This window comes from Hyaena hyaena, unplaced genomic scaffold (genome assembly GCF_003009895.1).
Source record: "Hyaena hyaena isolate Hyena2069 unplaced genomic scaffold, ASM300989v1 scaffold_684, whole genome shotgun sequence".
NCBI lineage: Eukaryota > Metazoa > Chordata > Mammalia > Carnivora > Hyaenidae > Hyaena > Hyaena hyaena.
This window is the reverse complement of record NW_024081316.1, coordinates 424,624-496,712: the sequence shown is the minus strand read 5'-3', so window position 1 is coordinate 496,712 and position 72,089 is coordinate 424,624. Positions and strand designations below refer to the sequence as shown.

The 72,089-nt window shown below is 36.1% G+C and overlaps 1 pseudogene; it reads right to left on the bottom strand.

Moving 5' to 3' along the window:
- Window positions 1-42,043: 42,043 nt before the first annotated feature.
- Window positions 42,044-53,187, bottom strand: LOC120220317 (annotated as a pseudogene).
- Window positions 53,188-72,089: the final 18,902 nt, after the last annotated feature.

Sequence of the window (72,089 nt, the reverse complement as noted above, 5' to 3'; positions counted from 1 at the left end):
TTACAGAGTCTATGCTGCAAACAGCTCATATAGCCTTTGTGCTCTGCCTTTTTCCAAAAGATAAAATTTTTAAAAATAATACATCCTGGAGACAAGACACGTTTTACAGGAGACAGATATACCTCAGTAATGATAAAAATCATGTCAAAAAACTTGCAACTTTGTTCCACAGTAAAACAACCTTATATTCTTCTCCACAGTCCAGAGGTCACTTGCTACAAGCTCAGTATTTTTAATGGATGTGATAAATCTTCTCCTCACTATTTACTCTTTCTTCTCATCCCCTTATCTGAAAAGATACCTAAGGAAGGTTTTCTTAACCTATACACTATATATAAATGAACATGCACTTATAGTTTGTGGGGAGAACTAGTCAATTTGTATGTACGTGAAACATACACATTCAAATCTATCATGTCTAAAATAACTTATTACATTTCCATCACCATATCAACCTCCTACTCCTAAGAACCTTATATCAAGCAGACAGTGAGCCCCATGAGGAGCATATTTATTGTATTTACCACTATAATCTCAGCATTTAACAGTGTCCATTGTGTAACACATACACAATCCTCAATAAAATATTAAACGGAGGGCCAATTTTCTCAGTCATTGAGTCTTAAAATCTGGAAATATGTGACTCATAGTTCAATGGCCAGACTATTGGCCTTAGTGCCAGTCTGTCCCTATATAGATGTGCAACCTTGGGCAAACACTTACTCTCAATCAGCCTACAAATTGGGGGATAGGAGGGGGGAAGAGAGCAGGCTGCTAGATACTTTATTAGAAGTAATGATCTCTTAAAATGTTGACTCTAAGATTTATTCATACTAAGCCCCCTGTATCAGGGCAATAAGTTTATATAGTTTACCTTCAAACTTTTCTTTGTTTTCATCCTTCCTTCCCTGTTCCCACTGACACTCCTCTTAAAGGTGGCATTCACCACGTCATGGTCAAGCCATGAAGGTTTCTACCTTCAGTTTCTTGGCCCTCTTCTCTTTGCTCCATGGTGTGGTGCAAGAATCTTCCTTAAACCTTATTCACAAAGGTTTTGCAACTTTAGCATGCATAAGAACCTACAATGCTTGTTACAGAAACCCATTCCCTCTATGGACTCTCATACATTAGAGGTAGTCTGCAGACCACATATTGAGAAATTTCTTTATTGATTTCCAAACTCTTTCGATTTTACAACCAGTAGTAAAATATAAGCATAATCCTCAAAATATGAATATTTATAATTTAAATATACATATATATTTCATTTTATTATTTTATATTGAGTCCTTCGGTGCATTAGCACCACAGACAGCATTCAGGGCCCATAATCCATAATCTAAAATGTCACTTAGAAACTTAACTGCAAATCACAACAGAATGTCTCTGAATTGACTATGTATATGTATATGAAGTGCTTGCCACTACTACTTCTCTGTGCTACCATAATATACTGTTCATATTTTTAACAATGTATGGTAAGGTAATGTTTATAAATAGTAATCTTTTAAAATATAGCTTTGTATTTCTGTATTTTCCTTGTCCTTTGTTTCCCTATTCAACCAGATGTTTGAGTCTCTGCCTACAGCCTCGGTAGAGGGATGTAGTGGGGGAAAAACAAAAAATGGTCTTATGGACCAAGGAAAGACAAGTCCTTTCTTTTAGAAGCCCCTGGAGCAGGATATTTTGGTGCACAACAAATTGTTTTTATCAGTGCGGGAAGAGCAGGGCTTAGTACCACCCGTAACACTGCTGAGGCCCAAGACATTTGGATGTATGTAAAAATTATAAATAAAGCCATCAAACATGTAAACAAAACATTTTAATCTCATTTTGAAAATTTACCTTTACAATGACAAGTGTGCAAAGTTACAGTTTTCAGTGATTGAATATTTACAAAATATCAAAGATAACTGAATAACTATACTTTGTGTGCCAATGATATTTGGATTAATAATAAATATGGACACATGTAAGTTATAAACTATTATATAATTTCTTCATAAAATATTTTTTCTTGCCTTTAGATTATTACACTCACTAATTAAGTTATTTTAATAAGGATTTTCACAAAACTTGTTCTGTTGACAGTAATTAAAAAATGGAATGTATTCAGTCTATAAAATGTGAATATATTTTCATAAAAAATGTAAATTTAAGTAACCATAAAAAATGAAAAAATAAATTATTTTCATTTAAAAATGGGGAAAAGAAATGAACAGATGCCTCAGCAAAGAAGATATACAGATGGCAAATAAGCATATGAAAAAGATGTTTAACAATGACTTTAGGGAATTGCAAGTTAAAACAACAATAAGATACCATTATACATCTATCAGAATGCCCAAATCCAAAACACTGGCAACATAATATGCTGGTAAGGATGCAGAGCAACAGGAACCCTCATTCATTGCTAGTGGAAATACGAAATGATATGATCACTTTGAAGGCAGCTTGGTAATTTTTTACAAACTAAGCATAGTCTTATGATAGAATACAACAATTTTACTTCTTGGTATTTACAAATGAACTGAAAACTTACCTGCACACAAATATTTATAAGAGATTTATTCATAATTGCCAAAACTTAAAAACAACCAAGATGTCCTTCAGTAGGTGAATGGATAAACTGTGGTACATCATGACAATGGAATGTTATACAGCTCTAAAACGAAAAAAGCTGGGGTGCCTGGGTGGCTCAGTGGTTAAGCTTCCGACTTTGGCTCAGGTCATGATCTCAAAGTTCGTGGGTTGGAGCCCCGCATCGGGTTCTGTGCGGGCAGCTCAGAGCCTGAAGCCTGTTTCAGATTCTGTATCTCCCTTTCTCTCTGCCCCTCCCCTGATCATGCTCTGTCTCACTCTGTTTCAAAAATAAATAAAAACTATAAAAAAAAGTTAAAAAAAAAGAAAAGAAAAGAGCTATTAATCCATCAAAAAACATGGAGGAATCTTAAGTGCATTATACAAAGGGAAAGAGGCCATTCTAAAAAGTCTACATACTGTATGATTTTAAGTTTAAGACATTCTAGAAAAGAGAAAACTACGGAGGAGAGTGAAAAGGTCAGTGGTTGCCAGTGTTTAAGGAGGAGGGAGAGAAGGTTAGGTGGAACATAGAGGATTTTTAGGGCAGTGAAACTACTCTGTGATATTATTTTTTTTTTTTGAGAGAGAGAGAGAGAGAGCGAGAGAGAAATTGAGAACATGAGCAGGGGGAAGACAGATGGAGAGGGACAGAGAGAGAATATTAAGCATACTCCACATTCATCACAGAGCCCAATGCAGGGTTCAATCTCATAACAGTGAGGTCATGACCTGAGTTGAAATCAAGAATCAGGAACTTAACTAACTGAGCCACCCAGGTAACCTCTGTGTGATACTATAATGGTGATACATGTTATTATATAGTTGTCAAAACTTATAAATTGTAGTACACCAAGAGTGAAACTTAATGTAAACTATGTACTTTGGGTGATGATGATATATCAATAAAAGTTCTTTCACAGTAACAAATGTACCACTCTGGTGCAGGATGTCAATAAATTGACAAAGCTGTGCCTGTATGGGGGCAGGGTGGTAAATGTGAACTCTGTTTTCTGTGAACCTAAGTTTGTTCCAAAAATATAAAGTCTATTAAATAATAAAAAAACATTTTCAAAAAGTTATTTTTTATAATATTCAAAATTATCTAAAAAATAAAAATACAAATTATAACTAACTGCTATGATCTCAATGTTTGTGTCCCTCCCCTCCATTTATATGTTGAAATACCCCCAAAGGTGATGGTATTAGTATATGGTAGGGCTTCTGGGGAATGATTAGATCATGAGGATAGAGCCCTCATGAATGAATTTAGTGCTCTTTTAAAAAACATTCCACAAGCTCCCTAGCCCCTTCTGTCAAGCAAGAATACAACCAGAAGTCTGCAACTTGGAAGACAGCCACACCTGACCACAGTGGCCCTCTTTTTCAGACTTCCAGTCTCCACAACTTTGGGCAATAAATTTCTGTTGTTTATAAGCCACCCATTATGTGTTATTTTGTTACAGCATCCCAAACAGACTAAGACACTAACAAATAGTAAATATTAAAATAAAAACAATCTTTTTCGTACTGTTTAGTCTAATTTTGAAAATCTGATTAAAATGGATTAAATATTTTTATAAAATTCAACCATGTAAGAGTCTAGCATTCAACTTCCACCTAGTTGCTAATGTAAAAGCTGAGACGTATCACACTTTTACAGATCTACATACTCAACAAATTCAAGAGCAACATAAACTGTTTAATATTGAAGAATGTCCCTCAGCCACTGTGAAATACCAAATTCTGTAAATATAAAATAATTTCCTGAGACCCCTTCTCTAGAACCACAGATTAGACAGAGAAGTGAGATAGCAGTCATTCAAAAGTACTAGGAAGTGGTACTTATTACCTCATTAGACAAGAATTCACTTCAATCTGTCTGTCTGACAGAAAGAATCAAAAGTCATTGTTCTTTTTTTTTTTTTTTTTTTCTCCTACCCATGTCCTTTCACAGCTCAAATCCTCTGGACACACCTGAGCAGTGCCTCTGACATAAGCAGTGACACAATGTATAAGCATTACTGTCATTTGGATACAGTTGCATTTACTTTCCAGGACACAGGGTAAGAAATGTGAAGAAGCATCTCTTGATGCCTTGAGGATATTAGTCAAAAGAGTGGATGCTTAGAGGCCACTGTTGGCCACCACAATCCTCCAGGTCCCAAATAAGAGATGCACCCACATGGTATGTCATTGTGATAGGGGGCCCACTAAATTGTAGGGTCCAGAGGAAGGCCCCCAAATATTTTTCCCTACAAAAAAGAAAGAGTACCCAAGGCTGGAGTAGAAAGAAAGGAGAAAAGGACATTCCAGCTGGCCCTGGAAGCACTAAAGATAGAGAAGTGGTATTGGTGCCCCAAAGCCAGTGCTTCTCAATTGAATGACATGTTAGAGTCACCCAGGGAACTTAAAAAACCTCTTATCCCAGAATGTTATTTCAAAACTAACTGAATTAGTATCTGTGGAGGTGGAAGTCAGGCACTGATATTTTTTAGTCAGCATGGAGAACTTCTAGAATAGACAAATGCTGGCAACCTCAGCAAAGATTCCTATGGCCTATAGCTCAAAAGCAGTGGATGTTGGCCAAATATCAAGGAATATACCAACATGGTCCATGGAAGTAACTTGTATGCCTTTGGACCCATTTTCAAGGCTATGGACCTATATAAAACCCCCAGGAACAGGACATAACCAAAGATGTGTGAGAATCCCTGAAAACTGAGGTTAGAATATCCAGTTGAACTGGTGAGATGGGAGTGAAGTGAAAATCAAGTACAGAAAGAAAAGGAATTGACATTTTCTTTGCATGCTTGGAAGAACTTGTGGATCATGTTTGAAGATTGTTCCATCACTACTTACCACATTACACTAATAAAGTATTCATTCATCTGCCATCTTATCCACAAATGTGGTTGCCCTTTGAAGACAGAGACTACAGAGTCACTATGACATTAGACTCTTCTTCAATTCCTAAAACTACAGCAGCAGTTGTTCAAAAAGAACATCCATCACAGTAAATTAGATTTTTTAATCAAAGAAAATTTAAAAGTTACCGAGGCTTCAACTAAAACTACATAACTTTTAGGGGTGCCTGTGTGGCTTAGTCACTTAAGCATTGGACTCGGTTTTGGCTTGGGTCATGGTCTCACAGTTTCGTGGGTTCAAGCCCCTTATCAGGCTCTGAGCTGACAGCATGGAGTCTGCTTAGGATTTTCTCTCCCCTTCTCTCTCTCTGCCCCTCCCGCACTGGCACTGTTTCTGTCTATCTCAAAATAAATAAACTTAAAAAAATAAAACTACAAAACTTTTAGAAGATATTCCTTTTATGGAGATTAGTTACTTGAATAATTGAGAACTCTAACTGATCATGTGAAAAATACTGAAGGCAAGTAATTCAAAAGATACTGAGATCCCCCTGGGTCTCTATAGCCGCTGTCATTAGCTCTATCCAAGAGAATCCTGGTATGTGCTCCATCTCTGTAGTAAAAGACTGACACGCATTCTATTTGTAATAAACTCTTCATCTAACTACTTGATGTCACCTGGAGAATTTGATGAAATCCATTTCATAAGTATTCGATTATTATAAATTATTGCTCATGTCCTTAAGAGAAAACCATGAAAACTCATGATTCTGAAACAAACTAAATTAAGAAGAATTAAACGCCTTCTGGACTAGAAACAGGATCAATTTCTATGTTATTAGCCATTCACCAAACTCAGCTAAGTAAATTGTAATCAAATACCCAATGTCTACCTCTGACAAAGGCTTCTACTGTAAGTCTCTTTTTTTCCCGATAAACTGACAAATCCAAAGCCTGAGATATAATTTAGCAAGCACAAAAGGAGGACAACTGAAGGACTGAAAGTAAGGAGACTCACCTGAATGAAGGTCGGCTCACTAGTAAGGGTGTGTGTTTGAAAAGGGCAGATAAACTGGGATTATTCATGGGATACGTGGACCCAGGATAAACCCTAGTCAACAACACTATGAGGAGAGTAAGTGCTGGGGTTCACAGTCTGGTGGGTTAGCTATGTTACAGTTCACAGTATTCATACAATGGATGAAATATAAAGGCCAAGGGTCAAACCCTGAGAAGAGAGGGTTATCACATGTAACCATGTTTTCAAGCCTAAGGAAATAAATTCAGAACTTGATCATAAAATGGATTGGTAAGTCTGAACCCCCCACATATGATTTGGCTAAAAGTATGAGACAATGTTGTCTGAATTCCAGGGCTCCTCCTATACACACAGGTCTATAAGAATCAGATGAATACTGGTCCCCAACCTGCGGTTGTGAGGAATATCACATTCTCTCTGAGGGTATGGCATTGTCTTTCTTCTGATCATTTCTCATCAAGACTAATACTTTCATACATTTCTCTGCTGGATCTTCACCACTTCTGAAGTCTCAAGTGGCTACCAGGTGCTTCCCTGTCCATGGAAGCTAAGATAAAATGGGAGGAGCTGTGATCAATATTTCTTCCTAAGGAAGGCATTTATGTCATTCTTTTTTTTTTTTTTTTTTTACTGTCTCATTAAGTAGTGATTAAAAGACAAAGGCAAAATATTAGTGAGGATAGGGTTGGTGATATTAGTTTTAATCATACTTGCTTTATTTCTAGATAGCAAAAATCAAATTACATTTTGAGTTCATATTACCAACTAATTCCTGAGGTTTCAATAAGCCAGAAAGCCTCATTCCCAGACAATATCCTGCACTGAGCATATGTCTAGTTGCTGGCTAGTTGCAGCCATGACAATACAAGCAGCACCGTTTCAGAGTGGAGAGGATATAAAGTCCTCATGTATAGTCTATCTGTAAACAGTTCTTTAACCAATGGTCAATTTGTTTTCCACTTCCTCTTTGTTATACTGACCCCTACTACTTAAATGACCACTGCTGGAACACATAGAATAGAAATAAAACATCCAGAACATGGTGGGGAAGTAGAAGTCAGTGTGTGGTGGGAGAAGAGGAGATGAGAGGTTCTGTAGGAGAAAATGCTCACAAAAATTTTTTTTAAGTTCCAAAAAGAACATGAAACTCTTGTGAGACTACCTATCAGGGCCCACGGGTATCACTAAACACACAAAAAACAGCAGAAGTGCCACAAGATATCCATCATGGGAAATGTCCTCTTGCCAGCAAAACAAACTAAATTGACAATAACATATAAGGGAGTGAGAATATTTATTTATTTTTAAAAATTTTTTAAAATGTTTTTTTATTTATTCCTGAGAGAGAGAGACAGCATGAACAGGGGAGGGAGAGTCAGAGAGAGAGGAAGACACAGAATCTGAAACAGGCTCTAGGCTCTGAGCAGGCTGTCAGCACAGAGCCCAGTGCGGGGCTTGAACCCACAGTGAGATCATGACCTGAGCCGAAGTCGGACGCTTACCTGACTGAGCCACCCAGGCACCCCAAGAATATTTATTTTTAAGGATGAAAGCAGGCATAGCTATTGCAATCACAATAAGACACATCCTGTAGAATCCCAGATTTTTGGTCCTATTAATCCAAAGAGCTAAATATTATTGAGTGCCTAACATTTTTAACACAACATGTGCATCACAGAGAAAGAGAAATAGGGAAGTGGCCTTGCAGAAGTTTACTAGCTAAAGAAGAATTTAGAAAAATCAGAATTTTGTAAAATATCAGAGCATACTTTAATGATAAGCAATATACAAACATACACAGCACTGTGTGGTGATCTTGAAAAGTGCGGGATTGACTATTAGGGTTCTTTTGGTCATTAAGCTCGCCCTCTCCCCTTCCCACATGAAACCTAGAGTACTAATTTATTGTGGTTTATTTGATTAATTTTTTAGATGTAGTATCTATAAGATTAATCATACTTTTCAATTCATCATACTTTCATCATCAATATGTTGAAGATCATTCCCTTGCTTATTGAATTTCATTCTTATATTTTTACATTTTCCCGCTTATCACTCTTCTCACCTTTCCAACACTTCATCCAAGCAAGTAGGTATTCAGACATATTGTATTCTTGCAAATTGAAGTGTTTTGCATATGTTTTCATTTGCATAAACAATATTGTTATGTATCTTGTTTCTTGCTATTTTCATTCACCACTATTTTTGAGATCCTTCCATACTGCCCAATATAAATCTAGCTCATTAATGATGACTACATTACTACTTATGCATATTCCTCATTCTATCTGGCCATTCCCTCAAGTTGCCCACAATTTCCTGCCAGTACAAGCAGTACTACTGTGAAAATTCTCCATCACGTCCTGCGATTTTCATTAGCTGGGCCGTACAATCCAGGCATACTCGCCTCACTAAGTCCTGGTCAGCTTCTCTCCAGCATTGTAGCATTTTACATTCGTGCTAGCGGCTCCTGTAGATTCTTTTTCCCCACCCCCTCACGTCCTTACCTGCCTTGTAACTTCTGCTAATTTGGTGATTTTAAAGTAGCATTTTATTGCTGCTTTAATGTTCATTTCTGTTAATTAGGAGTGGGTTTAAGAATCAATTTACATAACAACTTATGTGAATGGTTCTTTCAAATGCTATACTCATTTTATAGATGTTACTTCTTTTTGCTAAATAAAATGTGTTTTAAAAATAATTTAAATATTAAACAGTTCTCATTATAATTTCCATATGCTAAAAGTTCCTACGTCTTATTCAACATAAAACTTTTATTTCTCTTGTAGTCAAAGTCCCTAGTTACTGTTTGCTTTTGTTATTCTGTTTCTCTGTAGTTGCTCTTCTTGTTTTTATCCCTGAACGTCTATGGATTTTTTAAAAAAATAGATATCTTTCCTTAGCTCAGGATAGAAGAACATGACATTCTCCTACATTCTCTTCTTCCAATGCTTTTTTCTCTTCTTTTTAATAACAAGACCTGTCAAATATCTAGTTTGCCAAATAAGGGCAATTAAAAATTCAACTTCATCACTAACTGTCACCATTGCATAAAATAAATGGATATGTTAACACCAAATTACAAAGGAGATAATTTCACAATAATGAATAGTCACTTGCAATTGAATAAATTCAGTACCTTGAGAAACCTTCTACCTGTCTCCTTTTTTTTTTTTCTTTTTTTTTTTCCCCCTTTACACGGCACACTAGTTCATGGAGCAATAGTTGGGACCCACTGAATTAGACAGAGGTGTGGACAAGAGAACCAGGCAGAAAAGAAACAAAACCTAACAGCTTTGGTTCAGTACATCTTTGGTGCCCTGTTGTAGCTTCAGGGTTGGTTCAGAGTAAGCCTCATGCAGCCATTTATGTGCTTTCTGACATTACAGATTACATTTATCTTTGCTAGAGTTTCATATAAATGGAATCATACTCTATATACTATATGGTGATCTGGCTTCTTCTGCACAGGGTATTCTTAGAAGTCATCGATATTGTTGTGTGTATACATAGTTTGTCATTTTTATTACTGACTAATATACCACTGAATGAATGTGCCACAGTGATTATCAGTTTTCCTGTTGATGGACATTTGGACTTCTTCCACTTTTAGAAATAGTATAAGTAAAGCTGCATGCGCATTGTGAACAAGTCTGCGTGTGGGCTTTGGTTTTCATTTCTCTTGAGTAAATACCTAAAAAATAGATTTTCTGTGTTACATGGTAAGGGTGTGTTTCACCTTTTAAGAATCTGCCGATTTCCAAAGTGGTAGTGCCATTTCACATTCTAACTAGTAAAGCATCAATGTTCCAGCCGCTAGACATTTTTGACAGCACTTGACATTGTGAATATTTTTAACTTTAGCCATTCTAGTGGGTATGTAATGTACTTCACTGTGGTTTTAACTTGCATTTTCTTAAGAACCAATCATGTGGAACATGTTTCCATATGTATATTAACTAGTTGTGTATCTTTTGGAAAGTTTTTGTTCAGATCTTTTAACAATGTTTTATTTACTTATTATTTTTATTTAAATCCATGTTAGTTAACATATAGTGTAATAATGGTTTCAGGAGTAGATTCATCACGTACATATAATACCCAGTGCTCATCTCAACAAGTAAAATCTTATAAACTAAGCTGTCTTACTGAGTTTTCAGAGTTCTTTACATTCTTGTTATAAGGCTTTCTGAGATAGATGCATAGAGAATATTTTGCTCAGTCTATGGCATGATTTTCAATTTCTTAATTGTGCCTTTGGAAGAACAGGCCTTTTTAACTTTGGTGAAGTCTAATTTATCAATTTTTTATTTTTTACCTACAGTTTTTTGTTTTCTAGCTAAGAAATCTTTGCCTAAACTAAGGTCTTGAATGTTTTTCTCTTATTTTCTAGTAGTTTTAGAGCTTTAACTTTTAAATTCAGATATATGATCCATTATGAGTTAATTCTTGCTTGTGGCAGGAAGTAAAAATCAAAGTTCCTTTTTTTCTATATCATATCTAGGTTTTTTAAACACAACTTGTTAAAAAGACTTTTCTTCTTATTGAAGGAGCATGGTACTTTTATTGAAAGTCAACTGACGATGTATTTCATTTATTTCTGGACTTACAATTACATTTTATTGATCTATGTGTTTATCCACACACCAATACCAAATAATTTTGATTACTATAGCTTTATAATAAATCTTGAAAGCAAATGGTATGAGTCCTCCAGGTTTGCTCTTTTATTTTTTTCTCAAAAGTGTTACATATAAAGCTTCTTTAAATGTAAAATAAATTTTATAAACTGCTTATTAATTTTAATAAGAAATGCTGCAGGGATTGTGATCCAGATTATACTGAATACAGAAATCTTTGGGGGGGATTAAGACAGTATATTTCTCCATTTATTTAGATACTTTTAAGTTTATCTCAGCAAGATTTGGAGGTTTTCAGTTTACAAATCTTCACATATTTTGTTAAATATATCTCTAAGGTATTTCTTATTTTTGATGTCATTGCAAATGGTATTTATTTTAACTTGAATTTATATCATTCATTGCTAGTATTTAGAAATACAATTGATTTTTTCATTTTTTTTGGAGAGGAAAACTTTTTCATCCACTTTGTAGATCATTTATCTTAGCATTTCTTTTCTAATATAAGAAAATTTATGAATTTTTTCTGACCCTTGTTTGTCTGCATTTCATGTTTTTGTTTCATTTTTATTCATTCAAAAGTAATTTCTGTTTTTTTCATTTTTGACTCACGTGTTAATTAGAAGAACACTACTTACTTTCCAAAATGTGTGGATTTTCTAATTACTTTTCTATTATACATTTTTTTAAAATTCCATTCTGGCCAGTTAACTGAATTACATTCAATCCACGAATAGTTTTACACATTATGTAGAAACTTTTTTATGTTCTTTACTAAATTATTTTTTTTTTCTTCTGTAAGAGTCTGTGTCTTCTTTGTTAACTTAATCCTAGATATTTATGATTCTTGCCATTCTTGGAAATATTTTATTATCCATTATTTTCAACTGTTGGTTAGTGATTTTGATTTTGTAAGGTAATATTGGGTCCAAAAACTTGCCAAACTATCTTAATAGCTATAATGACTTGTATGTGACTTTTATTTTGTAATATGCCAAGGAATTATAGACAGGGAATATTAGTACCATATGGTACAGATAGAATTACAGAGCAGGAAGGGCTCTCACATGTAGAAAAATAGTAAAACGCACACATTTCTGTGAACTCTCATTATTCCATAATTTAGACAGTGCCAAGTTGGACTGCATGTGCTGGGCTGCAGTTCCAAAAGAAATGGATCCTGCTCCTATAAAACACCATGTATTTCTAGGACAGGGCACAAGGAACAGTTATATCACTATATTTAAAGGAAAGTTTGGATAGAGGTAATAATGTTTTTAGAAAAAGAAATTCTCTGAAACTCAAGCTGCATCAGCCTGTTCCTTCATTGAGGTAATTAAAATTTGCTTGGTTCTCAGATGTGCTTCCAGAAAAGGAGAGAAAATTAGTATCTGGAGACATCCAGATTCATACCTCTTTAATTTGCTATGTAGATAATCTGAAATTACAATAGGCAATTTGGATCCTTTTTTTTCTATTTTTTCATACTTTGTGTTTATTTTTGTCAGTTCCAAAAGTATTATAGAGAAAATGGTGGTGCTATCTTATATACTTGTATTGTTCATAAACTTAAAGGATGCATGTAAACCCTCTACATTGTATACTCGCTCTCCTTTTTTTGGTAGATTAACTTTCTCAGGTTAAGGAAGTTTTCTGGTGTATTCATTGAAATAATTATGGGACTCTTTTTCCAAAGGGCTACAAATGTATATATTGTGACAAAACATCCTTTAGTCTCCAGTAAGAACCCTACTAGACCATGACATAATTTAAATAAATACATACCCAAGAAGTAAATAAAGTCTTAGGGTTTTTTAGTTAAACACTTCCGAGGATTTTTATGCCTTTGTTTCTATTTCAAATCAGCTTATAATTTTTAGACTTTATCTTTTTTCTAGTTTAAAAATCAGACTATTGAAGTCATAATAAAATAAGAGTATTACCTCATAGCTTTTAAAAAATGTATATTTGTTTATTTTTGAGAGAGAGAGAATGCACATGAACAGGGGAGGAGCTGAGAGAGAGGGATCCAGAGAATCCTAAGCAGGTTCTGTGCTGTCAGCACAGAGCCTGATATGGGGCTCAAACTCACATACTGTGAGATGATCTGAGCCAAAATTAAGAGTTGCACACTTAACCAATTCCACATCCAGATGGCCAACAGACACATGCATCAATGCTCAGAGTCCCTCATCAGCAAAGAAATACAAATCAAAACCACACTGAGATACCACCTCACACCAGTCAGAGTGACTAAAATGAACAAATCAGGATACTCTAGATGCTAGCAAAGATGTGGAGAAACGGGCACCCTCCTACACTGTTGGTGGGAATGTAAATGGGTGCAGCCCCTCTGGAAAACTGTGTGGATGTTTCTCAGAAAATTAACAACAGAATTCCCCTATGACCCAGCAATAACACTGCTAGGAATTTATCCAAGGGGTACTGGAGTGCTGTTGCATAGGAGCACATGTACCCCAATGTTCATAGCAGCACTTTCAACAACAGCCAAATCATAGAAAGAGCCTAAGTGCCCATCAACTGATGAATGGATCAAGAAGATGTGGTTTATCTATACAATGGAATACCTACATGGCAATGAGAAAGAATGAAATCTGACCATTTGTAGCAACGTGGATGGATCCAGAGGGTTTTATGCTAAGTGAAATAAGTCAGGGAGAGAAAGACAGATACCATATGCTTCCACTTATAGGAGGATGAGGAGAAACTTAATGGAGGACCAAGGGGGAGGAGAAGGGGAAAAATGGTTGGGGAGTGGGAGGGAGGCAAACCGTGAGAGAATCTTGAATACTGAGGACAAACTGAAGGCTGATGGTCGAGGGGAGAGGGGAAGAGAGATGATGGGCATGGAGGAGGCACTTGTTGGGATGAGCACTGGGTGTTGTATGGGATCCAACCTGACAATAAACTATGAAAGAAAAATATATTGAAAAATTTTAAAAAGCTGCATAGTGCTGTAGTTGCATAGTGTTACCTTAGCTGTTTGATTAATTAGCTTCACTGTATGGAAAAAACAACAACATAGTGTGAGAAGTGTGACAGAAGAAGTACAGATAACCTGAAACTTAGGCTGTTTTCTCTACTTCTGTGATTGCCCAGGGGGGCTAGACCCACCCAGAGGCAACAGTCAAAGAGGAAGTCAAAACTCAAGCCATTTTCATATTATGAGTTGTCCAACTTTCTTTATTTGTGTTTTTGATCAACTTATTTATAGTAGGGAGTTTCCGCACTGTGAATATTTGGTGGTACTCATTATTGAACTGCTGATTCATTGCCTTTTGAGGAAGAAGGGGAATGAAGAAGCAGGTTTCTTACTAAATCTTTATTTTCTTTGGGAGCCATTAGAATATTCAAGTGTTATAATTGTTTTCATGCAAAATGTGTGTTTCTGTGTATTTATTTATTTCATCAGGATTTTCAAATCTTTTGAGGTAGTTTTTATAGCCTCATGAATTGTATCCTTTGTTATACAGGCAATAATTCCACTTATTTATACATTTTATAGTATTTTATCTTCTGTCCTCTTCTCTTGATCATGATTACCAGAAATTCATGTCTCATTATACTCAAAGAATTCAGTTTTTGTTTCATTAATCATCTCTATGTGGATTTCGTTGTTCTCCACTTTTTAAATTCATAACTTTGTAATTATTCTTACTGTCCTTATATGTTTGACTTTATGCTGATGAATTTTTGTAACATCCAAATTTAAATGTTAATCTCATTTGTTTTCTTTTCTGCTTATTTTGTGATATATTTAAATCTATACATTTTCTTTAAATAAAGCTATAGATTCATGTTGTAAATATTGCTCTATAATCAAATAGTATGTATGCTAGCTCTAAGAATTACATAGTGTCTCTTATGATTTCTTCCCAAAAGTCATCTGTTAAAATGTTTTTTAAGTATTCAGGCATATGGGATCATTTGAGTTTTCCTTTGTCATTTATTTCTAATTTTATTGCATTTTGATCTGAGTCTATATGGTATTGATAAATTGGGTTATATTGAGATTTTCCTTTGTGGTCCATTTTTGTGTCTGGTCTTTGTGTATCTTCTATTTGAGTCTATAAACTTCTATGTATCTTCTTGTGTAAGCTCAATAGTCTTGTTGCATATTTTTGATTCATCAATTTCTGAGACTTTTCTATTAAAATATCTAATTACAACTGTTAAATAATCTACTTATCTTCATAGAGTGACTAGTTACTATTTTGAATATATAGTACTAGTTGTACAAAAGTTTATAATGATTATGTCTATTATTAGTATTATCAGTGCCCTCATTGTCTTCTATTTCTTTTTCTTCTTATATTCTATTTATCTAATATTAAAACTATTAATCTGACTCTTTGGGGGAGGAGGTTGCATTCACCTACTATTATGTATTAAACAAATTTTTACATTTTCCCCTCCCTATATCCCTGTGTGTTTAACATCTCTTTTAGACAACCGGTGCTGTTTTTAATCACACTGAGATAAATTTTTTAATCTGAATTAATCTTGAGTTATTAAACATTATTACAAATGCTACCATGTAAAGACTTATTTCTGTATTTTATTTTGTATTTATTACTTCTCATATTTTCTTTTTTCCTCATTTTAGCTCCCCTTCTCCAACTTTTCCTTCCCTTCTCACCATTTATCTCCTCAGGTTAATATCTTTCCAAAATTTTATCTGTGGATTTGTTCTGTGTTTCTTTTTGTTGCAGCCATTGCTTACTTAGATAATAAACCTTCCCAAATTATATGTTCCAACTTTCTGGGTTCAATTATTTTCTGGCTGGATTACCATATCAATTTGAAATGTTCTAGATCAAAGTATCAGAAAACCAATTAATAATGACGTAATTAAGTTTACTTTCCTCACATAAAAAGAAAGATCGAAGTAAGTGGTTGTTGACAATAGCTCAACAATGTCAGTATCATCATCTCTGCAATTTACTTCCCTCCCTCTTAGTTGTAAGGTGGCTCCCATGCATCTTAGCATCACTTTCATGTTCAAAGCAAGAAGAAGGAAAGGATAGTGTTGGTGACTGTTATAATGGAATATTGTGTCTACTCACCCCAAATTCATACACTGAAACTTAATACCAAAGGTGAGAACATCAGGAGGTAGGGTCTTTAGGAGGTGTTTAGGTCATAAGGGTGAAGCTTTCATGAATGGGATTAATGCTCTTATAAAAGAAACCCCTCCCCCACTGCCTTCTGGCATATGAGACCATCTCTCTCTCTTTTTTTAAGTTTATTTATTTTTAAGAGAAAGTGGGGGTGGGTGGGGGCAAGCATTTTCCTAGGGTCAACCCTAGGAAACTAATACAAGGACCTAACCTCTTTTTTTCATGTTAAGGTATAATATATTTCAATTTACCTAAAGATATTTTTTAGTATCCCCAGAGTTGCAGTTGAAGAACCAGAAATTTGTACTGAGTGAACATATTATCTTTCCCCTGGCGTATCAGTTAGCTGCAAACTACTGAAAACTTACCCCTAGTTGCTTAGTTTCCTGTGTAACGTGGGGAGTTCAGGTTTCACCACATTACTAATAACCCAAATGTTTTCGATTCATTCTGTACTATAATTCTTAGCAAGAGGCTTTTGTCATCATGCCTACAGAATGTCTGTTCTACCTCTTGGCAATGTCTGAAGTTCATGTAGTAAGAGGTCAGAAGTGCAATATGCAAAAAATATGCAAGGTGAATTCATCCCTATGAGATATAATTGCTTTCTTAGATTTTCCAACTAGCACAATTGCAGCACTTTGACCAAAAATGTGTCATATGGCCACTCCTAGCTACAAGTGAATCTAGGAAGTTATGGATTATTAACTTGAATATTTACTTCTAGTAAAACAGAAAGGGAGAATAGACTGAAGAGGCAACTAGCATTATCTACCGCAGGTGGAAAATTTGACAAAACTTCATGTTTGTGAGAAACTTTTCCTAGATAAGAGAGTTAATTTGCAAAATCAATGCAGATACGCATACCAATTATCTAGGAACTCCCTATATAACAAGACTTCTCCTGCCCCCTTAATGGAGTGTGTAAGGAAGGGTAAAGGCATTAGAATGTGACTGTCCTGCCTCCAATCCTGGCTTCTCTCAACTGGTGATATTGGTCTCTATTCTCACTCTCATTTTTTTAATCTATAGAAATGATGATTAAGCAGCCTCTTGATATTATAAAATTGAAAAATAATATTTGTATAAGCATCTGCTACATAGAAGGAAATTAATACTACTTTTCTTTCTTCCATCCAATCAAAATCCTACCCAAATTAAATATTAACTCTTCACTGAAGACTTCCCCTATCATTCCAGTGTTCACTAGCTTCTTCTGATTGAGAAATCTTGGCTATTTTGGAATCCATTTCTATCCAATCAAAATCATTACAACTTGAAAAGATCTTAGAAATCTGTTAGGCTTCACTTATTTTATGAACATGCATGGTCACTAACCAAGTCAAAAACATTGTAGAAATGGAACTCACATATCAGCTCAGTCTATCACAATATATATATTCAATATTGAATTACAATCTCTCTCCTCTAAGACTGCTGTTACTTCTCATTGGTGTTGCCTTCACAGACAGGGTATAATAAAAATTCACTAAGTCATTTGTTCTCTCATTTGTTCACCCCCTAACTTATCCATCATTAGTTATTGATCATGTACCTAAATCAGGCACCATTGTAGATTCTGGTGCCATATACAAAAATGAAAAAGAAATGGAGCAACTATGAAGTTTTAAGAATATCCAGTTTTAGCACTAATTACATACTGAGCATGTCATTAGTTAATAAATACTTATTTGATTGACCTTTGGAACAATTCTATCTGGCGATAACTAAACAAGCAATGATTTATAATTTGGATTTTAAAGTAGAAAAACAGCCAGTCCTTTGCTGAAATGTCTAGTGCTTTTGTCCCTAGATCAAGTTACTTTTCCTCTTCCTTCAGGATAAGTTTTCTCCCAGGAGACATATTCAAGATCTAAGCAAATAATCATTTAAGTAATCCAGTAAATACTTTTCTACCTACTTGTAAGATCCTTGATAGATAAGAAAAACAGAAAACCACCTTAAAAGGGAAGAATGAGCTTCTGTGGTGTTCTATATCTCATATTGAAAAAGAAATGTGCTAAAATGATCATTATTGCTTACTAAAAATTATTATAATCAAAAATGCACTTAGGCAACCTGATTTTAATTATGTTTGTTTTAGAAAAATTAATTTTGGTTAAATTAATCTCGACAAATTGACCTGACAGAGGCAGTAGGAAGCTTCTTCATTGTAAAAATTGTCACTAAATTCCTGATATTCAGAAAACTGAAATAGCAGGAAAATCTGGTACTTGTATCCACATTAAGTGAAGAATGCCTGGTAAGAAACCCTGTGTACTTTCTAAGATTAAGGTAATCTGATCTTACTTCCCCTCTTTTCATACAGTGGGCAGTAGAACAATTTTCTAAATGCTGAGCACACTAAAGCCAACTTTTTTTTTAATCTGAAAGGAAGAAAATAGAGACCGTAGTATTGCAGAAAGATCCTAGGATTGAAAATATATAGGCACTGATGTATATCAATTGTGAGGTACAGTCCAGAAGCTGATTTCTGGTTCTACCACCTAAGACTTAATGTCTTCACTTATAAAATGTGGTGATGGCTCATCAAAGAAGCTCAATAACTGAGCTTCTACTACTATCATTATTATTATTATCATCATCATAATCATAATCACCATTATCACCCACCACCCACCAACAACAAGGAAAACACAAGAATATAAAGTAGAGCTATTATAACAGTGGCTACATGATTAAACCTTATCTTGGACAGGTGAAGAGGTGGGAATAATTGTAAGAACATGTCATCTTACCTTAAAAAACATGATGTAGACATGGCTGACATTCAGCTGGATGGTACCCTCCAACCAAATTTTGTCCTTTACATTATTTAAGGCAGGTGTCAGCTATCCCAGTACAACTTCAGTGGCCTTGATATTTCTCTTTCCCTGTCTTCTTCTTCCCACTCCTCTTTCCTCACTTCTTACCAACTTTGTCTTTCCTCAGGTTTCTTTCTGTAGAATTTAACCCAGGGTGCAAATATTGACTGACACACAGCCAAGACAGAAAAACTAGATCCCTTTCTCTGGACTGATAATCATAATGATGATGATGACAGTGGTAATAAAAGGAATTTACATTTTTGAGCACTTAATATATGCTACTCACTCTTAAGCATGTTTGAAACATTATTGCAGTTATTCCTCACACTCACCCTATCAGATGACTGCTGATAATTTCCCTTTTGACAGGTGGAGAGAATGGGGCTCCAAGAAGTTAAGCTAGTTAATCAATATTTTTTAAAATGATCAATTGTCAAAATCAAAATTCTCTAGGTCCAGTGCTCATACACTGTAAGGAATTTTGTGCCTTTTTCCTGTATTACACAGAATAGGAGTTTTGGACTGTGTTGGCAAGAGCCTCTGACATTACAGCATCCCACATTGGAATATCACAACCCAGGCATTTCACTACTTTATGAGCAGAATCTTACTTCAATACAGCAGCAACTTGCAGTTGCTCACAGGGAAGACTGGAACAAAGATAGATTGTAATGTTTATTTTGTGTTCACGTTATTTACCAAGAGGAACCATGCTCAGTTTTCCCAAAATAAGACGGTGATGACAAGTTCTTACACTCAGCATTTAATGAATAAATCCATAGTCTATGCGAATCCCAGTGTCTTGAAAGTGAGGGAAATAAAACCACGGAGGGCCTCATTGACTTCAGAATTACAGGAACTCCCTGACTATATTACAGGCTATTTATCCAAATAAATTCTCAATCATTCCACAATATGTCAATTCTAAGTGCATGCACACACGCTTCAGTTGCTCCTTGGGGGCCATTTTTCTATATAAAACATGTTCCTGGAAAATACAGTACGTGACAAGAGAGTTTTGCCAAGTGGAGCACAGTGAGGCTTGTGGGTGGGCAGTTATTCTTTAGGCATTCAGAAAATTTTGAACATAGAACTTAAAAATGATATTCATATAATGTAAGCATGGCTGACAGTGGAGGAGTGGTAAGGGTAGAATTCCACTCTAGCCTTTGGAAATAGGGAATAAGATGTGAATATCTTCATCTAAATATTATTAGAAGCACCTGAGACAAAAATGGGTTAAATGGTGATTATTGCTTTGCTAGGAAATGATATTAACTGAACACTGTGTTTTTATTATAAAAAATATTTTTCTTACAACCAACTTTATATGGGTTTATTATATAAAGGAGATATAAACAAAAAGAAAACATTAACTGCCATGCCACTAATCAGTTGTCATATATGTTTCTAGATTTTTTCCTATTCATTTATTCAATGTTATTTAAATATTGCCTATAAGCTAAGTACAGCTAGAATATACTTATTTATATATTTTAACAGAAATTGGGGTCATAGAATACATACATTGAACCATACTTTTTTCAGTTAATAATGTATTATGAACATCTTTCCGTGTAAATAAATTCTATAAATGTAATTATAATGGCTATGTATCATTACATTGGCCATGCAATAGTTTTTTTGGCCAATACTATTTTTTTGCCTTCTAGCTATTTTTCCAATGTACCCTACTAAAAATATCCTGATGAATATCTTTATAATAACTTTTTTTCCACATTGTATTGGATAGATAATCAAATATAAGTTTTATGCATCAAGACAATAGGTCTAAAACACATCAGGCAAGGTTTTAAGGTTTCAGACAGGTTCCAAATTTCCATACAAAGATATTTGTCCAAACTGCATAATTCCTAGGGAAATATGGATGTGCCTATTTGTCCTCACTCTTGGCAATTTTGGGTAACTTAATAAAATTTTTTGACAAATTTTATGAAAATATATTATCTATTTGGTTGTATTTTACCTTTCTTTGGTTACTAATTGGATTAGATAGTTTTTATAAGTATATTGCTCATTTGCATTTATTACTTTCCTGGTTTTTTATGATTTTTTTTCTATTTTCTTCTTTTTCTCTTTTTTTCATGTTTATTTTTGAGAGAGAGAGAATGTGAGCTGGGGGAGGGGCAGATAGAGAGGGAGACACAGAATCTAAAGCAGGCTCCAGGCTCTGAGCTGTCAAAACAGAGCCCTATGTGGAACTTGAACTCAAGAACTACGAGATCATGACCTGAGCCAAAGTCAGATACTTAGCTGTCTGAGCCACCCAGGCACCCCTGAGCTTCCTTCTTTAGGTTAAGTACTGATGAGCTTTAAGTGAATGAGTCATAGAACAGATATGAAGAGCTTTATTTAAAAAAATTATAACTCTGGGGCACATGGGTGGCTCAGTCAGTTGAGCGTCCAACTTTGGCTCAGGTCATAATCTCACGGTTAGTGGGTTCGAGCCCCGCATGGGGCTCTGTGTTAACAGGTAGCTCAGAGCCTGGAGCCTGTTTCAGATTCTGTGTCTCCCTCTCTCTCTGACCCTCCCCTGCTCATGTTCTCTCTCTCTCTCTTTCTCTCTCTCTCAGAAATAAATAAAACATTAAAAAATTAAAAAAAATATATAACTCTGGCAGTGATATGGGATTTGATTGGAAGTTTGGATGAAAGGCCCCTAAGTCAGAGGCTGTTTATTGCAAATTTAGTTAAGAAATGTTTAGGACCTGAGCAAGGCAGTGGCATTACTTGCAACAAATCATGCTCAAATCTAAAACTTCCCTTTAAATTGAATGAATTTTTCCAGTAGGATAGTAAAATAAGAGGGCAAAACTTTAATAGAGATATTAATTCCTAAAATTTCAATTAATCAAAGTTGACAAAGTGTGACACCTCATTCCATGTTAGTTATATGCTCAACCAATTTTATTTAAGTTAACAATATCTGAGATTATCAGGAGATTATTGTTAGTATTTTTAACAGCCATATTTTGGGGGCATTTCATAGAGCATAAGGTGCTAATTTGCATGCTATAAAACCATCAACTACTGTGAAGTTCTTTCAGTCAAGAAGTCTCTGATTAAGGAAGCAATTGAGTTAGGAAGGAAGAACTATGATAGGAAGAATTTGAGCATTCCTCTAACCCAGGGTCCAGAACTCAAGGAAATCATGACAGAGCCACAACCTGGGGGTTATGTCTTACTGGAAAGCATGGTTCCTAAGAAGTCTTGGTGGGTGAAAACTTTTTCCATATAGACATTGGGGCAGGGGATCACATTCTTTTTGGGCCAGGGGATCAAAATGTCTGAGCTATGACTAGTTGCCTTGTGTCTGTTTCCAAAAAAGGCCCACTAGAGTCATTGCTGTGCTGAGTTGGAGTTGGCTCAAACCTGCTGCATTGAATTCTCCACTTTCACACCTGCCATCCTGACCAAGTTCTCTGCTTAGAATATGCCTATGAAGACATTACTTGGACCTTAGCTTCTCAATAAAGTCATAAAAAAAAGAGCCCAAAACAATCTCAGTAATAATAAACAGTTAATGTAATTTTAACTCATTGAGGTATCGCTACACTTTGTGAAGTAGGAACTGTTATTCTCATTTTACAGATGAGAAAAATGAGGTGCAAAGAAGGTAGTTAAGCTTCTCACGATAACACATTTTAAAATAGAAAATCTGGGTTTGAGCCCCGAGTCTTAAACACGATGAGTTTTACATCCAGCACTAAGCAGCAGGCCCATTGCTGCTGTGCCATGGAGAGAGCTGTTGGTCCATCTCAAATGGTCACCATAAAAATTAGATAAAAAATCCATTTAACTGATAATTTCAAAGCAGGAATCTGCCAAGATGAATTGTAAAATACTATTTCAGAAGTGGTCATTTTCAACGTCTCAGAATGTTCATAGCCCACATGGTCTCAGGTGCCAAACAAGTTATAAATTACAGAGAAATTTCCTGAAAATTCAGATGACCTTCTCAATGGCACTGACTTTCAAGAAAGGGACCAATGCTTCTTTGTAAGGAAATCTTGAATTCAGATATATATTAGGTTTTATTCAAAATACAATTGAATGTTCAAATACATTATTATCTATTGTATTATCTAATACAATAATGTTCTAAGACATCAGATTATTTTATTGATTTAAGCATAAGAAAACAGTTATTCATTGAGAGCTTATCAGATGAAAGTCTGGTTGCATTACATTTCTTTCTCAAGGGTGTTGCAGCAATAAAGTCACAAAATCAGAACTTAGAAAACAGTTATGAATGGAATAAGTATTTAGGGAAGGATCTTTTTGGTGAGACAGTGATTTGTCACACATAATTCCTAAGATACACATACATTGGGGCACACACACTCCTGCCAGTACAACAACCAATCTGCCTCAATCCCTGAGAGCACTGAGCTGCTCCACTCCAGTTTATCATGGTTAATCTAAAAATAATCTAAAAGATAACCTTCAACACAAAACTTTGCATTACATATGGGTTCAGTGATTATTGAATTGAATGTTTACTTCAGGATTTGAATAAGAATTAGACTGTAAAAAAGAAAAGTACTGTGGTTATAAGAATGATGATATATAGGATATAAAAAAAGCAAAATGATTCTTTTGATGAACCGTTTCTAGCATACATACACCTTATGTTGAAGGAACTATTCGCTCAGAAAGTGGTAATTTCCATTTTAAATGCATCTGAGATTTCAACTATTTTTAGTGGCACAAAATTTTTACAACCTTTGACTCAGTACCTCCTACTAAATGCATCCTTTCAAAAGCATGAAATGTTGAAGGTCTGTCTATATTATTCAAACCGGCAATTAGAACCAGATGTTACTGCACTTTATATTTAGACACTACATTTCAATATCTAAAAAAGAAAGAATGCTCATGAAGGACAGAGAGAATAGAGAATAATTTATAAACGCAATTAAAGCATATTGTTTAGATTCCTTCTCACTAATTTACCTGATTGCAAAGTAAAATTAAATGAATTCATATTTAAATGCAAAATTGGGCCATTGAGTAATGAAATTTTTGAAACTGTGCATATAAGGAAAGGAAAATACCAGGTATACTATTGTTGCGTCAGATACATTTCTTTATCAGTTTTATACCTTTAAAGCCTTTCATCTTCTTTATAAGGCAGTCAAATTCTAGATAGTGTAAGGTCTAATTTATATTAACTTTAAAGAAAATGTATGGACTAATTACAAAAGAGTAACTTGAAACTAACTGTATGCTCTATATAGTAGCAAAGCTTTTAATAGGAATCTATACATATTGCAGATGTCATATGCTTTTCCTGAAGTTTTTCATGTTCTCCATTTGGGGAAATATTAGAATGGAGATCATATGTTCCTTTCAACACTACTTGAAACAGCATGCCATACATAGGGATAGCTTACAAAATAGAACTCACTCTTAAAGCTTGGTTGACCCAAATTACTGGTACTTAGAAAAAAAATAGAATGGCTAAGCACCTCTTTCCTCAATATTGAATAATTCAGGAAGTACTTGTTTTAATTCAGTACATTATGGTATTTTCTTGGCTGTGGATTTCCTTCTTAATTGTGGTCTTTATATGGCTGATAATAAATGGGTTGGACTTTTCTGAGTGTATCCCAATGGCTGGTGCCAAAGGGCTAGCCTGTCAAACATGCCAGGAACAGAGGAACCTGCAATAGGTTAACAGCCTTATGCTATGACAGATGCACAGGACTGAGAACTGAGAGCAGTGACCATGTAAGAATTTGCTGAACTTTTAAGTGGTTAATGGCCCTTGATGCTTGGGATTCTGTACCAAAGAACACTATTGTATCTAGGTAATCACAAGAATACAAAACTAATAGTCTTTTTGAGTCTCTAATTGGTTTGCTCATAATTTAAATGGCTAATAAATACTGCAATATTCTTTAAAGTCACTTTTCAGGTTGTTATAGTATCTGAACATAAAGGTAAACAGAAGTTCATTCAAAATATTAATTAAGCACCCACTTTGTACCAGGCACTATTGTATGTACTAGAGCATCTGCATTAATTAGGATTGTTTTCTTCTGTAATCTCAAAAGTATAAAAATAAAATAACTCAAATAATAGCTATTATTTATAGCTTTGCATGTGTCAGACACTGCTATATATGTATCTTATAAACACTGTCCCGTTTAATCCTTATAGCCACTTCATGAGTTAAATGTTATAATTAACCTATTTTATAAGAGGATATGGAAGCATCACTCATTAATTTGCTCCGTGTCACATAGCTAGTAAGAAATAGACTCAAGACTCCAACAAGCCTGGTTTCTGATTTCTGAGTCTATGTTCTTTACCATGGTGCTAAATTTCACTCAACTAAATAACAGTGCATTCTGTTCCATGCATAATTACAGGTTAGCAGGCCAGGACAAGCTGATATGTGAATATGCAATCACCTAGGCCAAAGTTTCTTTTATATTGTTATTCTGCTATCTTCTATATACAATTTCTATATCACACTCCAAAATGGTTACTCTAGCACCAACCACTTCAGCCAGAAGATGGAAAGAAAGAATTTTTTTTAATGTTTTATTTATTTCTAGGAGAGAGAGAGAGAGAGACAGCGTGTGCAGGGGAGGGTCAGAGAGAGAGGAAATCACAGACTCTGAAACAGGCTCCAGGCTCTGAGCTGGCTGTCAGCACAGAGCCTGACGCGGGGCTCGAACCCACAAACCGCGAGATCATGACCTAAGCGAAAGTTGGACGCTCAACAGACTAAGCCACCCAGGCGCCCCAGAAAGAATTTTTTTTTAAATGTGATAAAACTCCTCTTTTAAGGACTCCTTTCAGAATGGTCACAAGCAACTCTGCATAAACTGCATTGGCTGGAATTTAGCCATGTGATTACAATGGCAACTGGGATATATAGTCTCTATTCTAGGTGACCCATGCCCAGCTGTAGGAGAATCTAAATATTGAGGGAAAGGGGGGAGCAACATTTTATCAAAATATTTTTAAACTCCTGAAACAATCCTTCCTTTCAGAATATTCTTGCTTTTGCCCCTATTGTTTATTTCTTCCTAAATCAGATTCTTTTTGAATCCGGAAGCCTTTGGGTTATTGTTAGACCTTGATTCTGTAGGTGCTCCTTCATGTGATACCTAACAAGAATATAGAACCTGTCCTGAATACTGGCAAACTGGAAACTAGCAACTGCACTCAAGCTGCAGAAAACCAGTACTCCCCTCCTTCCTTTTGGTGAAAAACTGATTAAATAATTTTTTATTAGAAAAAAGTACCTCTTCCCAATTAGTAAAACTGGTTTGTTTGTTGACTATAATTACATATGTATACACTTTTATTTTGGGAATATAACAAACCAAAATAATAATTGAGACACTGACTAAAAATTCAGGAGGAATATACCAATCCAATTCATGGTACCATATAACACATAAAAGATGTTCTCAGTTTAATATGTTATGTAGACTTAGGACCCCCTCCCAAAATGTAACATATCCCCATCAGTGATCTGGAGTGCCACTTCATTACAGAACACACCAGTGAAACATTATCCCTCTTTTTTTTCTACTTTCTGGAAGTCTCTCATCAACTTGAAGTTGAAAGGTTATGTGCAAGAATTATTGATCCCACAAAACAGAATGCCAAAGTCCCATAATTCCAAGTCTGAGAGTAGAAAAAGTTTAAACAGCAGGAAGCAACATTCCCTCTTCTTTCAATGAACATTAAAAAAGGAGTTATCATCAAAGGATTCTGGAAATATGTGCCTTACCTTGAAAACAAAAAATACTGACTTGAAGACAATACTAACCTTGAAGACAACTAACAAAACTAACTCATGAAACTAATACTAATGCCATTCTAGGCATATATACAGAATGGACCAGTTTGGTTTTGGTAATCCTCACTTTGAAATTCTGCACACTTCCATGTGCCTGCAATCTTTCACCCCCTTATTCTCTCAAAAAATTCTCTATGCATTCTCACTCTTGACAGAGGAAAGCACCAGAAGCCACAAATACTTTATGTCCTAGGTTAATGTATTCACAAAGGTGAGACCCTTGTAAAAGCAGTTTTCAAAGGGAAGAATCCAAATGAATGGCTGTCCAAAGAAAAATTTTAGAGTTTGAAAACTTACAAACAGAAGGTATTTTGAGTGTCTATATACTCCTAGTGTCATCTTCAAATTCATTCATCTTCAAATTACATGAGCCGGATACTCCCAAACTTGGCTTCCAGGAGAATCACTTGGAAGCTTTCTAGACACCGATTCCCTGGCTCTACCTAAGACTTGCCAAATCACAATCTTTAGCAGTAAAACCCAGGAATCTATATTTTTAATAATTTCCCAGTATTTTATAACCGATAATCCATCTGGGTGATTTTGCTGTAAAGCCAGATTTGGAAAACACTGACATAAGCTAGCAATATCCTTTGGAAAAAGACTGCCCTTGCTCATAGAATGAATAGAGTTGATAGAAGATTTGCATGTTCTTTGAATCTACAAAAGAGCACAGCATTCATTTTTGTCATATGGAGCTCCATGTGTTGTCTGTTATTAATTATCCAAAGAACAAGAACACTAAAATGAACAGAATTCTTTTGTTCAATACTATATAATGATAATTGGCGTTCATAATAATAATAATCTTAAAGTACTGCAAGATACTCAAGTACCTCTGCCATTATCAAAGAAAATTAAACTCATTTGATACTATTTTATGTAGGTCTTATTCTAGGTTTTTGAATGTTGGTATTTTATATGTATCATAGTGACTTTATTAATCAGAATAATACCAGCACTCCATTCTGCTGAATACATGGGAGTTTGCTGGTTAGGCTAATGCCAAGTAGTTGATATATAGCCTCAAAATACGACTTATATAAGAAGCACAAAGCACAATGGGAAATGTACAGACCTTGAAATCCACAAACATAGATACCAATTCAGATTCTCAGCTCATCAGCTATATAAACTTGAGCAAGCTATGTAGCCTCTCTGAGTACAATTCCCATCTGCAAACATGATTATACACTCTTTTCAGAGTGAAATTTCAAAGAGATAACATTTTCAAAATGCTTGATATGTAGTCAACATTCATTACATGGTAAATATTTACCATGGTAAAAAATTTGGGAGAGACACAGATGAGAAAACCAGAAGCTGCAGGACACACTAGAGATCTAAACTTGGGGTTATCACTTTTTTTAAAATGCCAAGTCCTGGCCCCAACACCAGAATATGAAGCAGGAGATCTGGAATGAAGCCCAAGAAACTGAATATTTAACAAACATTTCAGTTGTTTTGATGGACACTGTCAGCAAACTTCATTGTGAGCCTTGTAGGTATGGACGAAAAGAAAAGTTCACCATCTTGCAAAACTAGAAAGCAAGGCTTGACAGTATACAAGGACCAGAGAAATGTTCAGTTCTTGATAGAAGAAGCACCTTGATAAGAATGCCATCAGTTCTGGAAGACTTTCCTTTAGCCCCTATACACAGGGATATGAAGGGTAATGTGGAGATAATAATGAAATTTCTAAATGGTTATGAATAGTTTTCTACAATAAATATCTAGAACTCTTAATTTACCCCCTCACCTCCCAACTCATTAAATAATAAAGACCACCTTCCAACTCCTCAGTCCAAAAGCCTCAGTCATCTTTGACTCCTATATTTTTCTTATATCCTATATCCAATGTATCAGCAAATCCTGTAGGTTCTGGCTTAGAAACAAAATCAAAAGCCTATCACTATATACTCACTCAACTGCTGCTGCCCTATCTAAGCTACTATCTGGGCTCCTTGCCAGGATCTCCATCTCTCTACAGTTTATCTGATAAACAGCACACAAAATGGAATGGGTTTCCCTCCTTACTCTGTATTCAGCTTTACTGAATTACTGAATTACTTACTGAATCTGTATTCAGCAGTACTGAATACTGTATTCAGCTTTACTCTGTATTCACATTCCTATGCCTGTGCCTCAAAAAGTATTTCTCTCCACACTCTTGTCCCTCCTCCCCCCCGCCCCGTGTTGGATAGGGTTTACTTATTACTGGGGGCAAGGGCTGGGAGGTTGTTTGTTGTCCTGGTCCAGCCTCATTCTCAGGGTAGGTCCTGTGTCACTGAGTCATGGTAGTGGAGCTTAGTTGATAAACTATCTTCTTTCCCATGGCAGCTCAGCTGTACCCTGTGTCTTAGGTGAGTCTTCTGCAGGCCACTGTTTCCTGCCCTCCTCCAGCAGCAGGAGTCCTCAAATGGCCCTGAGCCAGGAAAGTTTTCTGCCCCTCTCCAAAGACAGGCTCTTCTTTTACCTTCCTCCAAGCAGCAGTGGGTCTTCCCCTGTGCCTTGGGACAACAGGGTTTGCTGCCTTTCTCCCAGTGACCTAAGACTTTGTTCTATAGGAGACAAAGTCCTCATCCAAGATACAACCTTTTCCTTGGACACTTTTCCAGATCTCTTATCTTTCGATCTTTCTCTAGAGTGCTCCATGGAAATTCATGGAGAAAAGCCTGCAAATAAGTGCCAACATCCCTCTGTCTGTAGCATCTAGGGTCAGTTTAGCAATTCTTTAAAACTTTTAGAGTAATGCTAAAATTCTGCCCACACTTTGCCACTAGTAAGTCACTGCTCACCTTCCAGCTTCTTGGAGACACCTGTCTTTTCTTAGATTTCAGACTAATTGGCTGCCCTGTGAACTTACCAACTCTGATGGTGTCAGAAAAAATTAAGATCTTATAGTCTAGCCAGGATTTTCTTATTGTTAGGCTGGGAGATACTCTTAATGCCTTATAACTAGATATTTTTCTAATAGTCTTACTAATAAGTTTCCCTGTCATCTTTCTCTCCCCCATCTTAGTTTATTTTTTTCCAATAACCGTTTCATTATGTCTCCTCCAAGCATTCAAATCCATTCACTTTCAGGCATAATTCTTCAAAGTCTCACTTCACAAACATTTATCGAATTCCCAGTTATTATGTATCACATTGACTGTATAGAATCAGAAATGAATCAAATACTGACCCTTCTGTCATACAGCTACAACTGAATGCACATTTTACTCATTTACTTTCACCTTTGTCCATTCTGTGCCATTCCTCAGTGGCCTGCCATATCCTATTCATGTCTCTATAACACATCCTTCATGTAAACCCTAGTCTGAGCATCACAACCTCCATAATGCCTTTGGCCCTTGCAAATTCATCCGTTTTACCCTCCCTTGTGTTTTAAGGTACTTCATTTGCATCTTTTTACATCCCTAATTAAACTATAAATCCTATGAAAGAATGGACCACACCCTTGTAAAACTTTGTATCATACCATAATAGTATCTAACATTTTAGGGGTTCAATATATACTTATTAAATGAGATTATATACCATAGGAATTAGAAACATGGGCTGGTGTTAGACAGACTTGAGTTCAAATTCTGACTTTGTCATGGTATGATGTGTGGCAAGCTTTTTCACCACAGCGTGATTTTCCTCAGAGAATAATAAGAAATATAGGGTTGTTGTAAGGATAAATGAGGTGCTGTATATAAAGTGCCTGACATGTAATTTGGATACAGTGAATAGGAAACACTAGCATATTAGCCCTAAATTATGGCACAGTAATCACCCATATGCATGCTGGATTAACCCTTTTACAAATGGCAGCTCACCAAAAGGAGTCTGAACAGTCTGAAGTTAAAACTATAATCACTTCATTAGTAGTTGATATAAAAGTTCCAGTCACAATATGTACACAAGTAGTGATACCAGTGCAGTAGTAAAACATAAGAGTCTCAACCTTTATGCCTAAGTGAAATGGTCACTGTGAAATTGAGTTCAAAATATTTAAATAATATTCAATTTTTTTTTCAAAAACTCAGGTTTAGAATGAACCAAAAATATGCACTTTGATCAGAATCTTGAAACAGAAATTCTAAGTCCATTTGGATGAGGAAAAAGGGAGAATTTAATTGTAAAAAAATGTAGGGTTTTCTTTTCTTTTTAAATATATATTTTAGAGGCACCTGGTTGTCTCAGTCAGTTGAGCCTCCTACTTCAGCTCAGGTCATGATCTCATAGTTGGTGAGTTTGAGTCCTGCATCAGGCTCTGTGCTAACAACTCAGAGCCTGGAGTCTGCTTCAGCTTCTGTGTCTCCCTCTCTCTTTGTCCCTCCCTCAGTCATGCTCTGTCTCTGTCTCTCTCTTTCTTTCAAAAATTAACATTAAATTTTTTAAAAAATATAGATTTTAAGGAGTTGCATATGACATATCAGTAAGATCACCAGTGAACCTAGCAAAGGTCAACAGTGTTATTCACTGAAAGAGACAATATTGATGGCTTTCATCTCTCTCTTCAAGAATATTCTAAACTAGGAGAGGAAAATAAAGAAATAAAAAAGCCCAGCGGGGTTCACTGGTAAATTCTACCGAACATTTAAATAAGAAATTACACCAGTTCTCTACAATCTATTTCAAAATACAGAAAGAGAGAAAATACCTCCTAACTCATTCCACAAGGCCAATGTTATCCTAATACCAAAATCTGAAAAGACATTACAAGAAGGGAAGCTATAGACCAATACCTCTTATAAACACAGACGCAAAAATCCTGAGCAAGATATTAACAGATTGAATACAATATATATATAAAAGTGGAATCAAGTAGAATTTATTCCAGGTATGCAAAGTTGGTTCAACATTTAAAAATCAATTAATATAACTAATCACAACTACAGGCTAAAGAAGAAGTCACATGATCATATCAGCAGATGAAAAGAAACCATCTGATAAAATCTAATACATATTACTAATAAAACTCAGCAAACTAGGAATAAAGGGGAACTTCTTCAACTTGATAAATAACATCTACAAAAAACTAACATCTGACATATTTAGTGATGAGAAATTAAATGCTTTCCCACTAAGGTCAGAAGCAAAGCAAGGATGTCCCCACACCTCTACTAGTCAATATTATAGTGCAAGTCCCAGATAATACAATAAGACAAGAAAAGGAACTAAAAGATATGCAGACTGGGAAGAAAAAAGTAAAATTGTCTTTGTGGCAGATGGCATGATTGTCTATGTAGAAAATCCCAAAGTAGAACAACAGAAAACCCTCCAGAAACTAATAAGCAGTTACAGCAAGTTTGTAGAACATAAGATTAATATACAAAAGTTGATTGCTTTCTTATATACCAGCAATGAACAATTGGAATTTGTAATTAAAATTATAATACTTGTTACATTAGTATCAGAGAGAGAGAGAGAAAGAGAAATACTTATTATAAATTTAACTATATATGTATACATACATGTACATGTACATACATATACATACATGTACATACATATACATATATAAAGATCTACATGAGGAAATCTACAAAACTCTAATAAAATGAATCACTAAATATATGGAGAGTTATTCCATGTTTGTAGAAAGGAAGTTTCAATACTATTAGCATTGTTCAATATTGTTAAGATTCCAGTTCTTCCCATGTAGATATATTGATTCAGGGTAACTTCAGTAAAAATTCCAGTAAATTTTGTGGATATCAACAAATTGATTCTAAAGTTTATATTGAGACACAAAAGACCCAGAATAGCCAACACAATATTGAAAGAAAAGAACAAAGTTGAAGTACTGACATGACCAACTTCAAGACTTATTATAAATCTATCAAAGACAGTGAGGTACTGACAAAAGTTACTGGAAAAAGGTACTGGAAAAAGAAGACAAATAAATCAATGAAACATAATAGAGAGCCCAGAAATAAATCCACATAGATATAGTCAAATGATCTTTGACAAAGGAGCAAAAGGCAATTCCACGGAGAAAGGATAATCTTTTCAACATATATTGGTGGAACAACTGAACATCTACATGTAGAAGAAGAAGAAGAAGAAGAAGAAGAAGAAGAAGAAGAAAAAGAAGAAGAAGAAGAAGAAGAAGAAGAAGAAGAAGAAGAAGAAGAAGAAGAAGGAGATGACGAAGAAGGAGGAGGAGGAGGAGAATGAAAGAAGAAAAGAATATAGACATGGACCTTACACCCTTCATGATTCACAAAAATAAACTCAAAACAGATCACAGCCTTAAATATAAAACACAAAACTTTTATAGTTTTATATCAACAGATAACATAAGAGAAAATCTAGATGACTTTAGGTTTGGCAAGACTTTTTAGATACAACACAAAAGGCTTAATCCATGAAAGAAAAAGACTGTTAAATTGGATTTAATTAAAATTTTAAAAAATTCTGTTTTGCAAAATACACTGTCAAGAAAATGAGAAAACAAGCCATAGTCTGGGGAAAAAGCTTTGCAGAAGACATGTTTGACAAAGAACTATTATTCAAAACATACAATAAACTCTTAAAACTCTACAGTAACAAAATTAACAACTCAATTTAAAAATGGGCAAAAGATCTGAATAGATACCTCAACAAATATGAAATACAGGTGACAAACAGACACAAAAAATGCTCAAACTCATATGTCACTAAAGACTTTCAAATTAAAATAACTATAGCTAAAATTCAAGACACAGATAATATCAAATTCAGGCAAAGATGTGGAGTAACTGATGTCCTCAGAAGGTGAATGAAAAAATAGACTGGTACATTCAGACAAAGAAAAATTCTTTAGCACTAAGAAAAAAATGAGCTATGAAGCCATGAAAATTATGTCAGAAACTTAAATACATATTACTGCATGAAAGAATCCAATGCGGAAATGCTACATACTCTATGATTCCAACTTTATGACATTCTAGAAAAGGCAAAACTATGGAAAGAGTAAAAAGTAAGTGGCTGTCAGAGGTTAAGGGAGAGGGAGAGATGAATAGGTGGAGCACAGGAGATTTTTAAGGAAGTTAAACTACTCTGTGTGATGCTATAAGCATGGATATATGACATTATACATTTGTCAAAACCCATAGAATACACAACACCAAGAATGAATCCTCATGTAAACTATGGCATTTTTTTGATAATGATGTACCAGTATTGTTTCATGATTATAACAAAGGTATCAGATTAATGGGGGTGTTGATGATGGGGAAGAAGCCACGGTGATGGGAGAGATGTGGGAACTCTACTTCCATTCAGTTTTTTGTGAACCTAAAACCACTCTAAAAAATAAAGCTTGTTAATTTTTAAAAATTAAATCAATCAATCAAAGAGAAAATGAAAGAACCAAAGAGTCCACATCACGAAACTTGTGGTTCCTTCTATAAAATCAAATTATGAGTTAAAAAGAAAAATAAAAAACTAGGAAGAAATCCAGCAGTCAGGAGCTTGAGAAGCACCAAGCAGGTCAGACACAGTGATTTCAGATAAGGTTAAGCAATTAGCACAGGTCATACATGCAGAAAGCTCCATAGCATTACTGCCCACTTACAAGAATGGCAGGGAAGATTTACGGCTTCTAGGGGGAAAAAAAGCAGAGTGGTTTTTAAGTGGCAATTTAAAATAAATATATGGAAATGAAAAGGTATTTATCTGGGCCAAGTAGTAGCATTTACTTAAAAATCCTTTTCTAAATATGTGAATATAGGTAATTAGTGGTCAATACATATCTAGTTTTTAATTTTCATAATTATGTGACTTTAATAAAAATACTATAATTTGCTTTCTCATGAGCATTGAAAGCTCAACTCTCTATTTATCTCTTAACCATTTGCTAACCTAAGAAGGGTCATTCAAAAGAATCTTACCAAAATTGCAGGTAGGCACTTTGTTTGAAATGTTCTAACTAATTTCTTGGAGCTAGCCCTACCATATTTTTGAAACAAGTATTCTTTATTTTATCATTTATTCAGCAAAGAAGCATTGAGCACCTAATTTTCCAAGCTTTGTGACTCACAAGCTATTCTTCTGCCTGTCTTGCTGGCAGCTGGCTTGCTCTAGTTTGCCATCAATAGCAGCTCAATTACATATATATATGTTACACACATATATATATATATATATGCACACACATATATACATACATACCTATATATATATATAATATATATAAATCATAAGATTAGGGGTGGCTAGCTGCAAATATTTAGACTAGCTATCTGAACAGTAACAAACAAATCTAATGTTCAGGTGCCTGGGTGGCTCAGTTGGTTAAGTGTCCAACTCTTGATTTCTGCTCAAGTCATCTCCCAGCTTGTGAGTTTGAGTCCCATGTTGAACCCCGTGCTGAAGCTCAGAGCCTGATTGTGATTCTCTCTTTCTCTTCCTCTACCACGCCCCTCTCTCAAAAGAAATAAACTTAAAAAAACAAAAAAACAAATCTAATATTGAATCCATCTTGTGCTTCACATGAAGAATAAGATAAAAGCTTCTAATGCTGGCAGTATAAGGATCTCAGTTAAAGCCAGTCACATGGTACATGTGTATGTGTGTGAACATGTATGTGGACATGTGAATTTTCATATATTTTCTACAACATGAGACACATAGGTTGGTCCCCAAGAATCAGTGTCATAATGAAACCAGCCTCATCCTAGCAGGATAAGTATGGGTGGTAAAAGCTTCGGAGCAAATTAGGAATTTCAGGCCCAAAGGACTGGCTTAGAGCTCTAATGGGCATGAAAATGTCTTGGAAGAGAGGGAGGGTTTAGCAGGCAGGGAAAGGAGTGTGGAAATATGCATACAGGAAAAGTATTAGGGGAGAGCACAGTCCAGATTTCAGGATCACACAGCCCAGTGAAATCTCTCAAGGTAATCAAATAGGAAGCAACAAAATACAAGGGCCAACACTCAAAGTATGGTGTTGCATGTTGAGGGGATGACACCACCTAGGAATGAGAGCAGATTAGGGGAAAATAATGGCAGAAGCCTCACAATGAGTGAAGATGCTCTTCTGTGTTGTTCTGTGTTGCTCTTCCAGGGGGGTGACCACACATAGGTCAGGACCCAGACCTATTTTCTGGAAGCAGTTCTGAAGAACCATCTCATTATGTTTGGGAACTCAGAGTATAAAGCAATAGCCCTCAGTGAGTGTGTCTGCTTTAGAAAGACCATTCCAGTCTTTCCAATAAGAAAAATGATATTCCATACTCCGTCTTTTTTATTTTTTTTGTTCATTTACATAAATTTGCTCAGAACTCAAGAGACTAAGAGAAGAGTACTATCTATTAGCCCCCAAAATCTCACCAGTCTCATTACCTAGGTTCCTTTCTGCTTTCAGATTTGGGGACTTACTTTTTGTGAATGCATATTACACTGAGGTTTAAACCTTTAAACATTTTTCTACTAGGGATGGATAATTAACAGGGCACCTATTTAAACTTCAAAACAAAGTGGTTATTCACTTCATTGCCTGATTGGTTATGTGTTCACTGTAAGTCAGTAGTGACCATTAAAAATACAGTTCTTTTCATTTCCTAAGGCTTTGTCTGATCTTCATAAATCACATGGACAAGCTCAGTGAACACCTTCAAAGAGAAATGTCTCTCTGGTGAAGTAAAAAAGCATAAAGACTGGAAAAGGACAGGATAGAGCCTGGCTCTACAGACTGAACAGGAAGTGGAGCAATCTGGGACTGTACAAATTTTATCACTGATGTGGGCAGAGCCTGGGAAACTGACCCAGCAACCACCACTGGCTACCTCCAGGAGGTTGGTAGCTATTAGGAAAGTCACTTCCTCTTTTGGAATTTGTATTATGATAAAGAGAGACTAAAATTGAGGGAACTAAAATTCCCTCCAGAGGGAACAAAACAAGCAAGAAATCACCCAGTCAGATTATATCTGGTAACATCATTAGACTTTCAAATCAAACTACAATCCTTAGTCTTTTAGTTACGAGAGTCACTAGATATACTATCTTGTTCAAGGAAGTTGGTGTCTTCCATCTTGTGATTGAATGAACATTAAATAATATAGATCTACTTGCACTTTTTAGTTTTCTTTATTTTTTGCACAAGTTAAAGGCTATAATGGTGTATCATTAGGTCTGAAGCAGGAAAATAAAAATTACTCTAAGTATTTAAAACAAAAGAAACTTAATACAGGCAATTGTTTCCCCAGGTGATGAACGAGCTGAAAGAGAAATGGGATGCTGAAGCAACCTGCCAACAGCAGTAGCAGGAGGCCTAGAGGCAGCAGGTTATTGGAGCCCAACAGCCAAGGTTACCTGGAGGAATTTGAAACCATGGAATTGTTTCTCCTCCCCCACCATTCTCTATATTTGGTCATGCTACGTAAACATGAATGGATTTCAGAGCAAATAAGCTGAGGCCCAGCACAAACAATATTTGTAAGTTAGTCAATATCTTGTCTTAAAGTGTCAAATGCTTTCTAGCCAGAAAAATGGAGTACACAAGCAGTACTTACTCACTACTACCATTCTTTCCTCATGTCTCTCACCCAAACCATAAGAAAAAAAAATGAATACTATATTTTTCAAAGCTCTCCAGGTAATTCAGATTATGTTTGTAACACTTCTCTTCCTTCCATCCTCCGTATCTGGCAACATTGCTCTACTTCATGTCAAAATTCAAAATTTAAGCAATGGTATGCTTAAATGCTGACATTCTTAATGATTTTCCCTTCTTTCCTACTTTAAAAATGGGAGGCGAAAAAAACTAACAAATCCAAAGAAATGGTATTCTATGATAAGGACTCTAAGACCACTGAATCAATAATATTTCTTAATAATACCAGAGCTTCATACCAGAAAGTTTATTCAAAATAAAATAAAATTTTTATTCTTATTTTTTATTCTTCAAAATAAATATTTGAAGAAAATACTATGGCTTTATGTAACACTTCAAAACTAAACTTTTTTTTTTTAATGTTTTATTTATTTCTAGGAGAGAGAGAGAGAGAGCGTGAGCAGGGGAGGGTCAGAAAGAGAGGGAGTCACAGACTGAAACAAGCTGCAGGCTCTGAGCTGGCAGTCAGCACAGAGCCTGACGCGGGGCTCGAACCCAAGAAACTAAACTCTTTTTAAGCTATAAATTGATTTGTATGTTTTAGAAGGGGGAAAAGGCACTCCCTGACCTTTCAGGTGCATAATTGGACACCTTGGCACCATCTATAATGATTTGGCCCCAATCCTACTTATAATAGTAAAAAGTAGAGGAAGCAGAACCTAGGTCTGAAACTAGGGGGCAATTAGTTCCATCCATTAGTGGAAATTTTACGAGTTCAGTAAATGAGGAGTGTCTGGTTGAGTGCTTAGGAGGAAAAGGGGAATTTGGTATAGTAAAGCCATAATATACTACTTATTCAGAACCTTCTCAAAAATCTTAAGGTCATCTGCCCTCCAGTTGCAAAGAAATACAACCTTGCAAAAACCTCCCTGGCCATTTACAACCTGCCTGGCTAAGCTTTCCCTTTGGGCCTGAAGGAATGACCCTTTTGCTGACTCAGGCAGACAGATTATCTTGAAGCCTATTCTAAATCTCATATCCAGCCTCATCTGTCTTGCACAGAATATGAGGCTAAGATAATATCCATAGATGTGCCCAGGCTGCAGCAGTCAGATTGAACCCCTCTTCTGAGGGGGAGGGGTTGTAATTTGGTCAGCTAATTAAGGAGTGAATAGTAGGTTTCCTCAGATGACCAATAGCAGGGTTCCTCAGAGAGTCACCTCCGTGAGAATTCAGAAACCTGAAGTCTGGTGTGAGAAGACATGGTCATAGACAGAAGAGAGATTCAGATTAGTGGCTCTGACAAATCTTTTCAACAACACCCATCAACTTAGAAAGTGTCCCTAGGGAGTGTGTATGTCATTTGTTCCCTGGGGATATCCAAGATCTCAGAATGCACTGAAGACCATATAGTGGGCAGCTAAAAGTCCTCGAATATCTTTGTCTTTCTTATATTGACATTGTCCATCTATTTATTCATTTATTCCTTTGGCATTGTCTGTCCTTCCTCTCCATACTCACCTTCATTATCAGAATAGGTTTGAACCACAAATGAACAAAATTAAGAGGTACTTTAAAGTTCTTTCCCTATAAGAGATTGCATTTTGAAGGGCTGTTCTTTTTGGGTATTTGGTTCTTTTTAATAATGATGAAATCACCTTGCCAATTGCAGTCATTTATAACCCAATCACTTCTCTTAAATTACTTTATTCCTAATTTGCAAAATAAAATTCTTTGTTTTTATTGATTAATTTATAATTTATAGTCCCACATATTTAAAATTGATTACTTTTATTTTATAAGGACAGGTACATTTTATTAAAGTTATATAATTTAATGTGTTTGAGAAAAAAGAAAGCAAAATAAGGATAAGGCATAAAACAGTGCTGGAGGTGAAGCTAATCCCAAAACCACACACACACACACACACACACACACACACACACACACAAGTACACACTGAGATCAAAACAACTGCATTGCAATAGGTGGCCTAGGAGTTTATCTCTAAGCTAACAGAGAACATAAAATTGCAACCATGGAAGCTGAGCCATCAAACAATTTATAATGTCCATTAGATAAAAGCAGCTAGTCCTGACATGAAAAGTGAAACAAAACTCCTTCATACAATGTAATAAAATACTTATCAATAACAAACATACTGAAAACACAATTACAATATATTAGGGACATTTCTTGTAGCATTCTTAAATATAAGCCAGTATCATGATAAAGCCCAGTTCTACCAAAGAGGTGAAGCTGGTTCAGTTATAAGCGTTAGCTCTATGCTGGCATAATTAATAAAGGAACAGGTTTAAGACTGTGGAAGTAAGAATGGATGCTCAAAGTATAATAAATCTTCTTTAAAGGTTAATTCTCTCATTTAGGTTTTGACAGCTACAAGGGGCAAGGAGTTTGCTCTCTAGCCCCTGGACTTCTGTTCTTTTCTGTTTTTAAAAACCAACCCGTATACCTTAACTGTAGAGGTAGGGTTTTATAAGACAGCACTCTCATAAAAATCTCAGTTTACAAGGACATAAACCTAACTGAAAGATATCCCACATCTGCTCAGGGATTAGCTGAAGACAGGTCAAAGTCTTCCTTATGTATTTATTTGGATCAACTTCAATATTCAGACCAAAGTATCATCAAGATCCCAAAGTACTATTACATTTAATTTTGCTCCATCAAATTTGGCCTGGAAAAATGTCAACACAATTATTAATAAGTACATATATTCATTCATTTAATTAATATCTATGAGTCCCAGATATATTTCAGAACTTCTCAGTACTAGAGAAATAGTAAGAAACAAAACAGACAAAAATCCTATCCTCAAGGATCTCACCCTCTAATGAATACCTGAATTGGTCACCAACAAATTTTAATAAAACATTCTTTGAATATCTGGTTTCGAAAAGGCCTATTTCTTTTTTTTTTATTTCTAGGAGAGAGAGAGAGAGAGAGAGAGACAGCGTGAGCAGGGGAGGGCCAGAGAGAGGGAGACACAGACTCCGAAATAGGCTCCAGGCTCTGAGCTGGCAGTCAACACAGAGCCCGACGCAGGGCTCGAACCCACGAACCGCGAGATCAATGACCTAAGTGAAAGTCGGATGCTTAACCAACTAAGCCACCCAGGCGCCCTGAAAAGGCCTATTTCTAAGTATTGCCTCCAAAATAAGCTGTTTTAAAAGCTAAACTACATCTCATTGTCTAACACATAAATCTTTTAAATTCAATGTCATTTTTGCAATCATTTTGGAGACCAAAATTTTCTTGTCATCTTATGTTATCTGAAGAAATTTCTTTTTTTTAGGTAGGCTTTACACTCTGTATAGAGCCTAATGTGGGGCTTGAATGCATGACTGATATCAAGACCTGAGCTGAGATCAAAAGTTAGATGCTTAACTGATTAAACCACACAGGCACCCCTGTGAGGAAATTTTAGAGTCTATTTTTATTAAGGGACTTCCAATATGAATACTTACTGCAAATATATAAAATCATTTCTTTTGCAGCATTACATGAATGATGGCATTGTGTATATTCTTGGGGGGCACATTTTTATATTTTATTGAATATTGAAAACAATTTTTATCAGTTATTCAAGAAATCCACCTCAAAAATCTGTTAGTAACAAGAACTTATCAAATCTGACAGTTTTGTGAAAGGTATTTCATATTCTATCTTCTGTGATTAGTCTTTATAAATTAATGCTAACTTTCTTTGCTCTGTATGTCTGGTTTATTTATTAAAGGGTTATAAATCGTCCAAATACTAGCTTTTGTTTAGTGAGGGATTGACATTAGTCAAAGGTATCATCAATGACATGAGAAATGGATTATAATTTCATTAAACTTATATTTTGAAAAAGATCTCTAACTCACAAAATAATACTGGATTATAATGTGCATTAGTTTACAGAGAGTATATATGCCCAGACTTATAGACTAAATTGCACTAGTGCTTCAAAGAGCATTAGAATGCTCCATTTTGTCCATTATTTTGTCAGAGCTATATCATAAGAAATCATATAGCAAAACCTTGGAAATTACATATTTTATGTGAAATATTTCACATTATAGGTAGTTAATATTAGAAATATGCTATATTAATGATTTTTTTAGGAAAAAGAGTTTTAAGTCATGAAAATGGACAAAATAAGAAGACTTACCAAAGGGATATAAAACAGTCTCTGAAAGCATAAAATGCTGTAAATTTGATTATTTTTTATTTCCTGCAGCTATTTATCATAGTAAATATTTAGGTACATTAATTTCAAAGACCGTATATCATTTAAAATATGGCAGAAATTAGGAGCTACCAAATGAATGTAAAAACTCTCAAGAGGGTTTTATTTTAGGCAAAGTGGTAATTAGATGATTTTATAAGTAGGAAAACTGACTCTAAGGCAGATTTTTTTCCAAAGGCAAAAATGCAGAGCAGGCAAAAAGGAGGCAAAAATCACTAGAACAATTAATAAATTTGAACCCATATTACATATTTTAAAACAGCAACAAAAAAGATCTTTAGCAAGTGAGATTAGAAGGAAAATAGTAGTAGCTAATATGTACTGGTGTACTGAGCCCTTAGTCTCTATTCTAGTCACTTTATATGTGCTCATTTATTTGTTTTGTTTTGTTTTTAACTGCTTATTTTTTGTAAACCTTATTTCCATCTTGTTTGCTTTTGTGAAAAAGCAGCTTAAGGGCCACTCACTGGTTGTTCCTATCCATGTGGCCTAACTAGTGGGAGCTGAAGACCAGTCTTCAGTGGCAAGCTGAGAGCTTCAGTCTCTAGTCGGGCACCTCACCAGTTCAGACAAACTCCAACTTACAGGTTGAGTAGCAGTAAATTTAGGAGCTGGCGCAGTTCATTCACACTGAAATTCCTCCTTGGTTACAGCCTTTTCTGCAGTGGCCTGCTCTTCCTTTTTAATCTCTTCAGGATCTCTGTAGAAATAGTGATCACTCATGACCAGAAATGGTGTCACACATATGCAGAACTTCCCAGGCCAGCATCCACCTCATCAGGCCCACAGAGTGAAGTCGCTTGTTATTGAAAGGGATGGCAATGTCCACATAGTGCAGAGGAAAGAATGTGTTACACAGAATAATGGCAGGTAGGTTAACATAAAACACCTCTGTGAGGGCCCAGTGATCAGCCCTGGGATCAGTACCACCAGAAGTCAGACTCTCAGGCTGCCTGGATTTGGTTAGCGAAGTTTCCAGGAGTGAAACCCCAAGCAATAGGAGTGACTCTAGTAGCAGCAGCAAACTTCAGCACAGCTCACTGGCCAGTATTCCTGGATGATATGACACTGACAACAGCTGGGTTTTCAATGGCAACAATGGCACAAGCTGCCAGCAGAAGCTTCTCCCAGTTTCTCTTCAGTTCTATGAAGTAGATACCACGCTTTTCCTTTTGTAGATGTACTGTTCCACTTGGAAGTCAAGGTTGGTGCCACCTAAGTGGGTTCCTGCTGCAAGGTATTTGAGGACATACTCCTTCATTTGCAGGACATCAAGGACTCCGGACATTGTGAAAGTTTCCCTTTAAGTTGACGGGAACGCAAAACGACACCATATAGACCCTGAGTAGTGTGGGGAAAAAATGCTCTCTTAGTCTTCACAAACAACCTTTCAGAATCAGCACTGTTATTAACTTTATTTTGCAGACAAGGAAACTGAGCCTCAAAGACTTAGAAAAACTTGCTCAAGATTATCAGTTAGGAAGTTGTACTCAGGTATTCTGGCTCCAGGACCCTATCATATCCTTAATATTATAACAAATATCTTTAAAAATCATATTTAAAATAAAAAAGAAGAGACATATTCTGTAAATTAGTTAGAAGACAATAATGTATATTATATCATGTATCATTTAGAAATGTGGAAATGAAAGAAGAGAAGACAGGGAAAAAAGGAAAAAAGGTAAGAAAAATATTTGTGTGTAAGTGATGAATCACTAAATTCTATACCAGAAGCTAACATTACACTGTATGTTAACTAACTATATGTTAACTAATTTTTAAATAAAAATTTGGAGAAAGAAAAATAATAAAAAATAAAACGATAATATTCAATAAAAATAAAATAGAGAAAAAAATTATATAAGCTGTTTCCCTAGAAAAATATCTGATGTGCAAATAATCTAAATAACTGAAAATCATTTTTAGTCATTTCTGGTTATACTAGGGTACATACATGTGTATGAAGGCACATACACCTATCTTATAGATGTAATATATTATGTGTACATATATGCACATACTATACATTATATATACACATATATGTGCCATATATATAATACATTGATTGCATGGTATGTGTATATACATTTATATTTATGCATATATCAACACTCATATAATAAATCTTCAATAAATATCTGTTGAATGAATGACTTAATTGATAAACACATATATACTTTTTGGAAGCTAACATGCACTGTTCAAAAACCTTCAATAAGGAAGGGCGGATTTGGGCTTTTAATTTCACTTTATACTTCCTAGTATTGTTTCCATTTTCTGCTAGTATTCATATATTGCTCCTTATTTTTCCCTGTCTATTATAATTACCTAGACAATGGGATTATAGGACATTTTCTGCTTTATATGAAAATACTAATAAATATTAAGTAGCGCAACATTATTTGACTACTTTTTCATTAATGTTAGGAACACATACACCTTAAAATTTACATGAATCAACCCAGAGCAATACAATAGATGTTACCCAAAGAATAAGATTTTTGTGTTTTTGTTTTGAGAGGCTGTGATTTGGGTTCTGGGTTTGTGTTTGTTTGCTTTTTGGTTAAAAGTCTCATCCCTGGGGCACTTGGGTGGCTCAGTCAGTTAAACAATGGACTTCAACTCAGGTCATGATCTCATGGTTTGTGAGTTCAAGCCCCGCTTCGGGCTCTGTGCTGACAGCTTGGAGACTGGAGCCTACTTCGCATTCTGTGTCTCCCTCTCTATCTGCCTTCCCCTGCTCATGCTCTGTTTCACTCTCTCTCTCTCAAAAATAAATAAGCATTAAAAAATTTTAAAAAAAGAAAGGCTCATCCCATGAATGTCCAGTTTCCCAGATTAAATATATGGAAAATCAGAGGTGAGAGCATCACTGCAGTCAGATGATAAACACAACCACCTGTACTTCTTACTTTTAAACTTAAGTGTCATCTTCCGCTAAAACGCTTTCATTTATTCTGTGGATCTCTGTATCGACAATCATGCAGCCATAATTTAAATAAGTGCCAAAGCTAAAATCCTCTTAGAAATAATCTTTCTTCCTACTCTTCTTTTTTGCCTTTCAGTAATTACTATACCTGTGGGCAGGTGGTATAAAGGCTATGAAGTATTTTAACAGATTTTTTTTGGTTTCATGATTAACTGATAGAAAACTGAAGTGTTACCCCCTCTTACAAGTAATCAAGTAAAGATTATAGTTTTGATTAGCCATTGAATAAGTCCAGAAACATAATCAGATACTTGCCTATTTTGTCAACCTCTGATTTAGAGTCTTTATTGCAATTGAATGGCCCTAATCGACTAACAAATAAGATATCTGATTTAAGTAGACAAGGAATAAAATGGTTTTACTATGAAAAGTTTCCTTCTCGCTTATGCAAAGATGAGTTAAAATCTTCCTAATGGTCCACTAAAGACTATAAGTATTTGATATGTAAGGTAAGATCACTTTCACTGTTCTGATGTAAGTTAGAATCTTTATTTTATCATCTCTTTTCTCAAATCAATCAAAAATATTTCTTGGACCCTTACAATATAAAGCACCCGGAGGAGGAAGAATCATAATCTCTACCTAGAAATGTTCATCTCATTTGAAAAATAATACTAGATAAGAAGAAGTAGAAAATTAAATATTCTATTGCAGTATAAAATTATGCCATACAGATAATAAATCTTCATTTTCTTTCTGTTTTTGTCACTCTTAAGATTTTTCTAGTCTTTTAATAGCCCCTCTACCTTTGAATATCAGGTATCCTTAGGGCTAATTTTTCCACCCTCTTCTCTACACACTCCTTCAGTGATCTCATCCTTTCCTATGGCTATGGAACCATACAAATTTCGGTGCTTCCTGAATGTAATGCCCAGTACAGACCTCAGACATGATAGCCTCTTCCCTAGCCTATACATCTGCTCAAATATCCCAGATGTTCTTAAAATTTAGCCTCTCCAAAATCCATCTCTTGATCATCGATTGTTCCACACTAAATCTGCTTCATCTCTAAAGCCAGAAATCGGAGAATTGTCCTTGATACCTTACCATTTCTCCTTGACTTGTATATTTAGTCCACTATAAAATCTGGTTAATTTGACTTCCAGAATATTACTTAAATTACTTACATATCTCTTTTCATTCTAATTGCTTACCTGGCCTCCCAGCATTTGCCCTTTTTTGCCCTCTTCCCTCCTCCATCCATTCTCCACATGGCAGCCCATATGACGAATTTAAAGTGAAAATTGCAGGGTACCTGGCTGGCTTGGTTGGTTGACCTCTGACTTCAGCTCACGCCATGATCTTGCGGCCTGTGAGTTCAAGCCCTGCAGCAGGCTCCGTGCTGACAGCTCAGAGCCTGGAGCGGGCTTTGGATTCTGTACCACTACCCTTCCCCTGCTCATGCTTGTTCTTTCTCTCTCTCAAAAATAAACATTAAAAAATGTTTTAATTTAAAGTGAAAATCCCATTATATCACTTTTTCTGAAAAACCTTCAAGAACTTCCCATTATATTTAAGATAAAGTATAAGCACAATTTAAATCATATAGTTTGCAACCTTTATGTCTCAAATAAGATTTTTTTCCACAAAACATTATAATTTGTTAATATATTTCTTATGGGTAGTTTTCATTTTGTTTTTGTTTTAATAGTTTGTCTGTTTATCCACCCCTAGTAGACTCAAGGCTGCATGAAGCAGGGGCCATGCCTCCTTATACACATGATCTCATTTAATCTTCAAAAAACTCTGTTTTATTTATTATCCCTATTTTACAGATGAAGAAATTGGCTTAGAGAAGATGAGTGGCTTTCCTGAGGATACACATCTGATATAATGAAAAACTTGATTTAAACCAAGATCTATGGGAAGCTGAGGGCTATATAATTATATATGATGTTGTATCATCTCCCACAGGAGATGTCCAAAAGCACAGCTGTACTAGGGAACTTCCTCTGTAAACTGTTAATGAGCTATAATCAACATGAAAGGAAGTCTCAAAAATGTCAATGTCAAACGCTTTGTTAATTGAATAATTGGAAGGGAGGTAGGGTAAGAAACTGTTTGCTCCACTTTGGGGGTCGGAAAGGTGGTGTACACAGTATTTTTATATATAAAAACTTCAGGCGTTAAGAGTTCTCAAGAAAGATGACCCAAATCCCAATTCCTCTATTTCAGTTTCCTAACATGTAGTTTTAAGATTTAAGAATTAATTGAGGCAATAGGTATGATGTATTTAGCATAGTCTTATATTCAAATAATACTTACTAGTATATTAATCAGTCTCTTTTTTAGCACAGCTGCACAATCACATAGTGAGAGAAGAGACAGTGGAGAATGTGCTGTCAGTTTTAAGTCTGAGGATACTCATTGTCAAGTACTAGTGAATATGCAGTAATTCCAGTCAAGCAAAATGGAATCCCACAAGGTTCAGGAATTGGTACAAGCTCCAAATCCCTGTACTTGATAATGAGGCCTCTAGAACCTATGGAGAACTTTACACATGAATTCAGATCATGGTTCTTTCAAGCACCGTATCCTTCCTATTTTATTCTGTATACTTAAATCTCTCCTTTAGTATCCTTCAAGGACTGCCTAATGCCTTGCTCTCACTCCCACTCCTCAGGACTGTAGTTCTGATCCCTACATCCTTAGTTCCCCTTCTTGGGAATCATTCTCCCAGGGCTGCTGACCTGGACTGAAATAAATCATCTCAGGGAATATCAAATTTCCTATTGTTATGCTCTGTGGTCCTGTGGTCCCTCCCTGGTTGTAGTGATCATGTTAGCAACCACCAGTTGTCCACAATCATGTTTTTTGGATACCTTGTTCTTCTAATACTGTATGTCTCCTCCTTCCTCTCTATCTGCAAAATAAGGGTAGGTTCTGTTGTTCACCGTTCTACTATGTGTGGAAGTAGTAATGAAATCATGTCTAATCCCTTTGTTCCAAAATGTAATGTAATTTGCTACTCTGCTATTAACCCCCATTAAAAGGCTAAAATTCTAAAGACCCAAGACACACACAATGGACACTTATGAAAGAAAATGCTTGGGGGTGGAAGAATTTCTAACATCACTCCAGAATAAAGCTAATATATTCAAAAGTAGTTAATTAATAATAACATAGTTTTTTTTTTTAACACAAGAAAACTGTCATTACTTTAGAACTGATATTAAAGTTGAACTAATTATGAATTATAATCATTAAAAATACTTTGGGGAATAATTTCAAAATGTTCATATATATTACTGGCTTTGGGGAAAAACAAGGAAGGGAATCAAATTCAGGAGCCCTCCTAATTTTTCTGTCAGTGGTATTCTCTAATTTTTTTTCTTTTTTTTTAAGTTTCTCTTTATTTTTTTAATCTTTTTTATCTGTAATTTCTAATGACCTTGCTCCCATTTCCAATTTCTGCCACTTTCCTCATGATGCATAATCACCATACAAAAGGGATGCTTCTCCAGTCCATTGTTTATATTCATCACAATTCATTACCCCTGTCACCGATATTTCCTTCCCTGGCCACATTACTTCTTGATGACTGCTCTTTCCTAGCCCCTTGTGCTAACTCCTGTTAAATCTTCTTTCAATGACTACTGTCATATGGCACTATGAATGGGGACAGAGCTTAAACTCTGCTTACCCATGGAATTCTAGCATACCTTTCCCAATAAATCCAGATGCATTCATTTCATCTTTCGATGCTGCCAGGTTAGCAGCCTACCTTCTTTGTAATTATGTGTGAAAATAAATGAATATATAACAAATAAGACTTATTAGAAAAAGGGGAATGAATCTGAGTCCAAGACCCTTCTCCGCTGACATGCAAAGATGCTAAAATAAGTCAACAAACTGGCAAGGGTCTGGCCCAAGGCAGATTCTAACTAAGAGCAATAAGACCCCTGAGAAGGAACATAGCATAGAAGATAGAAATAGTTTGGAAGCATAAAGAATATGTCTCTTTATCAAAGCTGTGGGTGAGTTGAGACTTCTGGTTCTCCCCACATACACCATTGAAAATTCAATTACTACTAGCACAATTAATTTTGGTAATATCAGTGTACTTTATGGCATTGCAGAGTGAGTGGCTCTGAATTGAAAGAGATTTTACAACTCATGAGGCTATTGTTGCTGGGACAAATCAACTGACGTTCATGGCAGGAAGGAATACAGACCCATCAGTGATAGATTTCTAGATCCACTAATGGTGACATGGAGGTCCCAGAAAGAGTGGTCAATATGGTGTCCTCAAGGAGGGCATCAGTTTCTGCTCTCCCAACAGGAAGCAGCATGGGAGAATGGTAGGAAATGATTCATGAACAGTATATACTCTCCTGGAGAGCTTCAGAGATATTTAGGGAGAGAAACACCTGGAGATATTAGGAAGTTTTATAGTAGGGTAGATAGACAACCAAATAGCCAGCCCAGGGGTCAAAAATCATGCCACTGATTAGTCTGTTTGGCCATCACAATATTGGTAAACAACTGAATTTGAAGGATTTGGCAGGCATCCTCAACTGCCTCAAGCCCCAACTATCCCTTTTCTCTTATTCCTGCTTTTCACATATTCACAGGTAAATTCCTGCCCCACCCTTCCTTGGAAGAAGACACTAAGCCTTAGCAATTGCACTCCTCATCACATCCCACCACAACTGGTGCATGATGGGCACTCAATAAGTGCTAATGGGAAAGGAAAGCAAAATTTTCTTGCTGTCTTGGCCCTACCTAGGGTCGATGCTCAAAAGAGTTAGATAGTATCTCTAAAGTGTTCACATTTTCACAAGAGATTTCAGCACTGAAAACCCCTCAATGCTTCCTCTAAAGCAAGTCTTTAAGGACACAGCTCTTCTAAGGCACCCAATACTGAAGATTGAAATAGTTCAAATGCTTTCCTTGAGTTCTGCATTGGACCTTGGGAATTTCAAAACAGGGTGGGAGGACAGAAAACAGGATTTAATTCTGTCCAGTTTTACCAAGGAACAATGATAGTTACTGCTCCCCCAGCAAGCAATGGCAACCCTAGTCAAATCACACATCATCTTCCTCTCATTCTTTATACAGTCACAGTAAGGCTGAAAAGTCTCTCAAAACACAAAATTGCTTTGATAGCCTTTTTAACATTAACATAGAGGACAAGCTCTCTTCCAGCATACATTTGAAAGTGGGGAATTTTACTTAACCCAAATAAACTTGGTGTATCTCATTATAAGATATAAATAAATAAAAAGGAGAGAGAGAAAGAAAGAAAATGTACCACCTAGGAATATGAATACATTTTTACAATTGCTTCAAGATTCAGAGTGTGAATTTTTTAATACTTAATATCCTAAGTTGTTTTCTTCATTTCCACAGAAATAACTCTGCAAGTTCAGAGTTTATTTTTTTAAACTACTTTTTTTTTCTGAATCAGTGAGAAAAAAATTTCCATATCTTTCAGCTATATAAAATAGTTTTACAGCTTAGCACTTGAAGAACAACCCCCATCAATCACTAGCAGTAACTGAGGCACTTTATGTACCCAACAACTTAAATTGAAACATCACTGATTGGCAACAAAACAATTTTTGCCTTTCTAGTTTCTAGCGTGTCTTCTTATCAATAGATGTTAAGTCTAAGGTAAAGTCAATCTTGTGGTTTTATTTAAAAATATTTCTAGGATGTAAGGGGTGAATGCTGGGAAAATCCTGTCCAATTATTAAAAAGCATGTTATAACTATATATGTTTTCTTGCAAACACTTCCTGCCTGAGGAGAACTCCTTAAGGACATTATTATCTTTCTAACACCATTACAAGAAGAAATATTTAGCAGTCTGATTAAATACAGGTTGAATCTGCTAAGTAGTAAAAGCACATTTTGGAAGCAAATAAAGTTGTTTATTCCTTGCAAGTTGGCAGTGCATTAACATCCAAACTAATTATATTCTCCAGCCGCCCAACCCCCCAGAAAAAGAAAAGTCAGTGTTCTTGTGTACTTGCATACTATTTTCTACTAAAACATTTAATTTCTGTCCAGTAGCTAGAGAGTTATTTTTGTGGGAAAACATTCTGGGACAGCATTCTAGAACTTTGTTGTTAACAGATAACTACCTGTAGCATAATAAAAGATTAATTCTAAATGAATAAATTTAAATTTCAATATAATACATTTTGTATTGCATATGCAATATTGTATATGCATATAATACATATATATTTATAATATGTGTGTACATATTTATTAACACACATTTCAAATCTCTCCATATAATGAAAGGGATAATATTTTTAGGCCCTTTTCTAAAGCCATTGAACAATTTGTATTTCTCTTACTGAGAGAACAGCCAATTCCACACTGGAGAAAAAGGATAAAGAAAGAAGAGGGCTAAACAGCAGATTTGGTATTTATGTATATTCACTCATTCAACAAATATTTTTTAAGCATCTTCTCTGTCAGGCATTGTGTTAGATGCTGACATATTGTTTTGTATAAAACTTACAATCAAAGGAATCATTTGAGATTCTAGGAAGCTAAATGGGAACACAGGAAGGCCATTCATTTCCTCCAACTCCTGGTACATACAAAGAGAAAGATTCTTAGACATGTGAAATAAGTCCCACTTCTTGTCTCTCTGTGACTCATTCAATATAATAAACTTCCTAGTTCCTTTCCAAAAAAGTGTGGAGTTCCTTGGAGGTGTCTGGGTGACTCAGCTGGTTAAGCATCCAACTTTGGCCTTAGGTCATGATCTTGCAGTTCCTGAGTTCGAGACCCTTGTGGGGCTATGTGCTGACAGCTCAGAGCCTGGAACCTACTTCGGATTCTGTGTCTCCCTCTCTCTCTGCTCCTCCCGCACATGTACTCTGTCTCTGTCTCTCTCTCAAAAATAAATAAACATTAAAATTTTTTGTTTAAAAAGTATGGAGTTCCTTGTAGGTGTGTTTTCAATTAGATTTTGTAATAAATTACAGAAGTGATGTTAAAAATTAAATCCTCAATTTTTTTATGCTAGTGACTACCCATTAGCATATATTGAATATTATTATTAGAATATTAATAATTTATTAGATTTTTAATTAATCATAAAATCACTTTACATAATTAAGTCTAATTAATGCAGAGGGACTTCAGAGGAAAAATGTTCTAAAATACATCTCCTTTTTTTTTTTATTAAGGAAATAGCACAACTCAAGGTTGTTACACAGCCCTTAAGCACAACTCAATTATTGGACAAGGAGGGAGATTTGCATAACAGTATTTTCATGGTTTAGACAGGAGGTCACTCAGGGATTAGGAAATGATGTACTTCTCAGGGTAAGCAAGCTTTAAGGTGAGAAATCTCATGGTTTCTAGAATGACTCCCTGTTAGTTTGGGAGAAGCTCCATAGGTAATTCCAATGTTCCTTCCCTGTTTCACGTCCTCAAGTTGGGAACTGCTCCAATGTACTCTAAGTTCCTTAAAAACAGGATGATGCCTCATTCATCTCTACATGCAAGTGACCATAATAATATCGGACATAGAGTGTTACAGACTCAGTGCTGTGTCCCCACAAAATTCATATGTTGAAGCCCTAACCCCAGTGCAGCTGTATTTAGAGTAAGGAAATAATTAAAGTTAGATGAGATCATAAAGGTAGGGCCCTGACCCAATAGGATTAGTGTCTTTATAAGAAGAAACACCAGAGAGCTCGCATGCATGTGCTCTCTCTCTCCACTTACCAAAGAAAGGCCATATGAGTACATAGTGAGAAGGTGACCATTTGCAAACCAAGAAGAGAGCTTTCATGAGAAACTGAATTGTCCAACACCTTGATCTTGGATTTCCCAGCGTCCACAACTCTAACAAGATAAGTTTCTTTAAGCCACTCAGTCTAAGGTATCTTGTTATGGCAGTCTGAGCAGATGAATACAAAAAGAACCACTATGATTAGTTGTCAAATAAACAAATTTCTTCAAAATATTCCAGGATTTCTCATTCAAATAGTTTTTGAACAACTGCTGTGTCAGGTACTATGGCAGCCAAAGTGTTAGGTAATGAAAGAGAACTGCAGTTATGCTTCTGCATCTATAAAATAGGAGAAATATTATTACATTGTTAAGGTTCTGAGGAATAAATGATATAAAAAGACATTAGCTCAGTGCTTACACTACAGAATCACCCCATCATTTGTTATCATTATGTCTCAGGCTGACATTCCACAAATGAAAACTATAGGCTTTTTTCTCTTTTTGTTGACAAAGATGCCAGCAAAATGCTCACCCCACCAGCCATTTTCATGGGTATATTCTTTGTATTGCCTTGGGGAATAGGGTTGGGACTTGGGTGAGGCAAGAAGAGATCTATACCCAAAACTTAAGGCTCATGGAAGCACAACTCTATAACCTGCGTGACACAGAGAACAAGTACCTCCTTAAATTTTGTACTCTAGCTGCCTCCTTACCTCTCAGCCTTTTTGAGGAATCTCCTTTATGAGGACGAAACATCTTGTAATTACTAAAAGTAACCTTCTATAGGAGTGTGGGAAGTTATTGCCATTTTGTGAGGCAAACAGGTGTAATAAGACCATTTGGATTTTGAACATTTAGGGTGAAACTGATTATATTGGTTGAATAATGTCTCCCCAGCATTCATGTTCACTCAGGAACCTCTGAATGTGGCCTTATTTGGAAACAAGACCAAGTTAAGATGAGGTCACAATGAATTAAGACAGGCCCTAAACCCAGTATGAGGAGATTTAGGAAATTTAGACAGAGAGACATAGAAACAGAAGGGAGAAAGATATTTGAAGATAGACGCAGAGATTAGAGTAGCATATCTATAAGCCAAGGAATGCTAAGGATTGCTGTCAACTATCAGAAACTACGGGAAGCAAGAAAGGATCCTTCCCTAGAGTCTTAGAAGGGAGCATGTCCCTGCTGCCACCTTGATTTCAGACTTCTAGCCTCCACAACTGTTAGAGGATAAATTTCTCTTATTTTAAGCCATCCAGTTCATGCCCACTTGTTACAGTGGCTCTGAGAACCGAATACACCACTCAATCACTAGATGTAAATCCTTGGGGAGAGAAGGAAGAGAATAGTCTGGATCTGGTGAAGTGTAAAACAGATCAGTCATGACCCAGTGTCAATGGGAACTCATTTCTTAGGGAGAGGGCTATCCATGTGAATGGAAAAAATGAGCACTAGGTTCCAACCCTGGGGGCCAAGAGTCAGCTGTGACTAAGCTTAGCACTGATGCTGGTGCTGTCACCCTTCTTCAAAAACACATGGAAGTCCCTGGAGGAGTCTCATTGTCATTGTCAGGGTAGTAGAAGAGCATGTTCTGACATCTCTGTAGGGCCAGTGCTCATGAAGAACAATAGGTACCACCAAGGGCCAATAGAAACAGCAGTTGTCTCTCCACGTGAGTAGAGCAGCTGGACTGGCCATTCTCTCTTCTTTGCACTGACTACACTCTCAGTAGTTCTCGAAAGTTTGAAGGTAGGGAGACCTAACATAAACTTGAAACATGAGGGGCGCCTGGGTGGCTCAGTCGGTTAAGCATACAACTTTGGCTCAGATCATGATCTCATAGTTCGTGAGTTTGAGCCCTGAGTCAGACTCGGTGCTGACAGCTCAGAGCCTGGAGCCTGCTTTGGATTCTGTGCCTCCCTCTCTCTTCCCCACCCCTACTTGCACTCTGTCTCTCTTTCTCTCTCAAAAATAAATAAACATTTAATAAATGAAAATAAATTTACACTTGAAACATGAGAAGGAGGAACTATGGAAGCTTTCACAGAAAGGTGACACCCAAACTGAAGGACAAAGAGGAGTTAATTAATAGAAGCATGGATGAAGGAGCATCTCAGGTAGAGTGGCCAGCAAAATTGAGGGCCTTGTTTTTGTCTTTTTGTTTTTTTGTCATTGGGTTTTAGGTTGGTGGTAATTTTATAATTTTGGTTTTAACAAGTTTCTATTTATATGCATAGATTTATTCTATAGGCTAATATTAATTCTGAATAAAGATAGAAACCTTAATTCCAATGCACTGATTTCAGTTTAATATCCCCCCCCCGCCCCCAACACACACACACATACACACACACTCAATGAGGGCCTTGAATTGATAGAAAGACGGTACATTGAACATCTGAAAAGAATTGACAAAGGCTGGAGCAAAGACTAAATGTAGAGCTTGAAGGTATGAGATGGAGAAGTAAATATCTGTTTGTGGCAAGCCGGAGAAGTGGTGGAGTTTGTAGGAGTGGAGGGAAAGCATCAGATCATAAAACCAGGACCACAATGGAGGTAACTGGAACTCCAAACACATTTCCATGCATAAGTGGTTGTTGGTTTTGTTGTACTATTATACCACCCTACAAATGCATTGGGAGTTGAATGGATGTTAGTGGGCTAGCCTAGGAATTATGTCACTATTTTTAATACTGTTTCTATGGACTGGGTCATGGATATTAAGAAGGGCACTTGTGATGAGCACTGAGGGTTGTACGTAAGTCATGAATCACTGGACGCTACACCTGAAACTAATGTTACGCTATATGTTAACTGATTGGAATTTAAATAAAAACTTGGAAAAAAAAAGTTTCTGTGGACTGTTATACTCCTAAATACCAAACAGCCAATTTACAAAGAAGCCCATTACATTCTAAAAGACAGACTAACTATAACAGTGATTTGCCATACTCAGAAATAGCCTTGAAACTTGGGAGGGAACAGAATTCAACATAAAATAACCTCTGCAATCATTATATTTTGAATTGCTGATAAGTCAACTAACTCACCACTTTTCTTTGATGTGCACATGCTTCTTTTTATTGAGATATCCAGAATGCTACAATAGATCTTGACAAAATTCATCTAGAAACCACAACCAAAGTAGAGTTAGAAACACTCCTGTGCCCAACTCCTTGCATTGCTCTGTTAATAGAGCTGGAAGGCAATTAGGTAGACCACCTGTTCTAAATCCCTGATCGCAACCTGCTGGTCCCCAGAAAAACTCCAGAGACAACTGTATTTTCACAGGAAAACTGACCCTCTTGGGGTTAGCATGAGGAAAGCTGAAAGCCTGTGGTCCTAAAGCAATGGAGATTGAATAAGGGTGACAGCGCCCTTCCTTGAATTCTCTTCCTGTCCATGAATTAAATTCTCTTAGAGGTGAGACTCTCATCACCATGCAGCTCGGGGAAAGGACATGACTGATTGATTTCATATTATAATACCTGGTACCTCTCCTGCCTTGGGGAAGGAAACATAAAATAAAGATGCTTGTACCATGAAATACTCAAAAATGTTCTTCAGAATTCAAGGACTTAAATTATTCATTGACTGGGGCATTTCTTTTTTTGAAGGAGAATAAAAGGGGGGAAAATACCCTAATCTTTCTGTCACAAAATAAAATATCAGTCCTAATGTTCAAATTCACCCTGAGAACACAGCATAATCATCCCATATTATAACCAATTTCATAAAAAGTGAAAGTGTATGTAAAATAAGATAAACAAAAGGGAAAGAAAGCAACTGGGTACAAGAAAATAGCTCACAGCAAATGACATTTAGAATGAAAGATATTTTGTTCTATACTTAAATAGGCCAAGAGCAGGAATGCACTGGAGACATTTGATAATCAATATAACATTACCCCGAGGGCACCATATACAACTATAATCTTAAAAACAAAACTCAAGGAAATGGAACATTTAAATTAGCAGGACTTTTAACAACAACAACAAAAATGGCAAGAAGGAAAAAAGAAGTCTTAATGTCCTTTTATATCAAGGAATTCTTAACGCTTATTTTTCACAGCCAGTTTTTGCCAAGCAACATGACGAGAGAAAAAATATCTTTGGTCTCTCCTGTCACTGTAGCCTTCATAATCACCACAATTCAACATGACACCATGACTTGTAAGAAATTCTCCCCGGCATCCATTTAAGTGGACACTAATTGGAAAGTTCAGTGAACAGAAAAAGGCTGTGAACAATATATATTTCAACATGCTGTACCCAATCCTGACCTTAAATGACAAGGAGGGAGAAAAAATGATTCAACACAACCTCCACATTCAGCTCTGTGTTGTGAAATTATGATGTGAATTAGCTCCAAGAAAAAATCCCTGGGCTAGGGGTGAGATGGTAATAGAACCTGGAATCCCCATGAGCACGAATCTGCTCCAAACACACAGTCCTATAAGGGAGCACCTGGGTGCCCAGGACTGAAGTCAGAGACTCCCCAGGCAAGCAGGCAATGGAAGATATTCTTGAAAACATAAGCTCTGAAGTCACGCCTTTGCCATTTTCTAGTTTCATCACCTTGGGCAAAGAGCTCCACCTTTCAAATTTGTCATCTGTAAAATGGGGGGAGCACTACCAATATCATGAGGTATTATGAGGAATAACTTAGATGATGTAAATATAGTACAGCACCTACCACATAGTAAGTGCTGCCTTAATAATAGCTGGCATGCACTAAGGGCTTGCAACATATCATTGAAAAACTTTTTTCTCTCAAAATAACCATATGAGCTAGATATTATGATTATCCTCATTTTATGGAAGAAAACACTGAGGCATGGAAAGGTAAGTAACTTGCTTAGGGTCATATAGCTCTTTAGTGGTAAACTGCCACTTAAACCTCGACATGGTGGTTGCAGTCTACATATACTATTTGTCATTTGGTTTTACTGAATGAATTTTTTATTCTTGAAGATTTGATAATCTAATTGGGAAGTGGTAGGCAGAGGCATTGTAACCATAAAACATGATAATATATAATCAGTAGCTACTGAACCGAACAAACAAGAAATGGAGACAGAGAAACTTATAAAAAGCAATATCAGAGTTTCCTTAGTGCCAAGGTAGGAAATACCTGACAGCTTACAGAAGATCCCAAGCAACTTGGGGTTCAGAGAAGCTGTCCCCACCCTGACTTTTGGTAGTCTCAATGTTCTGCTAATTCTCCTTCCTGGCTAGAGTGGGAGAACTCATTTTTATTTTACACTCTAGGTCCCAAGGGTCCCAACTGGACACGGTTCTTTGTTTCGATGTATACTTAGCTTCTAAACTTATCCTTGGGAGTTGCAGTTCCATGATTCTAAGAGACTAGAAAGGCTATGCCTCAGAAAGGTTAAGCTCTCATGATTTGAGGACAAAGGGTAAGAAACTCAATACATCATATATGCATGGAATGTCTAATTTACAGTACTTCATCCATGCAAAAATCTTTCACAAATGAGAGAACTCAGGTCCCAAGATATAAATTGCACGAAGTCACAGTATGTATCAGAACCAGATTTAAACCCAGGCTTTTCTTGCTGCTTAGCATCCTTTTTCTCATGGTTCCTTACAGTTATATAATGTGCAAATCCGCCCTCAAAATTATGCCTTAACCTGAAGTTAATTTTGGGAATTCCAAAAATTTTAGAAGACCGTTGACAAGGAATTGTTTGGTTGTTGGTGCTAGTAGTACCCTGGTTTCTAGATCTTTTAACCCAGTAAAGACGACTCTTGGAGACTATGAAATATATTGTTTTCATTGTCCAGCATTCTTTGTGAGCACTTTCTTCTGTTAATGTATTCTATGTCATAGTCATTAGATTCAGCATATTATACAGGTCTGATCAAATATAGGACCCATTTCCCTCAACACACTGATTAACTCAAAGATAGACACATAACTCAAGGGAAACTAAGCAGGAACTTTTATTGGGTTTGCTGAAAGGGTACTAGGGGAGAAAAGTTCCCTATCAAGTGATATTTCTAAAATGAGATCTGAATCTAGGGTCTTCAGTGTATTCTCCAGGTCTTCAGTATCCACATTCTAAGCCATGAGTCAAAGCCTATTTTCAGAACACAGGCAAGACAGAACAAGAGGAAATGAGAAGGACAGAGCTGGGCTTTAAAAGAAGTCAGACTCCAGTGCCTTTGCTCTTACCCACAAATTCTTTTCCATGGTAGGTTGCCTAGGAAAGGATGTTTGACAACATTACAAACAGAATAACCAAAGAAAGCATTTTTAAAACCAAATTTAGCAGTCCATGCTGGTTGCAGGAGGGAAGTAATCTGAGGAGAGCAGGCTGTTGAGGCTCCATACACTTACCTTGTATATGAACCCCATATCAGTACATGATGAAACCATCTTCCCCTCCCCCCAAAACCTGGAAATGCTTCATGAGTCACGTAAACTTTAATCATGGTTTTCTGAGGAGAAGGGACAGAGTGTTAGATGGCACCTCAGACAAAAGAAGTTTCCAAAATCTACTTTAAACAATAAAGTTTTTCTCTTTCCCTGAAAAAGGAAAAAAATTCTTTCCAGAACACATATATCTCCTCTCCATTTTCCCACTCTCTGATCCCTACCATGAGCCCTTGTTCCCTGTCCCATATATGCCTCTTACTATCCATCCCCTCACCAAAACAAAAACCTGGCTGAGAAGTATCAATGGGAAACTAATAATAATAATAATAATAGTAATTAATAATAATAATAATAATAAAGCCAAGACCAACCAAGAAAATGAGAGCTTTCAGTCACCCTTCCAAAAGCAAGTGATAAGATGTAATATTTTTAAGCATTTGCCAAATTTTGTTCTTTTCCATGAGCAGGACAGCCTGGAGCTTATACTCTAGAAAGAGGACACAAATATTAAATAAGTAAACAAAATTATCAATTGAATCACTGCAGGTGGAGGTAAGTGCTAGGAGGGCAAAAGTTTGGTGCTATGTTAACAATGACCAGAATTGGTGAGAGAGAGCTACTTTATATTTTCTGGTAGGCAAAGCTTTCTTCAAGGAGGGGACTGCTGATCTGTATCCTAACAGGAAGGTTAATGGCCATGCAAAGATGTGCATTCTATCAGGGGAAATTAGGCAAATTTAAAAGCCATGAATCAGCCCTAAGAGGGCTAGGGAGGCTGGGTTGAAGTGAGTGAATAGAAGCAAGAAATGAAGATGGACAGGTATGTAGGCAGGACCTCCTGGTTCAGAGTAAAATATCTGGATTTCATTCTCCATAGAGTGCGAAGCCACTGTCGAAACTAAGCAGGAGTCACTGACATTTTATAACAGGTATACTGACTACTATTTGGAAAATGACTATAGGGAATCATGGAGGGTCGGTGAATGGAAGTTCCCCATGCCCTGAGCCCTAGGATGTTTGGCATTGGCTTTCATCTTGCTCTGTAGCATTCACCTGGCTTATTAGATTAGGCACTTGGGTACCATGGGGGTTGTTTTAGAGTGATCAATCTCTGTTGGATAGTGGAAGCATTTGTGAGACTGAGGCAACCAAACCTGCTGTGAGGAGTTGAGAAAGAGGTGAAAGATGAATCTCAGGTTTTGAGATGGGTCAGCATTGAGGGAGAATTAGTTGAGGGCAGAGAGGGAGATGAAAGGTAAGCAAGTTAGAGTTCAAACCAAGGTTTTTAAAACCCTTTTAAAAACCTTAAGTTTGAGCTTAAGGGATTTTGACTTTATTTGTTCAACAGCGAAGAAGCCAGAAGAAATATTTACTTATTCACTGTGCTTTTAATAAACCCTTTATTGAAGGATGATTAACATGAATGGCTGGATTCATGGGAATACCCCTCACTCAGAAGAGCCCATGCTTAGTTTATTGCCCTGCTGTTGAAATTCTTAATAATTTTATCTTTGAATTTGTGTTTTGTAAGTGAAGTCCAGTGGTACAATGGAGCATGTGTGTAAGCAAAGGAGCTTGACAAAATGTCTTTACTGTTTCTTTTTTTTTTTTTAATTTTTAAAATGTTTATTCATTTCTGATACAGAGTGCAAGCTGGAGAGGGAAAGAGCAGAGGGAGACACAGAATCTGAAGCAGGCTCTGAGCTGTCAGCACAGAGTCTGACATGGAGCTCAAACCCACAAACCATGAGATCATGACCTGAGCTGAAGTCAGAAGCTTAACTGACTGAGCCACCCAAGCTCCCCTGACTTTACTGTTTCTTACTGCCTCTATTTACATATAGTGTTTGGGATGACCCAAGAGGATGGAATTCTCCTGGACCCACCATCCCTAAAAGTTTAGTGAAATGCAAAGTACGTACAAAGAAAATATTATGGAAGCCAATGGTTTCCAAAATATTAGTAGAATGTGTATTTATTAAGAAGCATAATAAAATGTATTTATTATTCTACTATTGATGGACATTGAGGTAGTTTTCCAGTTTGAGACTATTATAAAGTGTTGCCATGAATATCCTTTAATGCACTTGTTTACCCATTTCTCTTGGGTATTTATCTACAAATGGAATTGCTGGGTCAACTAAAACACATACTCAGCTATAGTTGATAACTACCAAACAGTCTTTCAAAGCAATTATATAAACTCTGCATTTCTGTCAGGAATTATAAAAGTTCTATTTGTTCCACATCGCTCCCAGCACTGGTGTTATTTGAGTTTTGCTATCCTTTTTGGTGTGTAGTGATATTTCACTGAGTTTTTAGTTTGCAGTTCCTTAGCCTCTAATAAAATGTAGCATTTCTTCATGTGTATGTTGGCCATTTATAAGTGCTCTTTTATTATTTTTAAAGTCTTTTGCTCCTTTTTCTACTAGGTTATTTGTTTTTTTTTCTTCTTATTTTGTAGGAGTTCGTCATATATGTTATACTACTCAGTTGTCAAATAGATGTGTTACAAACATCATCCACTCTGTGGTGTGTGTTTTTACTTCTTTATGTTTCTTAATTTTAACACAATCTGATTTATTAGTAATTGCCTTTTTAGTTAATTTTTCATATGTGTCCCTTTGGTTATTTTATCTTCTGCATTTAGCCCCATCTAAATGGGACTATGCCCCATCTAAAATTGATTTTTTACAATGTGAGAGAGGGGTGAACAGTTTTTATTTTTCCCCACACAGAATTCAATTGATCCAGCACCACTTATTGAAAAGGCCATCCTTCCCCACAGCACTGCAGCATTGTCTTTCTCATTAATCAAGGGACTACATAGTATGAGTCCATTTCTAAACTCTCTATTATATCTGTACTTAGAAAGAGTTCTTTGATCATACCAGACTGACTGTTTTGCAATTTTTTCATCTAATCCATTTGTCTATCTTTAAAAAATGTTTTTAAATGTTTGTTTATTTTTGAGAGAGAGAGGCACAGAGTGTGAGTGGCGGAAGGGCAGAAAGGGAAAAGGAGAAGAATCTGAAGAAGGCTCCAGGCTCCAAACTGTCATCACAGAGCCCAATGTGGGGATCAAACCCACAATCTGCGAGATCATGACCTGAACTGAAGTCAGATGCCCAGCCAAATGAGCCACCCGGTGCCCCACCATGTCTATTTGTCTATCTTTGCCTAATAAGTACCACATTGTCTGAATTGCATTTGATATCTTGTAGTACATATTGATACCTAATATATTTATATGTACTCAACTTTGTTTTCATCTCTCAGATTGTCTGGCCTATTTCTGGCTTTCTTCTAAGACTTTTGATGAACAGATGACATGATCCCTGTGCTATGCTAGGAATCTTGTGATTTCATAGCTATCTCTTGACTTAGTGGATAAATAAGTAAGGGCCAGAGAAAGGAAGTAAGAAGACCAACTTAGATGAATGATTATAAGGGTCTCCTACTTGAAATTAGAAATAAAAATAAAAAGGTCTAAGGATATAACAAAAGAAGAATCAGAAGGACCCATGCCTGATTGGATGTATGAAGAAAATGCAAGATTTACTTCAAGGGGAGTCATTGAGGTAATTGAAAGATAGGTAAGAATGTTATTGAAATAGGTAAGAGAAGATCAAGCACTGCTTTGAGGAATGAGGGAAAGATAAGTTCAACAGACAATAAGAGGAATCTCAAGTATTTAAAGAATCATATCTGTAAGTGTCCAACAGGCAGTTGGAAATGGCAGATTGGAGGTTAAAGAAATCAAGACTGGAGATAGAGAACGAATGATATGTATACTGATGTGCCAGAGAGTCAATATGCTTTCAAAGGGAGGATGTCTAAAGAGAAGATAGGGAAAGGAGGGATTGTAGAAGACCACGATAGAAAAAGAGACCAGAAGTAAGAAGAGACAGAGAGAGAAAGAATAGAGAAAGGGGAGAAAAGGAAAAAGGGAAAGAGGACAGAGATAGAAAAAGGTTTTAAATTTCAGTTAACAGAGGCTAGCCATATCTTTACTCTTATGTCAAATCTGTGTACTGCTAAAGTATTCCACTGGAAAATTATCTTGGTGGGACCTTCCTGTGGCAGAGACTTTGAGACTACACCTCCCTTCCTAAAGTGCTGTTCTGTGCCTACTGCTATCTCCTTCCCAGCAAAAGACTTGTGGACTGATAGGGGAACATTTTGGGGTCCCTGGACTTTCTATAAATACGTGTGCATTTGAAGTGAGAGCAAGTGGGTGAGTACTGATTCCTTACATTGTTAGGGAAAGGAATTAATGCATAGACTAATCAACTTGGGGATCAGGAAAAAGTATATTGCACATTGCAATAAAATTATTAATATAATGCCTTGCTTCCTAATTGCATTCAACAAATCTTGTTACATTGTTTATCTTTTATTATAGTCAAATTTTAGAATGTTGATGATTCACAAATAAAAAATTTTGAATGCTCCTGATGGCCTGTAGACAAGGCTAATTTATCCCCTGGAAGCCAGATGAAGTGTTGACCATATCCAGGTTGCACTTCAGTGGTTTGAAAGGTAATTGTTTTACAATCCCAGAACTTAAAAAGGACTTCCAAAAATAGAGTAGACCATCAAATAGAAAGAGACAATAAAACACTTGTTTTCTTAAAATTCCCTTCCATTCTGTAATTTATCTAGCATCTAGTCAAAGTACTTCATATTAGATAGATAATAATGCAAGACAACATTTTGGAGAAAGTTCTACCATCACTGATGGCAGTTTTGTCTCAACTTTATTTTTCCTAAACAAAATTTATAGAAAGTATAAAATGAAGGGGAAAAAAAAGGTTTTCCATTTTGATAGACCCTCAGTACAAATGTGAAGAACTGAACCACGTTTAGCAGTTATGTCCATTCCTCGTTTATCTATCTTGACTCTTCAGGGAAAAGAAGCCAAATGTGAAAAATGGAAGATTGTTCTTGAGTAGTTTATACTAAAAAGATGTTCCTTAATTGAACATTGAGGGACAAATTTAAGTCAACAAAGAAATCCCAGGACAGCATTTTTCTTCCCTCCACACTTTTTTTTAAGTTTATTTATTTATTTTGAGAGAGGGGAAGAACAGAGAGAAGGAGAATCTCAAGCAGGCTCCACACTGTCAGCAGAGAGCACGGTGGGGACTCGATCTCATGAACCATGAGACCATGGGCTGAATGAAAATCAAGAATCACACGCTTAACTGACTGAGCTGCCCAGGGATCCCTTTCCCTCTTCACTTTTTAAAAAGATAACTTTGGGGACACCTGGGTGGCTCAGTCAGTTAAACGGCCAACTTCAGCTCAGGTCATGATCCCTCTGCTCATGAGATGGAGCCCAGCGTTGGGCTCCGTGATGACAGCTCAGAGCTTCGAGCCTGCTTCTGATTCTGTGTCTCCCTCTCTCTCTGTCCCTCTCCTGCTTAGGCTCCGCTTCTTTCTCTCAAAAATAAAAAAAAAAAGATTAAAAAAATTTAAATTATTAAAAAGGATAACTTTGTTAAGACTAATGAGTAAACACACCAAGTTAACTCGCAATGACACACACATGCACACACACACACAAAAGTCTTCTTGTCCAGAGGCACTCTATCATGACTGGTAACTTTATTACTAGAGCAATTATCTCATGACACAGGTATTATGATACTCAATAGCCAAATATTTCTAGAGAGTTTTCAGGGCCAGAAAATAAACTGGATGCAGCAATTAAAATTATAATGCAAAATCAAGACAAACTAATTTGGCTAAGTAAGTCCAAAATTGTTTGTGCACTAAAATTTCCATAATTCCTGTCCTTAAGAGAGATTTTCACTCCTAAAATCTCATAATCTCATGTTATCATCTTTGTACTCTTGAAATAACAAAAGTGATAAAAATCAAGTACACACAACCTTTGCTTGTCCTTCACAATCATGAACTTAAAACATGAAAGAGGTGTGTGACATGTCCTTCTCCATTTTTCTGTATTTAGCTATCTTGATAAATGAAAGTCAAATATATTTAAGTAGATATTTCAGACTTCAAAAGTTAATTTGTTAAAGAAAAAAAGAATTAAGTTTTAATAGAGACTCTTGAACACAATGTAAAAGACATTTTGGGAAAGTATCTCCAAATGTTGATTTTCTAACCAGGAAATGGATTCTGAAAAAAATCACATCCCAATTAGCGTCACTCATGACTTTATAAATTCTTCCTTTTATGTTTTGAGAAATGCAACAGCTCAAGTTAGATGAAAATTAAAATTCAGAGGTTGAATTCAGCTGTGTACTTGAACATTGTGTAAATTCACTGAGCTGAGGCCCAGATTTGTTTACTTGAGAACTTTTCAATAAAATCCTTAAATGTGCTTGCAGCTCCAAATAGCTGCTAAAATCACAAATTCTAAAGCTATGAATTTTTGTGTGTGTGTGAAATGGTACACTGAAATTAACACTACACTTTTGAATAAAACACCAAGGTGGTACATAGAAATGTCTGCAGTTTTCTTGGCTCTGGAAACATAGCTGAAGCTGTGTCTATCATGTTGCCAGGCAGCAATTTCTTAGGGTAGTACCAGAGTAACTTCCCGTCCAAGGCAGGAAAAGTCACCCCATGTTGGCTACACTGTGAAAAGTCTTCACTTCACTCATCTCTCTCATTTGTGAAACACCTGATTTTGCCTGTCAAACTTTCCCCAGCTCTCCCTGAGATCACAAAACCACGTTTTATTTTTAAATGACATGTATCTCACTTGAATTGTTTCCAATCCATTAATCTATTAGAGAGAAGATATGAAAATGAAAGGCCATTGTAATTTGATGATGATAATAATGGCCAGCCTGTATTAAATACTTACTATGTGTCAAGCACACCAATAACACTTCACCTATGTTATTTCATTTAATTCTCAATCAGCTACTAAGATATTCTGTATTTCATATTTCAAGGAAGCCATGAGCACATTATGATTTTTTAAATCATACATACAAATGAAACTTTTTAAATCATATATACATCATACTACAAATGTAAAAGGGGGGAATGCTGCCAAATAAACTATGATGTAATATTTCTTGTCACTTCAAATTTTTACTTTATACTTGTTGAAAGTGCTCTCTTATCATACCAGCATCTCACTGCTTTGCAATTTTTTTCTCCATATACCAAGGGATTTGGGATTTCTCCTGCTTTTGGTCGTGTGACTTGGTATGTGATAGCAATCTTTTTGCTTGCACCTCAGTAACAAAAAGAACACAGTTTCAGCTACCTGAGGGTATTTTCCTTTCTTGGATATCATAAAGACGCTTTTTTTTTTCTTTGCAAGAAAACCTGGCATAACAATCGTTCTTCCAATGATGAATTCTTGCTTCACAAATAACAAGTTTAAGCTCCACTGCTTTGTTTCTGCATGCACAATAACTTTTTATCTTAAAGCCAAATGCACTGTGTAATTTTTCTGAAGACAGTTTAAATGGCAAATTACCTCAGCATGTGCATTAACACCAATGCCTATAACTCACGTAAACTCATGACAACATGAACAGCAATGGCCAAGTACGTGTGTGTGCGTGTGTGTGTGCGCGCGCGCACATGTGTGCTCAGGCAATGCCACTATATCTTAGCTGCTACATGGGCAATGGTAATCATAAAGTACTATTCAGTGTATAAATAACCTCAGTTTCTGAGATGTGAAAATGTAGAATATTATATTTCATGGAATGTATCAAATATAGTGTGTTCAAAACATTATATAATTAGTAAGAGGCCAAGCTAGAATTGTTACATAGGAAATCTGACTCTGGAGCACATTCTCTTAATTGCTACATTAGACTAGTTTTAGAAAAATGAAGAAAATAAATCCATGCCCTTATCTTAATTTTGCTGTTATGACCTAAAGCTGGAACTCAATATAACTTTCACCTTATGTTTGTAGGTTTAATTTCAAGCCTTTGCAGCTGCTTCTTGTGTTTTTATTGAACAGTGACACAAGTATCGTAGTCCGTATAAAGAGGTGATGGTTTCTGACTGGAGGGTTTATGATCTAAATTAGACAGGACAAAACCAGGAAAATGAGATGGCAAAAGGTTGTGAGAAACTGGTGTTGATTTCAATTTGCTTCATTTTCATGGTGCAAATGTTCTTAATGCTTCCCGAATTCACACTTCCCATCTCTTTTTCTCCCGATAATTTGCAAGGCATGCCAAGTAGGTGGTAACATTCCCTTTGTTTCAAGTGAAGAATAGCCATATATTCACACAGCTAGTAAGAAGATGAGGCAGTTCTAGCACTCAAATTATACCTGTATTCGGAACATAACCATACCAAAAAAATTATAATCTTGTTGCTACATTTAACAAATGGATGGAAACAATGATCTTATCTGATCACACAGAAACTCTCCTAGAAAAGGAGAGTTTGAAGATATCCCAGATTTCAAACATTTACCTTGACGTAGTGAAAATGCAGCAAGGTGGAATAGCATATGCTCTGGATCCAGCCTGTCTTGGTCCATATCCTGGCTTTGCCACCAACTAGCTTTGCAAGCTTGGTCAAGTTTCTTAAACTCTCTGTGCCTCAGATTCCTTATCCATAAGGTGGGGATCATAATAGCAATACAAATTCTAGATGAAAAGAAATGAAAGGGTAAAATTCTATCAGTAAGATTGTATATAGACTAGAAAACATGGTCTTTAAAATAGAAACGATGAGTAAAGAAATTTGAGGGAAGGGGAAGGAGGAGGCACTGTTTATTGTTATATTAAACTTGGATTGACTACCAGTTCACCTTCAGTTTTTATGTGTGCTATTATTCATCTATACATATCTGATCTTTCTAGTGGCCCTCAAAGGGTTATCAATTCCCAGCCCAAGTCTTCTGCTCACTGAATAATACTCCTGTTTAAATTTCCAGAAACATATCCACATATCATTTCCACAGTCCCAGTACTATTTGCTTATGCACCTCAGCAAGAACATCTGATAAACACAAGCTTTCTTCCCAAAGCCACACTGATTCTTGGTATTGTGAGCACACTCAGGAGACTTACTAAGCAAATGAATGTCCATTGAATTCCTATTTTCACCTACTTCCCATTTAGTAACAGAGATAGTTACCAGTTCTTTTCAGGATTGTTAAAAAGTATGTCCACATGAAGATAGTATATGAAAAAGTAATTTCTCATTCATGACGGTATTAGAGTGTTCCAAAGGGGTAATGGTGAAGAAAAATAGTACAACTGTGTTGAAGTATCTTATTTGAGCCAGTCTATTTTCCCAATAGAAAAATCTTGGCCTAATATATGTCACATATGTATATAACTACTACTACTTCACAACACACTCTTCACATTAATGTTGGCTGGAGGTGGTAAATAATCTCAAACATCAGAAAATAATAATGCTTTTGTTTATAGTGGACTATGATAACTCTATCTTGTCTTTCATATTTCCCTTCTTTGGGTTTTCAATCCCAAACGTTCCCTGTACTCCCTGTGCATACATGCAAAAGTGAGAACATGATCCAGGCTCCTGCAGTTAGAGGACTGCATCCCCTAGGAAACAGTGATTTAGGAATAGGCATGTAATACAGTTCAGGCCAATCTGAGTCCTTCTTAGGAATTTTCTACTTAAACTGACAAGAAAGATTCTGTTTTCTCTCTGTTAAAGTGTTGGAAGGATAAAAGCTAGAGATATTTGTGGCCATATTTCCCAGCCTTAAGGAGGAAACCTCCCTGGTATCAAAAAGAATAAGGTGCAAAGAGAAGCAAAATCAGAAATAAAAGTTTGCCACATTTCCAAAGAGCAAATTCACCCGTTACACTACCTTGTGCCTTATATACAATTCTTCTAGAATATCATGTTAACAGTTCCCTCTGGAGTTGCGCCACAAAGTAGTCTTAGTAATGAGGAAAAAAATATGCATGTAACTTTGAATACTTCGTTCCAGTCTCCAAGGACCAGGTTCCTATGGCATGTTCTTCAGTCCTATGAAATACCCAACATCCTGTCCAGTTTCATCAGCTATTGATTACTTAGCTAGTTTGAGTTCCCATCACTTGCAACGATAATAGTCCTAATAACAGAAAGGTCCTATGACTATACAAAATGCTTTCATACAGATAATTTCATTTAAGCACAGAGAATGTGTCTATTTTATGGGTGACAGAACAAAAAGAGGTTAAGGATTTGCCTGCCGCTATAGTCAAGCAGATTCTTTTTTTAAGTAAGAGAAAATAAAAGGGGCGAAATGGAAGAGAATTATATCTAGGTCTCTTCCATGCAGGCTCAGCAAGTTTCCCTCCAGGGTGTATTATGCCACACTTATTTGTCTCCAAATTCAGGCTTGCATTTGGGAGGAAGCATTCCTGGATCCTCACCCGCTCACTGCTGATTCCAACTAAGTGCTCTTCATTCCTCCTTCCCACACTCTGAGTCAAATGCCTGAACAGAAGCTGACTGTTGAACCCCAAATGTATTTACCAATATCTTTTAATAGTTAATATTTACTTAACACATACTATTATTTATATATCATATTTATTAAGCATACCTGCCACTGTTCTAAATGCTGAGCTTGTATTAACTCACTGAATCCTCAGTAAATACTTGTAAGCTAGAAAGTACAGTTGTTCTTATTTTATGCGTGAGGAAACAGAGGCATCAAAAGATGAGAACTTATGTAACTTGTCTAGGTCACAATGCCAATAAACGGAGGTGTGTGAATTCAAATGCAGGAAATGGCACTCCAGGGTCTGTCTCTGCCTTTGCCTAGATGCACATCACACGGTGCTCAGGTGCTCTGCTTGAGACTCTTGAATACATGTGATATCACCTGTGCACCTGTGTCCAATCTTGTTAATTCCCACTCTCATATCTTGGGTCTATATTTCCTGTTTCATGACATCCATAGTCTGTATTCCTATGGGACCTGATTGCTCCTCCTCTTTAACATTTCTTGGCTCCTTCTTTATCTATATAATGTACATGACTAAAGGCAAACTAATGCTCATTGAATCTGCTCAGATAATATTTGTAGCACCTGATCCCCACAGCTGACAATAAAAGGATGGACCTGAACTAACACTGCTGGCAGGGAGTATTTGGAGGGCCCACAAGTAACAAAACTGTCTGATGCTTTCCTTCCTCCTTTTTTCCCTGCTGTTGGACTTTATAATATAAAGTACCAGCTAAGATAAATTACTCTCTTCCTGAGACTTATTCACTATATTTACTAAAATAGTTTGCACAATATTTGCAAAAATTCAAGTATCAAAGACAAATTTGGGTAAACTTAAAAATATAATTTATAGGAAGGATATCAAATGCTGACAGAATAAAGGGAAAACTGGAAAAGTAGGCTTTGAGGTTGCTAAAAGGTTACAACACTTCAGTTATAAGATGAGCAAGTTCTGAGGGTCTAATGTATAATATGGTGACTATAGTTAATGATACTGTTTTGTATACTTAAAATTTGTTAAGAGAATAAATCTTAAATATTCTCACCAAAAAAAAAAAGGTAACCTTATGAGGTGATCCCTATGTTGGGAATCATTTCACAATCATCTCAAATAAATATATTGTATACTTTAAATATAATTTTACCTATCAAAAAGAAAGAAAAAAACTAAGCTTTGAGAAGGAACAAGGAGAAATACAAATCAAGGCAGCACAACAACTTAACTGGCACCTGGGTCCAACTGTTGGAGTAAATAGGCTTCAAATAACTTTTTTCTTGACTCAGCTCAAGATTCTAGACAAGACTAATCAACTTTAGTTCTGTGCCTCACTTTCCCTTGACTGACATTTATACTCAAATTGCCCATAAATGAAAAGAAGAAACTCCCTCAAAAGTCACAGTAAGATTAAAAATTGTTGATGGTTGTTAGGCAGCCAAATAATAACACAGCAGTGTCTATTCGACAGTAGTGACTTCAGCACCATAGCCTTGACCATGAGTATTCAGTAAGTTGTTCCCAATTCCAGTCTCTACATTTAGTGGTATTTGGAAGGTTGCTTTTATTCAAAACTTTATAGAGATGACAAAAAATTTTACTGAGATCAAATAACTCCATACTTGGTAATGTTACCTAGATACATGTTAAAATACAGGGAACTAGAAAGGATACACAGGAGTTTCTGAAACCTGTTTATCTCACATAGAATTTGTGATGAACCTGGGACAAGGAGGTTAAGAGTGTGGTTTCTTCCAGAACAGAACTCTCCTCTCTGGGTTCCGTGATTTTCCATGCTGGGACACCTACTTCTGTTTTCAGGGCCCCACATCTTTGCTCCTGAACTCATTTAAAGTCAAAGTTTGCCCTCCCTCAAATATTCTGTTACACTTATGGCAGCACCCTGCCTCTCAGACCTAAACTTTCTAATCTGTGGCTATGTCTTCTCTGATGACTATATCTCTTCAGAGGACCAGACATCCCTGGGCTGCAACTATGCAATACAGTACACCTTTTAAAATGGAAATCATTTCTTTGGCATAACAACTGAACACTGATTCTCCTTTGCAAGGAAACATGGATACCATGATAATTGCTAAACAAGATCATTCAAAATTTTTTTTTATTTTGATCTTTGCTCACTCTAGTCCTTGCACTGAAACCACAGTGTTAGGTCAAAAAACTTATATTTAAATATTTTTTGGGATGTTTAGACTTCCTGGATGTTATTCTACTAATAAAATCAGTAAAGTCAATCAAAATCCCACCTCCTTACTTGGTAGTAAATACGACCTCCCCTGATGAGTGGAATAGCATTTACTTCTTATGCCTAATGGTTAAGTCAAATTTAAAAACTCAAATTTTTCATTTTGAGCAAATGTTCTTCACAATTACACAAATCCATTCAACAGGCAAATTCAAATAAAACCTGGGGTTTTATTTTACTGTTAACTCAAAATGACAGATCCATCAGGATCAATAACAGCATCTCAGATAAACTCTATTAAGTCAGGGCAGATAGGATAGGCTTAGGCTATGCCACAGATTTCCAGATCTTACTGGCTTTACATGGCAAACATTCATGTCTCACTCTCACAATGATGGCTGCAGATCTTAGCTGATCTCCAGGGCAGCTGCCTTCCTTTGAGTTGCAGAAATTAAAGATTTCTGGAGTCTTTGTGCTACAAATGTTTGCTCATTCCCAAATCTAGACTTCTCTCTCTCTTTCTCAATCTCTCTCTCTCTCTCTCTGAAAACTATCATTAGCCCTTAGAAATGCAGCGGCCTCTCCTCATTAGCTCTACCTTCTTCTTACATACTCGTTCC